The sequence below is a fragment of the Lupinus angustifolius genome, chromosome LG07 (assembly GCF_001865875.1).
Source record: "Lupinus angustifolius cultivar Tanjil chromosome LG07, LupAngTanjil_v1.0, whole genome shotgun sequence".
NCBI lineage: Eukaryota > Viridiplantae > Streptophyta > Magnoliopsida > Fabales > Fabaceae > Lupinus > Lupinus angustifolius.
The window spans coordinates 17,882,870-17,949,822 of NC_032015.1; the positions used below are offsets into that span (position 1 = coordinate 17,882,870).

At 31.0% G+C, this 66,953-nt stretch overlaps 4 protein-coding genes across 5 annotated transcripts; 2 read left to right on the forward strand and 2 right to left on the reverse strand.

Annotated features, from left to right (window-relative positions):
• Positions 883 to 1,671, reverse strand: LOC109353047 (transcription factor ILI7-like). The gene is made up of 2 exons (XM_019595233.1): positions 1,555 to 1,671; positions 883 to 1,170 (listed from the first exon to the last, which is right to left on the reverse strand). Exons 1-2 carry the CDS (start codon positions 1,669 to 1,671, stop codon positions 1,015 to 1,017), a joined length of 273 nt encoding a protein of 90 aa, XP_019450778.1. The 3' UTR covers positions 883 to 1,014.
• LOC109352567 (putative kinase-like protein TMKL1) lies at positions 24,240 to 27,353 on the reverse strand. Its single transcript, XM_019594658.1, has 2 exons — positions 25,814 to 27,353; positions 24,240 to 25,076 (listed from the first exon to the last, which is right to left on the reverse strand). The coding sequence occupies exons 1-2, from the start codon at positions 27,258 to 27,260 to the stop codon at positions 24,436 to 24,438; spliced, it is 2,088 nt and encodes a 695-aa protein (XP_019450203.1). The 5' UTR covers positions 27,261 to 27,353; the 3' UTR covers positions 24,240 to 24,435.
• On the forward strand, positions 29,508 to 49,149 carry LOC109352979 (probable inactive shikimate kinase like 2, chloroplastic). Its single transcript, XM_019595165.1, has 8 exons — positions 29,508 to 29,768; positions 30,310 to 30,500; positions 30,590 to 30,784; positions 31,097 to 31,158; positions 31,802 to 31,868; positions 31,960 to 32,117; positions 48,203 to 48,285; positions 48,931 to 49,149. Exons 1-8 carry the CDS (start codon positions 29,544 to 29,546, stop codon positions 49,147 to 49,149), a joined length of 1,200 nt encoding a protein of 399 aa, XP_019450710.1. The 5' UTR covers positions 29,508 to 29,543.
• On the forward strand, positions 59,619 to 64,159 carry LOC109352568 (LRR receptor-like serine/threonine-protein kinase RCH1). 2 transcript variants are annotated; one of them, XM_019594660.1, is made up of 3 exons: positions 59,619 to 62,634; positions 63,485 to 63,872; positions 63,918 to 64,159. In XM_019594660.1, exons 1-3 carry the CDS (start codon positions 59,670 to 59,672, stop codon positions 63,943 to 63,945), a joined length of 3,381 nt encoding a protein of 1,126 aa, XP_019450205.1. In that variant the 5' UTR covers positions 59,619 to 59,669; the 3' UTR covers positions 63,946 to 64,159. The 2 variants fall into 2 exon arrangements, with proteins under 2 accessions (XP_019450205.1, XP_019450204.1); XM_019594659.1 differs by having other exon boundaries at positions 63,485 to 64,159.

Here is a 66,953-nt window from a genome sequence, read left to right on the forward strand (position 1 = left end):
CAAAATAGGGGAGAAAAGTTTTTTGGTGAGACCTATACATATTTTTTCGTTACCTCCTATTTTGTAGAACCAAACATAGTCTTAATCTCTATCGATCGAAGAAAATTATTTATGTGTATATTCTGAAACCCTATATCAACATAAAAAACTATGTAGGTAAAATGGTTTAAAGATAATGAAGGAAAACATCTATAGGTATAGGTTTTGGGACATGCACATACGATTTTTGGTCCTTTACCACTAGTTTTCTATTTCACTAAAATGGAATTTCTTGTAGTAACCCCAAGACAATTTAATGACATACCATAAAATGTTAATCGTTGGATGAACTATATTGTTGATATAATCCAAGAAAGAAACGGTGATACCGCTAATTTTTTTGGTTTCCCATATATATTATCATACTAGAGGCAATCCTGTCCAAGTCGAGAACATCTACAAGGATGTGGGGCTAACTCTCCCAGTGGATATTTTTTCATCCACAAGACTCGAACCCAATACCCTATTTAAGAGGAATCAAACATGTACCACTTGAACTAACTCCGTTGGTAGATACCCCTAGTTTGTGAATAACCAACCGACATAGTATGAAAATTGGATAGGTCCTATCTCCTATCTATGGTTATTTGAGCCTCCTAAAACTAAATTAAGTTGTTTTAAAGAATCAAAATAATAAGTTATTAATGGAATTCTTTGTCCAATCTCTATATGACTAGGATTTCCAAAGTATTCCATTCCATGCATGAACCAAAACAAAAGCAATTTGGTCATCACATCAACTAATATTTCAACAAGATAATATATTATTACATTATTTTACATTATTATTACATTATTTTACATTATTATATGCTGGTTGGATAGAGTGTTGCACATTTTTGGCCTCTAAGTAAAGGAGAAAGATACACAAATTTTATTACTATATTATTTCACTCCAAATTTCTAAACTTATTATATAATTTGTGTGTCTATCCCTTTCCTTTACTCTCACTACACAAAAAAAGTACTAAGTTGTTATTGTTGCAGAAAGTCTTGTAAAACTCTTCTGTCTATATCACTAATATCCACAGAATCCATCAATTTGGTTAGCTTTTCACTGAGATCTTCCACCTCTTTCTGCAACTTCTTAATGTAACAGCATGTTTCACTCAAGATCTTAGACACTGTTTGCTGCACCAAAACACACAAACTTTAAATCACCTAAACTAAATTATTAGTTTGTATGTTTATAGCATAAAATGCTAGTACATTATACTATGAATCTAAAAAAGTGTCACCAAAAAATGTTACTTGTATACAGCCGCAACGCAACCGCAACAAAATAATTTACTCAGAAATGACTATAATCTGCATTGAAACGACTGCATGATCACAATTGCAATAATCGCAACCATGACCACAACCTCAACTGCAACTTAAAACATCGGGTGTATATATAACATGTTCATAAAAAAATTGGTAAAATAAACATTTTGGTTGAAAACAATGCAATTATGAAGACCATGCAAAATGATTATGTTCGAAATGTTGACACGTTGGACGTGGTCATCATACCCTTGAATTGTTTGTTTGGTTCAGTTGTGGCAGAAGTAGTTGTAACCTTGACACAAGATCATTAATCTCATTCTGATCTGTGAACTTTGAAGCTCTTGAGCTTCTGTGGCCAGACATGATGCTCTCTCTCTTCTCTGGCCAATGCTTGCAGTGCGTTGTGGGGAAATTATTTGCACAAAAGACGCTGCTTAAATAGAGAATGATCGTGAGAGGTGATGCATAGATATTACACTTTCTTTTTTTGTATAACCAAGGGCATCCCTTCAATTTATGGTTAACAAACTAATCCTTTCTGTGTACGTAACTGTCTCTCTCAACAAATATCACTTACAGAAATCAAATATTTGACTTAATAGGATATGAGATATCTAATGAAACATTACACAATTAAAACAAGGCACGGTGAGAGAGTGTGTCTTGAACCTGCTGATTATTGGAATAATACAACTTCAAAGTGTGGATAGTAATAGTGAAATTAGCTACTTTAAAAGGTTATGGGTTTGTAATGTTCCACCAAAGATGAAATGCTTAATGTGGGTGCCAACAAAATTGAATCTTGCTCGACACGAAGTCCTGGGTGCTCAAGCTTCAACAAGGTGTGTATTTTGTGATGTCATGGACTAATCCATAAACCATTTGTTCTTTACTTGTGATAACTCCTATGGTATTTGGCAAAAACTTGACTCATGGTTTGATCTTGCTTCTATTATCTCCAATGATGTTAAGAGTAATTTCTTTTCTCATATGAATATATGCTTTGGATAGAGAAAATGACCAAACAATAGTGAATGTCCTTATGGTTAGTTACTATTTAGTCTTTATGGTTGATGAAGAACAAAGTTATATATGAGAATTCTACCTTCAATCTAGATGAGGTAATGAATTTAATATCTCTTTACTCTTGGAACCTTCTCAATGTTCGCTTCCCTAGTTTTAGTTTCTTTTTTTGTGGAGTGAGTTTTACACCCTTCTAGTAGTCTTATTGAATATAACATTTAATTATCTATATAGATAGAAATATCACTTATTCTCCTAATCACTTTTATTTATTTTACTAAATTTCTTTACCGATAAAAAAATACAACTTCTGACAATTCATAATTTGAATTATTTGAATCAGGGCCCATTTATCACACATTTCGGCTGTATATTAACATGGCCCACAATTACTGTGTTTTTAGAGCCATTGCCTCACAAAATCTATAATATAATAACTATATGACTATGAGATTAACTTATTTCTTGATGCATGCATGCATCCTATAGGAGAGGACAGATTTAAAGGAGAAACGGTAGCTGAAAGAAAGACTTCTGTGAAAATATATGTATGTGGAGACAACTAATAAAATATTAGCAACATATTAAAAATTTAATTTCAATTAAAATTTAGTCATAAATAATAGTATTAAAATACATAAATATATTTGTCTTTAAATATAATATGACGTGTGTGTCTCTATGCAAGTTTTTCTACGGTAATAGATATGTAATTAATGGTGAAGCACTTCTTCAGTCTCTCCATTTTATATATATATATATATATATTTTTTGAATGACTTAAAATAGTTCTCATATAAAAAAGGAACAATAAATATGGACTATATAATGATGATTAATATTAAAAGGTAATTAATAATTATATGATCTTTAAAAATTATACATATTTATCTTTTAATATTGATCTTCAAATAATGTATAATGATGTGCACCTTTTAGAAATATTACCAAATTGGTGTATTTTTTATATAATCGACATCTTATATGCCGATTTTGTCTTTTTTGTTGTTTTATAGGATTTAACCAATTCAAATTTTATAGACGTCATTAAAGTTTTATAGGATTTAACCAATTCAAATTTTAAAAATGTAATATGTTGTTTTCTTAATAACTAGTGTTGGAACAAAACATTGATGTGTTGCTAGGGTTAGGGTTTGAAAATATTTTAATTATATAAAAAAACTCTCCCCAAAGTGCCGATTTAGGGGAGAGAATTAAAAAAAATATAAAATTCCCTCATTGTCGATTTAGGGGGAGATGATACAAAAATATTAAAAGAAAACTCCCTCCATTGACGATTTAGGGGGGAGAGAAAAAAAATTAAATAATGAAACTCCCTCATTGTTGACAATTTAGGGGGAGTAAAACAAAAAAAGATAGAATCGACATATAAGATACTGATTGTATAAAAATACATTAGTTTGATAATATTTCTAAAATGTACACCAAAACCATAAATTTTAGGTGCACCATCCAAATAAATTTGTCTTATTTTAATGGGCAAATGACACAAGTTAATGATTTTATGAGTAACTTTTTGGAAAACTACAAATATCACATCCAAGTTAATAAGTACAATCTTTTATTAAAAAAATAACTTTTTAAAGTATCTTTAACATATGTGTCTGTTTATATATTATTTGGATAAGTAGCATTTTTTGGTTGGGCCATCAAAATCTAATCACTGAATCTAGAGGCTAAGAATTTTGAGTACCGGAGATTATGATTGAGAAATGATTAAAGAATACAGTGCTCACGTTTGCAAAAAATTAACTAATATTAGAACAACAAAAAAAACGTATCATCTTTTGATTACAATACAACAAATTTTGGCCCCATTCAAATATTAAACTCACCAAGTAGCTATTTTAATTTTTATTATTGGTATGATTAAAAGAAAAACTAATAGAGCTATAAGCTGATACCTAGTGAGAACAAACAAGACAAAATTATTCCCTATTTAAAATAAATTCTAATACAATGATCACCTTGTGTTTTTGAGTGGTGATTCCTTTAACAGCCCTTTTGGAACACTTTGGTTTATATAGATTATAACCTATTAACTTAGTCAAAAAAGAATTGTAAAATTGTTTGGTCAATTAAAAGTAGAGATAATAGTTTCTTAAAGTTGCTTCAAATTGCTTTTTAAACACAATAAGCATAGGGAAGTACTAATCATTGCTTTCAAATTTATACTCTCTATAGTTAGATTCGAGCCTTCAGGTGATTCATCACCTACTAGGAGTATTTGGTGGAATCCTTCCTCATACAATTATTTACCACATGAAACAACCCAAATCCATTCATGTCTTGAAAATGTTACATTGCTCGTTTCATGTAAGAAATTATCTAAGCGACTTGTACCCCTTTGTAGCCTGACACATGTTTTTCGGGAGGAATTAGGAAGAGAAGTGACTTCGCAAAAGACCTTGTGAGGACTCCTGGGATCCATCAACAATGTGATAAGAATTCTTGGAAATTTATCGGTCAAGAAGACTTCATACAAGTAGAATCCTATCTTTATTAGACTCCACCCTTAGAATAACCCAAAACCTCGGGACACCAGTCTTCCATGTCTCGATACACAAAATATATGTCAATCAAATGCCCCATAACATAAATTGGATTATGACTCGAGTGTGTCAGAATGTAAGGTCTACAATACCTTGAAGGACTTGGAAACCAACAATTAGGTTTATCCATAAAGGCCAAAAATAACATGTGTGATTATTATAGCTAGATGATATTTTGATTTTCTATAATCTTAAAAGATAATGATATGAAATAGCATATCTCTTTACTTTGTGGATAAATGTATAAGTTAAATCCAGGGACGATAATGAATTAATGAGTATCAAACCCACAAGTAATATTTGTATTAGATTGAGTCTATGTTCGTGTTTTTAGAGTTGTGTGTAAATGAAATCAGAGATTTTAAAACTCACTACTAGATAAGTCTAGATAATAGAATACTTAGAGCTACAATTCCTTTCCAAATCTCTAAATATAATACCATAACTATAATATCATGCTAATTATAAATGTAATCACATGAAAGCTTAACATAATGTAGAAACGAGTAAATGTAATACTGGTACATAATAAACTCTTTAAATATGCTTCCTTTTCTCCATGTCTATTTCATGATGAGAGGCTAAAGCAAATTGATGTGACAAAGCATGCAGAACAAGATGAATGACTAAACTACAGACACAGACAATGCACTGTAGTTGTGTCAGGGTGCTTTGTGTGTGACGAAAATAGTGAAGACAAAACCAATTATTGGAGATTTGGCATCATTTACCAAACCTCTGATTTGGTTCCTAATTTTGCGGTAGCAACTATTATGGGAGACATGGTTTTGGAGCACCAACGTGGCACTTCAACATTCGACAAGTTGCAGGGGTATCTGTCATGCTAATTAGAAATTCCTCACTTCAGTTTTCATGTTTTTTGACCTTGTCACTTTGATCATACGAATATTGAAAAACTTAAAATCGTTCCCAGTTTTCATGTATTTTAGGTGTTATAAAACATATTAAAAATGACAAACTTAACTTATATTTAAAAAAATTAGGATTATTTTGGGTTTTTCAATTTTGAGAGACCAAATTGATAAGGTCAAAAAATGAGGGATTTAAATGAGTATTTATTCTTAAATTTATTTAAAAAACTATGGGGTAAAGAAAATAAATAACATAACATTTGGGATAAGAATTTATATAATATTAAGGTCGTATAAAATATAATCATATCAAAATAAATTCTCTTAAATGTATTAATAAGATAGGATAATTATGAAACTTTATATTTGATATCATATAACTAAAAAAATATTTGAGAGTATAATATAAAATATGTATACATAATTGGAAGCACTATGACCTACACAAGTGGGGTCGAGTTCCAAAAGTTCAACGGCATTAAATACTCCAATGTCATAAATTTATCAATCATGTGATAGTATCTCTCCTCAAATTTACATTAATAAGGGATACTTTTGTAATGTGTAAATACTAGATGAATGATATTATATAATGAGTAAATATTACATTAAACGTACTGATATTATATATTATATAAGTTTTATATATTATCATTGTATTATTCACTATTCATATTTAATTATAATTTATTTTTCAAAAAAAAATCTAAATAAATGATGGATGATATAATGACTATATACAAATCTTTATACATTTAGTACATAGATTTAATTAATGAGAATAGAGTATCTCATGGTATAAGGAGATAAGTTATCTTCTTCTGCCAGTGAAATCATGACATGTGTCATGTTTCAGCATTTTCTATAAAAATATTTTTAAAAATAAACAAAATAGCATACATGTCATATTTTTACTGGTTATGAGAGATAAATTATCTCTTGATATAAGGAGATACATTATTCTCTTAATCAATTATTTATCTATGTCCCAAAAATGTTAAGCAGTTACCAATATATTAATTACAAACCACCTTCATCATAAACTCAATCTGTTATGTAGAAAACATGTATATATTGTCTCTCCTCCACCCTTTTACACCAATTAATAAGATAACCTTTATACTTTTTTTTTTTATAAATTAGATAAGATGATCTTCTATTTTCTCTAAATCAGATAATTAAGATAGTATACTCATAAACCAATTTTTAGAGTCTATCTATAATATGAGTCATTTGCACAATAATTTGGTAACACAAGTTTTTTGTATTTGAAATATAATATGTCAAGGGCAAAACCATAGACATTTGTAAATGTCTATTTACACTTTTTCTATTGCCTAATCATAAATTTATAAAATAGAAAAGCTCAAGTATGACTAAACTAGTTGATGAAGATTATGGATATAGAATTTCAACATCCAATTATATTATCTTACCCATCAATTACTTATTTTTTTTATCGGCAATGGTTAGTATGTTAGTATTTTGTTGTGGGTGAGACTCCACCCTCAACCTCCTACACCCCTACCCCTACTACCATCAAACCACCCTTATAACTCCCATTTTTTGTTGATGGTGGGACTCAAACCCACAACCTCCTGTATTCCGCTTTTTATGACCGCCTTCTTTACCATCAGACCACCTTATAACTCGAACTCATCAATTACTTATTACATAATAATAATAATAGGCTTGAGTCCACACAACAGTGCCACTACAATCTATGCTAATAACCAATATTCAATGCATGTCGATGTCTTACTATTTTGGGACACACCAATTCAGTCTTCTTTACCTCATGCTATACTTGACGTCAACAACTCAACATGTGTAATTAATAGTAGGGGTATTTATGAAAGTTTAAATCGATTTTTAGATTAAAATATATTTGACATGAAGATATAAATATTATGTGGTTTGAATTGGTTTTGTTATTTACACTAAGACACGTGGTTCAGAAAAATTATATGCAATAATGATAAAGTTCAGTTCAATTTAAAAAAAAAATAATAAATCTAGTTCAAGTGCCAAGTTAACATAAAAATTCATAAGAAACTTGTACCTAAAATATCAAGTGTACATAAAAAACAATCAAATTTTATAAGATACACATCCAAACATTTAATTCAACATAAATAATATATATCAACAACAAAAATAAAAAAGAACAAAAAAAATAATAACATCACCAAAGTAACATAGGCAAAATAATTTTAACAATTAGAAAGTATGGAGAAACGTACATTCTGATATTCATTTCAAAGATAATTAGACCCAGTATGGAAATCCTCTTCATATTATGTATATATAATTATATATAATAAGTATTAGATTGGTCTATTGTTTACTAAAATTGGAACCAAATACTAAACTCATCAATTTTGTAAAAAAACAATTTAACAACATCCAAGGAAAATTGGTTATTGGGGTTTTAGTATTTTGAATCGATTTTCAATTTCCATATTTTAGAATATTTGGTTAGAAACAATTAATGCAGTTTTTATGTTCATGTATTAGTGTATATGTATCTAGTTGTTGTTTTTTTATCATAATGTATCTGCATGTTTCTAGTGGCCAATTTCAAGATAGAAACTTTGACCCCTCAAAGTCACTCAAATAAGTTTCTGTGTGCAGGGTTCACATGCAGCCACTGATGATTGAGCCGTGAATATAATGGAGTGTATGAGTTTGATACACAATCACTGCATTCTCTGTCATTTATATTTAATCATTATTGATTCGTAAAAAAATATAATGCAAATGAATGGTATATAATGTATTGGTTATGTATAAATTTTTACACTGATAATACATAGATACTATGCTCTTCGGGTGAAATAAAAAGGGTTTAGGCTTATAGGTTAAGGAGTCTTTCAATGAATTTGTTCATCTATTCTACATTTACTTAAAATTGTAGCAGAATTTCTCTAACTCGACATTCTAGGTCAAGTGATCAATGCATATTCTATGGTAAGAAATGTGTTATTTCTACAATTAATTTGAACAATTACATCATATATTTATACATTTTCACTCTTATTTATGTTTTTTTTATTTCAATGAAGCAAAAACTAACAAATCATACTCAATGTCCTCAAGTCAAACTTATAGAGAAATTACTCCTAACAATTAATTATTCTAAAGAATGTGATATACCCATGTTTTGGTTTATTTTTATTCCCACATTCACATTAATGGGAATTAGTATGTTCTATCATCTCTACTTATATATTATATATCCACTTTGTTTTTTTACACTAGTTCTATTTCTCGTTGTTTTTCTCACTACTTTTTTTCTCAATAAAGAAGTAATCAGGGTTGGTATAACAGGAAAAAATGTTATACAAAAAACATGATATTCTCTAACCCTAAAACAGTTTCTTTTGCGTATGTAATGCTTTTAATCTATATAAGTGATGGGATTTTCTTTTGATGCACATTTTCAAGGCTTAGTCAAAAGAAATTTTCCTGGTACAAAAAAAAGAAAGAAAATTTCCAAATTTATCATCATTCAATAATTATACTATCACCATTTTTCACCATCTATCAATACCTATGTTAACTAATTAATGAGGTTATTTTAGTCAAAATATAATAAAATAGAAATCAAATTAGTGACTTCTCAATTTATATGCTAATGTTTAAAAGTGTAATATCTATATATTGTTAATGTAAAAATTAATACAAATAAGTATATTCTTTATCATTTATTTATATTACTTTTTTAAAGAGTCAATCATAATTACATATGAATGATATATGATACAATAACAACATATAAAACGTATACATTATTAGTACATACATTTCTCCCTTCTAATACCTTAAAATACATGATATGGAACCAATGAAGTAAAATGATGGGAAAATGCATTATTACATTTCCGGAATGAAGTCCTTAATTTTGGGGCACACTTACATTCATGATTTTAAATTACAACATTAGCATTTGAACCATTCAAATTTAACAACTTATCTTAGAACAAAAAACATTATCTATATATCTCCCCTTTTAATCTTTTATCTCTATATCTGTGAAACTCGAGCCAAACTCAAATCAAAAGATGTTTTATATTAGATTTAATCAGTTTATATGGTTAAATCGTCTAGTCGGACCAGGTGATTTAATATATAATTAATAATTATCTATAAATATATAATTATATATAAACATAATTTTTTTATAATTAATAATCGTGTATAATTATATTGAAGTATATATTTCTATCTATTTTTGTATAGAGTAAAACAAAATTATTAGAGTAGTGTTCCACATCTTTAAAAAATTAATGATTCACCTGTTGGGTTATTATGGTTTAACTGAGTTTAACATGGTTAGACCGAAATTTCTATGGTTCAAAGCCATCCAACTACTTATTCAGTTAAGATTACAAACTAGAATTATTTTCTAATCCGATCTGCGATTGGACCAGTCGAACCATCCAATCCGTTATCCACAATATTGCTATATACCCATCTTCAAGTCAAGTAACAACTTATAGTTGTTGTAATTTAATTATCAAAATAACATTACTTATTAAACTATCATCTTCACAACCAATTTTTGTCATATATATATATATATAGAATTAAGTTTATATTTTTTGATAGGCTTAGAATATAGTTTAAAATACACTTATTATAAATATGACTGTTAATTATTAAAATATAAAAACTAAAAAATCTATACATTGCATGGACAAAAACTAGTATTTGTATAAACACATTCTACAAGCCTACCGCCCTTATTATTCTGAGTTAAATTATGTAGTATCGCATATCATGTTTGACTACCAACAAAGCGTTGCTCTAATGATATAAAGTTTTATTAGATCCTCAAAGTCGAGTGTTCGATTCTTGGAAACCACACTTGTTAAATCAGAAGTATCCAGCTTAGACTAGAGTGTTGATGATCAGCATCTAATAAGACTAGAGGCTCAATTGCAGCCGGATTATAACTTAGTTTTGAGGTAGGAGGAGATGTTATGGTTTCAAAAATCCAGAGAGCAATGAGTGAAATTTGGTGACAGAAACACTAAATATTTTCACACAGACCATTATGAGGAGGAAACACAATAAAATCCATGGTCTTTTCTTTGATAATGGTGTTTGGACTACTGACTCGAATGATCTCAAGGTAGAAGCTAATCAGTACTTCAAAGGGCTTTTTTGTGGATTGTGTCATGTTAATATTGAGAATTATATTGTCTCGACTCCTGTGATGCCGCCCCAAGGTGGTGTTGCTTTGACTGGGCCATTACTTTAGAGGAAGTCACCAAGCATGTTATGGCTATGAATTCGTTCAAATCGCCTAACACAAATGGATTTTAGCCTTATTTCTTTTAGAAATATTGGCATATTGTGGAGAAATATATTTGGAAGATGGTCTGAGATGCTTTTCAAAATGGTTTCTCTGACCCTAGGCTGTTGGAGACTCTTATGGTGCTTATCCCAAAAGTTAATCACCCTACATCTTGAAGGAACTGAGACATATTAGTTTGTGTAGTGTGGTTTATAAGGTGTTGACTAAGGTGTTGGTTAGTAGAATGAGACCCTTTCTTGATAGCTTAATTGGTCCACTTCAGAGTAGCTTTATTCCTGGGAGAACGATGCCTGATAACGTTATCTTTGCTTAGGAGGTTATGCACTACATCCACAAATCCAAACAGATGAAAGGTGTAATGGCGTTCAATGTTGATTTGGAGAAAGCCTTTGACATAGTTAACTGGGACTTCCTAGAACAGACTTTGATTGACTTTAGTTTTCCCTCTTCTATTGTGGGGCTTATCATGTGGTGCATGCGGTCTGGATCCATGTCTATTCTCTGGAACGGCTTGCGCTTGGACTCCTTTAGTCCTTCTAGAGGCCTCCGTCAAGGGGTTCACATGTCTCTTTATTTTTCGTCCTTTGCATGGAAAAGTTATCTTTGCTTAATTAACAAAAATTAGATTTGGGTATATGGCAACCTATTACACTCTCTAGAGGAGGTACTTCTATCTCACACTTACTTTTTGATGATGATGTTCTCCGTTTCTGCAAAGCAAATAACACTCAGGTCAAATTGCTTACCTCACCTCTTGAGGATTTCTGCAAAGCCTCTGGTATGAAAGTGAACCTTAATAAGTCTAAATTCACGTGCTCAAAACAAGTGTCTAACAAGAGGAGGCATAATTTCATAGCTCTTTCTAGGATTGTGTTGTCACTAATCTTGGTAAGTATTTGGGTATTCCTCTTATTCAAGGGAGGGTCCACAAATTTGTCTTTAATCCGTTGTTGGAAAAGATTCAGAGACACATGAGCACATGGAAGTCTAATCTCCTCAATAAAGCAAGTAGACTGTATCTTATTAAAGCTGTTATTACTTCCTTACCAATCTATACTATGCAGAGTATGTGGCCCCCTCAGATTATTTGCAATGAGATTGATAGGATGTCAAGTAACTTCTTATGGGGTGCTCACGCTAATAAACGAAGTCTTAACCTGGTTAGATGAGAGGTCCTGAGTAAGCATAAAAGAGATGGAGGCCTTGGGATTCAGGACTCTTGATCGACGAATATCTCCATTCTTGGAAAGTTGAGATGGGATATGATTAAAGGGAGTAATACATTTTGGTGCAAGATATTTCACGAAACGTATCTTGGAGACTGTGGTATGATGTATGCCCATATTAGGCCCTCTACTTTTCTTGTTTGGAAGAGTATTGTGAAAGCTATAATGGAACTAAGGGATGGTTTCAGTCTTCAGTTAGGAGATGGAAATTGTTCCTTCTAATATGATAATTGGTCTGGTTTGGATAAACTTTGTAACCTTTTAGATTATGTTAATATTTCTGACACCCAACTGCAAATTAAGGATTTATGGAAGGATAATACATGGGATTTTAGTTTCATATACATTTATGCTTCCTACTCATGTGATGGAAGCTATTCATGCTATTAAGTCATGTCTTCTCTTAAAAATATTGATTCTTGGATTTGGGAGGATAGTGCAACAGGATGCTTCACAACTAATTCAGGCAATTGGTGGTTTATGAGTAATGGGGAGGTTTTCCTTGCTCAGAGCTTTTGGAGGTGGTTATGTAGGCTGCATGTTCCAGAAAAGGTCATGTTTCTTTGTTGGCTCTCTGCTCATGATTCTTTACTGATAAACTCTCTCCGCTTCATGAGACATTTTTCTAACACACCAACCTGCTCTCGATGTAATAGTGTTTCTAAGGATCTCCTCCATGCTCTCAGGGACTGATGTAATTGTGCTCTTCTTTGGTGTCGTCTGGGCTTTAATAGTTAGGGTTTTTCGGCTACTTAGTCTTTTACTTCTTAGCTTGTGGATAATGTCAAAACCTGTCATGGTAACCTATTTTTGGTTGTCTTATGGTGGGCTTGGCGTTGACATAATAATTCCATATTTGGTAGCATTTCTTGGGACTTAGCTTATATTGCTATGAATATTCATCATGACTATAGAGATTGGTTTTCTACTGATTCTTTCTCAACTGAAGTGGCATTGGCCAGTATCCACTGGTGTTGTCCAAAGAATAGTTGGGTGAAACTTAATGTAGATGACAGTTGTATAATCCATGATCAAAATATTGGAGGAGGGGGAGTTATCCGTAATCATCACGAACAACGCCTTTCTGGTTTCTCTTCTAAGTCTGGATTTGGGTCTCTCATCTTGCCTGAACTGTTTTCCGTGGAGCATGGTATTTGTTTGACTTGGAATCAAGGGCATCATGCGATTATTTTAGAAAGTGATTGTTTTTAGGCAATTCACCTGATCATCGAGAAGACATAGAGTCGCTTATCTCATTTGGCAGATTGGTTGGCTAAAACTAGTTTGAATCTCCCTCTCTCTTCTTGGATTTGGGAGTCGCTGCCTGATGGAGCTCTCCACTTTCTTCAAATGGATCTCATTCCTATTCTTTAGTTTCTTTGTTTTCTAATGTACCAAAAAAAACATATCATGTCTGGCTCCTGATCTTCAGAAAATATCGCAATAAATGAGAATTTTATTTTAACATATTCTATATTATTTTAAAGTATAAAGAAAAATAATGCATTCCATAAAAAACATGAGAGTATCATTTTATTTTTTTATAGATTAAAGTTTAGGTGAGTTAGATTTCAAAAGTTAATAAGGTCAAAGTATGTTTTGAGGCTCTATAAACACTTACGGAAGAACTTAAACATTAACCACTAACAAATTCCTCACCCCGACAAGGGATTTGAACATATAACCTTGTGAGATATGAGTTTTAAACAAATTTTGTGATTAAAAAGTTTACTCATATACATAGTGCACTTCTTATTTATTATTTGTACCAAACATTGTCCCTTTCTTATTTGTTTAAAAAAAACTAATTGGAAAGTAAACTTAATAAAACCATGAAATACCCTAATAAAGTCATGAAAAAGTACTTAGTGCATACATCACTTTTTTTTATAAGCGAAATTGTATTAAAGAAGCATAAGGGGTGTTGATCCAATACAAGAGGAAAATCATAAATCACAACTTTTGATTGAAACCAAGACCAAGATCAGACTTGAATGAAATCCATTATGTGCATAAAACTCACAGGCTTATATGAGAATATAGTATCATTGCTCATAATCCAGATTGACCACACAACAAAAAACCACATCACCCTCCACTACTCAGACCCTTTAGCTCTATGACTAAGTGCATGATGCATGTCCAAAGACTCAACGATTGTTGTAGGTTTTGGCTCACCAATTTGAAGCACAAATAAACGTCTTTCAAACGGAATTTGCAAAGTCACAAGATAAAAAAAGATGGTCAATTGACTCATCATGGTTCTTGCAAAAAGCACACTTCAATTCCTCACTCCTAATTAGAATATCTTGCCTTTTGAAAAGCTCCACCTTTGCAGAAATTCTATGTCTAAGAAGTTTCTAGACAAAATAAAAAATATTTTAGGGAACACAATTAATTCAAGGGAGGGGATCCATTTACTCCAAGAGTAAGTTTAAAAGACTTACTCCACATCTTAGCCATCAATTCTATGAAGATCTAATAGTTTGAATAAATGGGTAGATATAAACTATTAGATATCTCTAAAATTGATGGCTAGGATGTGGAGTAAATTTTTTAAACATACTCTTGAAGTAAGTGGATCTCCTCTCTTAATCCAAAACTTAAGTAAAGTGTTGTAGACAGAATACTTAGATCAACTTGAATGAGATAAGCCAACTTCACCACACAATTCCCAAATGCATCAAGACCCCATCTCCACCACATTTCAACAATATTGTTCTCACATGATTCAAATCATACAAATTTCTAATCATACTCTCCTCTCTATCAAACAAGTGATGAACACTTACAATGGAGGATATTTCCCCCACCATCCCATAACAAATCCAAATTCAAAATCTAAAATTGAAATTCGAATAGGAATAAGTGAAAGATGTTAAGATTTCATCTCAAAATTAATCAACTGTAGAAGTAGCTCAACATATATTTAAGCATGTCTAGAAGAATGAAGCATATGATAGTGGTGGGACTTACTTCCAAACATACCCCTCCACAGAAATCTATCAGACCAAACAAAGAGATAAATTTTGACCCCATAACATAAGTGCATTTTTGGGCCCACGAAACCATAGGGAAGTTGGACTTTAACTTTTATATAATGTTAAGGTTGTATCTCAAAATTATCCAAACAATATTTAAACCATATATAAGAAAATGCAACAAAGAATTTGAAACTCACTTTCAAACAAAAGATAATGATGAGTAATTGAGTGTAAAATTAATACAACAACTTATACAATAAAAATTAAATTAGAGAATTAGCTATAGTAAATAGAGAAAAAAGGTGGTGCACTTATACTGTAGTGATTTTTTACATTGTTAACATATCTCTCATATATTAGGAATTGCCAATTCTTAAACATAAATAACATAGACGAATTTAACACGATGCATGAATTATAAACTCAATAAAATAATAGATATAAATATAAATTTCTATTCAAAATTCCTATAAACTTTTATGCTCTATTTGGTAGAATAGAAAGAGGAAAAAAATTTAAAAATAATGATTTATTTCTCTCATTTGGTTTAGAGGAGAAAAAATAGGAAACCATGTCCTATATCATGTCATGCACCAACGATAATGAAGCAAAACTTGAAAAATAATATGTTTAAATTTTTTAATTGATATAACATGTTTATTGATGTGAGATAAGATTTGTGACTTTGTTTGAGGTAACGAATATCTATTCAAGACACAAGCGATTTGAGAGATGTTTCTTTTCTCTTTTTTTATTTATTTAAAACAAAACAACACAAAAATCTAGTATATTTCTCATTTATTTCTCTCTTTTCTATCTCTTTCTCACCTATTTCAATCTTCTTATTATTTTCTATTGTATAACCAAATGGAACAATAAAGCTCTTATCTCTTCCTAATAAAAAAAGGCACCCTAATACAAACTCTATATATGTCTATGTCACTGGAAGTGTAGGTAATTAACACACGCTTTTAAATTGTAACCCTCCAAATGCTAAAGTCTATATCATTGTAGGACCAAATTTCTAACCCTAATAGGGTGTAGGCATGCAGTATATGTTAAGTACATATATTGTCTTGTTCTAGCTAATGACATATACCTTGCTAATTGTGGATCCATACTCTTTTATGTGACCACTTTCAATCAATTCGCAATGGTTGTTTCCTTATGCCCACTTGTCTTCAATGACTGAAATTTTGGAAACGAGATATTTTCTCTCCTTTGTAGTCTCTTTATCAGTTAACAGTTTAGAGATATCAACGAGATGTCGATTTAATGGTATAAGGTCTTGGAGATTCTAACAGTAAGAGATTTTAATATCAATTTAGATATTTGTACACCTAGTTTTTTATATCATATTCTAACATCAATCTCTTAGGTGTTTTTTATCTTCTTTTTTATAATGGAAGGTTATCTATTTTCTTTACATATATTTTCCTAAAATATATGCAAAAAGTTAGAATACAAGTTATAATTTCGTTATGAATCATTTACATTGGAACATGCAGGGATGAGAAATGAGATCCTATAGGAATAGTGATAAAAAGATAATGACATGAAATTTTGTCCTACAGTAATAGTATATACAAATGTCAACAAGAATAACAGTAGACACTAGTACAAGTGGACTACAACCACAAGCTGAGATTTCCTTTCTTTCTTGTCAATAAAAGGAACTAATTAATTTTTGTTTGCAATTTTTTTTTTTGAACAATTTTTACTAGACAATTACAGAACACTACATATTTTATTAGAATGCCGTGAGTATAAAATTATGGGAGCTAATGCATTATTGTGAAAATTGAGAATAATTAATATAGATTATGGATCTTATTTGAGCGGTAAAGATTAAAAAATACATGCATTATGACTATCATGTGACCAATAACTAATTTTTAATCCTAACCGTACATGATTGGTTGTAAGACTCATATTTATTGTTCTCACAATTTTTATATGAGAATTGTTCTCACTTGAGTCACTCAGTGTATATATATATATAGGAGCTACTCGAGTGAGAACAGTTTTCATATAAAAATTGTGAGAATAATAGATTTGTGTCTTACAAACAATCATAGATGATTAAGATTAAAAATTAGTTATTGATCACATGATAGTCATGTGCATATATCTTTTAAATCTTAATCATTCAATCAAGATCTAGTGGTTTATGCTAAATATTCTTATTTCTCACACTAACGTATTGTTTTCACGTGAGTAGTTCTATATATATATATATAAATAATGAAGTTAAGATTTATAATCATTCAACTATATATATACATAAGAAATAGTGGTTGGACAAAAAGTGGAGTTATTTTATTTTAAGACACACGTGGAATAAGAGATATACAATTACATCAATCTATAGCTCATAAATTATTGGGCTAGACTTGTTTCCAACATTAACCATAACATTGAACTTTTTAATATTGATATAGTTAGAGCATATTTGGTGGGAGATGCATTAGGGTTACACAGAAGTTTGTATAACAAATGCACTTAAAATTTATGGTTGGAGAGAGAAAAAGCTGATGAGGTGCATGCAAGGATCACTCGGTATGCAAGTAACTATTACATAGAAATCTTTATGAGCCCCATTAATTATGAGATGTTGCTTAAGTTATAATTTATGGGTTTAATATGTATATACGGATGGTATAAGTATTTTTTTATATTGTCAACACACCATTCATTATTTTTATGATAATTATCATTAGTTCTAATAAAAGTAATACAAATCAATGATGAATGATGTGCTGTCAGTGTTAATTTTTTTTACACAAACAATATATAGATATTAAACTTATAATTTTTTAAGAGTTTAGTATTAAAAACATTAAGATGTGAATTCATTATTCACGTATATTAATTTATTTAAAAGTTAAAAGATAATTGACTCATGATTAATAGATTATGAACAAATAATACAAAAATATAAAGAAAAAGATGTATACAATGTAAGAAAGTTTTATATTGTCACTATACCACTCATTATTTATTTTTATCATTGTTGACATTTAAAATTAAGTAATACAAATAAATGATAAATGATATGGTGATCGAGTATAAATTCATCTTATAACATAGCATATTGACATTAATTGGAAAAGGTTCACAAACTACACCAACATTAACAGAATATTGACATTAACAGAATTGAAACAAAAGTTAAGAAATTACAATGTCAAAATTCAACAGGTTCACAAACTATATCATAAAAAATAGCAACAAATCCTAGACAACAATCCTGAGCAGTGTATATATATATATAGGAGCTACTCGAGTGAGAACAGTTTTCATATAAAAATTGTGAGAATAATAGATTTGTGTCTTACAAACAATCATAGATGATTAAGATTAAAAATTAGTTATTGATCACATGATAGTCATGTGCATATATCTTTTAAATCTTAATCATTCAATCAAGATCTAGTGGTTTATGCTAAATATTCTTATTTCTCACACTAACGTATTGTTTTCACGTGAGTAGTTCTATATATATATATATAAATAATGAAGTTAAGATTTATAATCATTCAACTATATATATACATAAGAAATAGTGGTTGGACAAAAAGTGGAGTTATTTTATTTTAAGACACACGTGGAATAAGAGATATACAATTACATCAATCTATAGCTCATAAATTATTGGGCTAGACTTGTTTCCAACATTAACCATAACATTGAACTTTTTAATATTGATATAGTTAGAGCATATTTGGTGGGAGATGCATTAGGGTTACACAGAAGTTTGTATAACAAATGCACTTAAAATTTATGGTTGGAGAGAGAAAAAGCTGATGAGGTGCATGCAAGGATCACTCGGTATGCAAGTAACTATTACATAGAAATCTTTATGAGCCCCATTAATTATGAGATGTTGCTTAAGTTATAATTTATGGGTTTAATATGTATATACGGATGGTATAAGTATTTTTTTATATTGTCAACACACCATTCATTATTTTTATGATAATTATCATTAGTTCTAATAAAAGTAATACAAATCAATGATGAATGATGTGCTGTCAGTGTTAATTTTTTTTACACAAACAATATATAGATATTAAACTTATAATTTTTTAAGAGTTTAGTATTAAAAACATTAAGATGTGAATTCATTATTCACGTATATTAATTTATTTAAAAGTTAAAAGATAATTGACTCATGATTAATAGATTATGAACAAATAATACAAAAATATAAAGAAAAAGATGTATACAATGTAAGAAAGTTTTATATTGTCACTATACCACTCATTATTTATTTTTATCATTGTTGACATTTAAAATTAAGTAATACAAATAAATGATAAATGATATGGTGATCGAGTATAAATTCATCTTATAACATAGCATATTGACATTAATTGGAAAAGGTTCACAAACTACACCAACATTAACAGAATATTGACATTAACAGAATTGAAACAAAAGTTAAGAAATTACAATGTCAAAATTCAACAGGTTCACAAACTATATCATAAAAAATAGCAACAAATCCTAGACAACAATCCTGAGACTCCTGCTTGTCATCGTCAAGATCCCTGTAGTCTAATCGGTTAGATAATTTTCTAAGTTCAACTTGGGCTTATTGATTCTGAGCATCAAGGGAATTCATCCTTGTGGTGATGTAGCTTCGAAGCGAAACCAACTCACCTGTAATCATGTGATTGGTAGGCATGGCAAAAGATGAATATGACTCGAAAGGGAATATAGAGGGCTAAGGTGTAGGAGGGTCATTAGAAGGGTTTTCCATCATAGCAACCATTTGATCACTTTGACATTTGTATAGCTGATGAATAAGGTCTCGAAAGAATCCCATTTTGTGCATCACATTCACATCATCTTGTTATGTTTAGCATCTGGTTCAACCATGGACTCTCCAACAGGGGAAATACCAAAGTGCTTAAGTATATGAAAGTGATGATTATAGCATAAGGTAAGGGACTCTGAGTATCTCTAAAAGACCACATTTGACGCATTACCATCATAGCCCAGTTTATAGAAATATTATGCTTAATAGCATACATTAGTTGTAGTTCCATACCATTTATTTGTCAATGATTGGAAAATTTTGGAACCACAACATATCTTAGAATATAATGCAACAAACAATCCTCTAGATTGAGATTCCCAACATAGAAGATATCTCGACTCTTACATTTTCACCTAAAGCCCTTTGCTTACGTACTTCTATTTCCCTTCTAATAAATCTACTCATTGAAGTCCAAAACCAATTGAAGCACCTATGCATGATATATTAACGCACACCAAACTGAAAGTCCTAAAGTCTAAGATAATATCTTTGTTGTTTACTAAGGAAAACATTTTATTTTTCCTTAAGTTTTGTGCATCATTGCATGAATTATGTGTATAAAGCTTTACATTTGTGTTGCTTAAATTGATAACATCATCTTTACACTAAAAGTTCAAGTTCACATAGAGTAAGCATGACCTTATTATATCTGCTCAACCGGTTTGACTTGATCATGATTGCATATATGATTGGATTTCTCGAGTCTAGGGCTAAGTTTGAGTTCAAAAGTTAGATCCAATTAATATTTAGAATTGAGTAAGGGACAAATATGACCTAACCTGTTCATGATCACTCACCACTCATGTTTGTATATGCCTATTTTTGGCCCAAAGTAAATAATATATTTTGTCGCAACAACTTATCTATTAATACAATTTCATATTTTTAATCGTGTATTTCAATTGTTGGTGCTAGTTATTAGAATACTCTTGTACAAATAATTTATTATCGCAACATATATCATTTTACATGTCATTGATTTTCTAATATTTTCATCATATATATGTAATGTAAATGATTAAAAAAATATCTACATATATATTATTTCATATGTCAAATCACATATCCATAAATAAGTAATACTGAGAAGAGTTTTTTATCAAAAAGAGGAATGCATTAATCAGGTCTAGGTCGGCTTCACATTAAAAAATTATCTTGGTCGATATTTGAGATAGGTTTGTGTTTAAAAGCTAGTTTGGTCGATATATGAGGTCGGATTAACCTTCAGGTTGAGAGCTGAGCTTGAGTTACAACTCAATCCACAGTTATGACCGAGTAAGGAATAAGTCTTACCAAACCGAACATATTCACACCCTAGAGTAAGACATGATTCTCACAGCTCACTTGATACACATTGAATTATGTAGTGTAAATGCATGTCTTATACTAAGTTTATCTAAAATTCTCTTTAAAAACAGGCCAAGAGACTAGAGTTACAGAAATTCTGATATAATACAAAGAAGCAGAGAGACAGAGAAGGAAAGAACATAAATTTCACTAATGTTCTTCATTTTCATTTACTCCACTTAATCTGTATTATACAAAATCCTCTATCATTTCAAAATTCAAGTTCCAAAATAACAAATTAAGTAAGAATAGGAAGAATAACTATCCTCATTGTAAATTCACAGTGTAACTAGTATCTAGAACTAGTAAATACTATCAATCTTGCCCTGAGTAATGAAAAACATATCCCATACCATTCATTTAAATCAGAATTCAAAGTAATGAGCACAGAATTGATGGAAATTGCAAACTTAATTACAGCATCATCATCAGTTAAGGCCGACTCCGGCGTATACTCACCCCTGAAATTTTCTAAAATTTAATTACTAGCGGATTATGGAATCCTAAATTTTTCTTGTAATTGGCAGACCGGCTAATCCGAGAAATCTTGACCTCAATGTAACACTAGGTAATGATCGACGACGATCAATAACAGATTCTAGATGGCGAAAAAAGGCACCGGAAATCAGAGAAGACTTGTGATCATTAGTACATGAAGAAAGAACTACAACTTCAACTTTCTTTCTCCAATTACTCTCATCCTCAGTATCTGGTTTCAACTTATATAAAGAATCACCTAGCTCTATGTCAGCCTATAGATCAAGCCAGTCTAGCCGATCACAAAATGCGATTGACAGGAAATTTTCCGCAAGATATCATCGTCATCGTCGTCGAATGAGAGCAAAATACTGGAATGCACAACCAAAGACTTGATCCTTTTGTCAAAAGCTATCATCAAGTCAATGAGATGCAGCCATAATATTCTAGCAGATGATTAAGTATCTGTAACATCAAATCTATATCACATTTCTTAACAATTCTTTATAACTACAATAAATCTATATCACAACAATCACCAGAGCACAAATACTATGACAAAAAAACATCATCTTGCATTCTCCCACAATGTTCTTTGATTTTACATTTGAGTATATATCAAACTTGAGCACTGCCTCTGGAAGGCACACAAAGGAGATAGACACACAAAAAATGATTGAGATTCGACCAAGTTTTATGTTAGTTTTCGATTATCTAACACATCATTCAACTTTTAACTAGAGTTAGAACCGATTATGTATAGCATCAGACACACATAAACAAGAAATAAAGCATTTTCCAAGAACTGCAACAATCGCCTTTCGTAAAGAAACAAAAAGCACAATATTTTAGTAAAGACTAGTGTTACCAGGTGCCTTCAGGGGACTCTTTAATGAATCAAAAGATGAGAAAGTTTTATTGAAAACTACAACTTTTAAATTTGCGATATATTAAATACATCAAATTTCAAAATGAACATCTTATCCTTGGTTCCTTAACTAGTGTCTCAAACACTAGTTACCAATCCATCAACAACAATCAAATCTTATATTTCCACTAAGCGGGGAAAAGGACGACCATGCACGAGGCTATTATGCAACCTCTGGTCATTTAGTAGTAACCTTATCATTGCACCGAGTCACGTATTCTTCGGTAAAACATCATTTTCCGATTCTTCCCACAATGTCCTCCATTTGCACAATATTGTGGTTGTGGTTTGCCAATGCCACAATATTGCGGTTGCGGTGACTGTCACAACTGCATCACAATGCAATTGCGGTGTGACACCAAATCATAGTGATCCAACACAACGAGCCACAACGCAACCACATTGGGCCACGTCAGATGGCATCAATATTAAAAATATTTTCTACTCACAAAATAATTCATACCGCAACTGCCACAATTAGCAGCCCAACGGCCGCAATGATCACAATCACAATTATCGCAACTGCAATTTAAAACACTGTCAGAAGTTCCTCTCTGAAACCCTTCCCCCTTGCCAGTTGCCACCTTCATGCAATGGAACAACACAATTTCTAAAACTTCAAAAACAACACAAAACCCAAAAAAAACTTCAAAAAAATCATTGAATTCAAGCACAAATCTGGCACACCATTGCAGTTCAACTCATTCTAAATGAGAGAGAATTAGAACATTGATTTGGAAGATTTCAATCAAAAGTAATGGTTTAGGTCAAGTGAACTTGACTTATAAAGGGACTAACTTGTCCAACATTATGGATTTCAAATGTTGAGAATAAGATTAGAACGAGAATAATGTGTTAGATTACCGGACATATTAGACAATATAAGATTAAAAATGATGATATTTAGGACAAAGTTTGAGTATTCCTATTAGAGAAAGGTGGTAAAATCGCATTTAGGAGATTCAGGCATATATGGAAGAGATTGATCGAAGTCTTGTAACAAGAGTAGATCAAATAAAAGTTGGTCCAATCCCTAGGAGAAAAAAGACGACCAAGAAAAATCATTGACAAGATAATAAGAAGATAGTAAATATTATGTTTTGTCATTAAACATTATTTAAGATATTATGCCATTGTTCGATTACTTAGCCGAAAGTAGTTAGCGAGATTAAGATTTGATTGTTTTTAATATAATTTTAGAGGAAAGTTGTGCAAACATCAAACAAAGACTAAGATTGAATTGTCCTGAATTACATCTTCTAAGAGAATTAATAAATCACATTTAGACTTAAATTTTCCTTACCATTCAGAGTAAAGCATGTTGAACATTTTCTCAATTCCTAAATGCACAAATTTGCATAATCGTGTATGTGATTACATTTAATTTCAAAGATAATTGAGGTACCTAAATGCAAAAGCTATAAGAGAAAAAATTTAATAATACAACAAGCTTCTAGACAATCAGGCACTAACTCACATTCAAATGAGAAAAATGTTACACAACTGAAGAAAAATCATAGTCTCATAAAACCTTGTGAAAATTTAAATCTCAAAATGGTGTAATACTTCCACTTCTTGTTTCTGTAGGGCTATATAAAGCAGACCTGTTCCTTGGTCTATTCTCCTCCAACTGCCTAACAACTTCCTCCATGCTCGGTCTAACCGATGTCATTGGAGCACAGCACCCCATTGCCAGCTTCAGTGCCTGCACCAACCCGTCTTCCATCGGACTTCTTATCCCTTTCAAGAGTTCCACATCGAATACATCCATTGTCGTCTCCTCCAGAACCGCTAGTTTCACCATTGAAGGCAAGTCCACAAACTCGCCGCTCCTTCCGTTTTTACCTGGTTTCTTGCCAATCAAAATTTCTAATAATAGTATGCCGAATGCATAGACGTCAGTCCTGCTGTTACATTTCTTCATTTCTTTAAGCTCTGGAGCCTTGTAGCCGTCTGTCTTAGCGAGCGCCACCATTTCATCAGCTACGGAAGGAATCATCAGCTTATCAAGGCCGAAATCAGTGAGCCTGGCAACAAAGAAGTCGTCTACAAGCACATTCTTGGATCTTACGTTTGCGTGAGTGATCGGAAAATCTAGTCCTGTATGAAGATATGCTAGTCCTCTGGCTATACCCAATGCAATCTTGTGTCTCCTTGCCCAGTTCAGCACTGGTTTTCCTGCTTTAATTTCTGTTCAAGGTTAAAATTACAACATCATGATCAATGGAAAGCCGACTTGCCCAAATCACTAAATCGAAACAACAATTTATGTTCACTTGTGCAAAATTTCATTTCGGCGAAATTACATTGATCCCCTTGATGTTTGGTTTATTTACACCCAACATCCCTCTTGTTTCAGAAATTACACTAATCTCTCGAGATTTATGTTTTAAGGGAGGTTAGAATATAACAATATAAGCCTCAAGGGATCTATATACGACGTAAGCAAGTTTATCCCTGTATGTTCCCCTTCTTTACGATATATTAAGACATGATCATATGAAGAGGAGAAAAAAATTATATAGGAAGAGATTAATAGTTGTCAAAGTATCTGACAGATATTCTCCCGATAAAAATTATAACGTTTTTTGATAGATCCTGAGCACCTAATAAAAGTTAGTATAAAACTTTCATCAAAGGATAATTTCTTTTCTCCTTAAGCTAAAAATTCACCAGCACTTGATTCTAGTTTTTAGACACTTTTACGGGTTATAGGTGTTTTCACTTTGAAGGATTCTTAATCAAATTAGAGACCAACACAACTAAAAGAGTTTGACTATGAATTATGCTGATATTTTCAAATCGTTTAATAAACAGAAGTGAAGTTTCAGTGCAATATGAAATGCCATGTATCCAAGTATATGATTGAAATGTAAAAAAGAACCAATAAAAGGAAATGAATAGTGAGAGTTATGTGTTGAACAAACCATGTAAAAGATCATGAAGGGATCTAAGTGGAAGATAGTCATAGATAAGGAGCTTCTCCCCTCTCTTCCCTTGATAGAAAGCTCTCAAAGGAATCAAATTCTCGTGGCGAATTTTTCCCAACTGCTTTATAACCGGCAAACATGAATTCCTATCCTTGCAGCTATCTTCTCTCAATAACCTCAAAGCAATTGTGCTTCCATCAGCAAGCTTTGCCTTGTAAGCAGTTCCATAACACGTCTTCTCCATAACTTGCCCCGTCGCGTTCAGCACATCTTCTAATGTCAGATTCTCACCACCGGAGAAAATCATAAGCTTCCCCTCGCCAGCTCCACCAACAGCACTACCACTACCACTAACACCATTTTCTTCATCAATTTCTTCTTCTAAATCATCATCATCATTCAATTCATCTTCACTCTCACCACTACCCTTCCTTTTCTTGTTCTGCATATAACCAATCAGCAAAGAAGCCAAAACCACAGCACCAGTCATCAAACTTATAACAATACCAGCAACTGCACCAGAACTCATTGAAGAGTTATTACCACTACAACTTTTCAAAGGTGGTCCACACAAGCCAGGGTTATTCCCTTCAAAAGCATCAACACCAAACTTTGACTCTCCAAAAAAAGGCAAAACCCCAGTGAAGTTATTATGAGAAAGATTCAATTTTTCAAGCTTTAACTCACCTAAGCTTTGTGGAATTGTGCTCATAAACATATTATCACCTAAATCAAGCTGTTTCAAAGCACCAAACCCTGTAACAAAATCAGGAAAATTCCCAGAAAACTTGTTGCTACCCAAATCAAGAAACTGCAAATCCTTACAAGTAGAGTTAGGCAATGCTGGTTCAGAAACAGACCCAGTTAATGAATTACCATGAAGCTTAAGAGAAACAAGCCTATCACTTTCACACAAGTTCCAAATAGAAGGTGGCAAAACCCCAATAAACAAATTATAACTCAAATCAATATCAGAAAGAGAAGTACTATAACCAAGCTCAAGAGGGATTGTCCCTTTCAATGAGTTGATGTTAAGATACAAACTTTGAAGCATAGGGAACTCACCAATCTCTCTGGGGAGAGAACCAGAGAGATTTGCAGATGGTAGCTGAAGAGAGAGAAGGTGCAAAGAAGGGTCATTGTGTAGTGAAAGATTGGTCCATTGTGGTGAAGATAGGTCACTGCATGAGAGAATAGAGGCATTGGTGAAGACCCATTTGAGCCCTCTCCATTGACAAAGTGGTGTTGAAGTGTTCCATGAAGAGAGTACGAGGTTGTCTGTGTTGGATTGAAGTAAAGGTTTGATTTTTAGTAAGAGAAGTTGAACATCAGAGGAAGTGGTGGGTGAAGATAAAGAAGAGTCTTTGGCTTTGCAGAAGGAGAAGATGCAGAAGAGGAAGAAGGTGATGGAAATGGAAAGAGAGAAAGGGTTCAGAACCGCCATGAACTAGGGGAGAGAGAGAGAGAGAGAGAGTAGAGTAGGAGAGTGTGGAGTTCAAAGAAAGAGGAACTCTTTTTCTCTAAAAAGCTGACACAGTGTTGACTAATACTAGTGTTAAAGAGTGAGCTCTCATGGTATAAGGAATTCAATGGCCATGATTCAATTGAGATTTTCTTTTTTTGGTAGTATGATATTACTCATCACTAGTGGATAAGGAACTAATATGTTTTCGAGTGTTCTTTCTTACATGTATTGTTTATTGGAATCAAACATTAATTTTTTTGTCATTCTAGGAATCTGATAGACTTTATATTACTATACTAATGATTTGATGTAAGTCTATGCTATATTCTTTTGGTACATTAGAAAAGAAGGCAAACTATAACGACTAGCAACAATCTAAACCAAGATGAAGTTGACACTCAAGTGGAGTTGTGTTCCACACCATGAAACTCATAGACGAATATGAGCCAATCTTTGCTAGGGTATCAACCACTTTGTTCACTTCACGAGGCACATGCTTAATAGCAACAACCCAATCAAAGGACTTCTAGTGACGAATCTTCATAACCATATCCAAAATATCATGTAGACAAATTTGCGCACCCACAAGAATGATTTGAACCGCTCTAGACAATCAGTTTTAAGAATGATATTCCGGAAACCTTTGTCTCAAGCCAAAGAAAGACTTTGATCAATAGCCACAAGCTCAACTAACATCGGGGAGCCTCTTCCACAGTTTGTTGAAAACTCTGTCAACCACCTCTCATCATGATCACAAATCATACCACCTGCACCCATAATGTTACTACTAAGAATACAATTCTCATCCACATTAATCTTAACTTAGTCAATATCAAGACAAGCCCATTGAACCACAGGCATGTTGTCATCCACGATCCCATATTGCTGAATGTTATGTCCAATACTCTGCCAAACAAAGAAGTCACACTGAATGCATCGAGCAACAAAATTAACATCCCAATTGTTAAGGTTAGAGCACAATGCGGAAGCACATGATTGAATCAATTGAGAACAAAAGAGAAGCAAGTAAAGGATAAAGAAAATAACACACAAGATTTAACGTGGAAAAACCCCTCAGTGTGAGAGGAAAAAAAACCACGGGCGATCAAGAGCAAAATTCCACTATGTAAAAAAGAAGAGTACAAGAAATCCTCTTATAATGATGAGGACAAATGACAATATTTTTTCTCACAAATACTCTCTCAAATGGAACAAGAATTCTCACCAAGAATGCACTCACAATATATGTGTAAATGAAAGAGATGTTGTGTGTTGTGAAGATGATTTTGAAGCTCTCTATATGTGTCCTTTTATAGGCAAGCAAAGTCTTGGTATCTTGGATATGAAGCATTGGATGCTTGGAAACAAAGCCATAAAAGTGACACAAAATGTCTTTAGAGAGAGCCATAAAATAGTCATAAAATTCTTTTAAGGCATAGAAATGAGAGGCATCTAACAACAAATGAACAAAAGTAATACAAATAAATGATATATGAAGTACTAACTGTATATAAATATTACACTAGTACATAAATATTATACTCTTAATTCAAACCAAAACCACTACAGAAGTGTGTGATGACAACCATTCCCTTTAAAAGACACATATTATATACAATTGACCCATTACCTAGCTAGATGCATAGTTGGGAACACCTCAACTGAAATATTATTTTGGCTTACCTACCTTTTATTAGAAGAGACCAAACTCACTTCAGTGATCTATACCCTCAAAACATATTAGACTTTCTTGTTACAAAAAAAGTATAGGCAGTTCAAGAATCAACTACAATCTCATTGAGTTAGACTTTCTTGTTGAAAATGTATAATAAAATCAAATGATAATAACATTTGTATTCTTTAATTTATATTGAAATTATATTTTTACCCTTAACAATATATTGAAAAAATAGAACTGTCATCTCTAATAATTGAGAGGAGTCTGACTCAATTTCACCCATTTTAGAAGTAAGAAGGAAAATCAATTATAAACTTTGATTAAAGAATCACTAATTGTGGACCAAACATAAATCAAAAGAACTTTAGTCTGCATACAACTTTGGACTAGACAGACAAACCTTATAACCCAACAAGAATGGCCCATATATTCAACAAGCTAGACAGGCCTAAAAGAACTATGAACAAAATCATCAAACCCAATACTAAGATTAAATTTAGAGCCTTGTCCAGTTAAAAAAAAGAAAATGATAAATTTTGTGCATGCTAGAATATACTGTCTATCTATCCATTATCTGCATTGAAATGGCATCAACAACATCATGGGCAGGTCTATGGTTTCTCACCAGAAACACCACTGTTTCAACTACAACCTCAACCACAAGCCTGGAGTTTTCAGTTCTAAAACCAAATGTTGGACCTTTTCGATTATTCTCACCTTATTCTTTGTCTCATAATGGCTCAACATCACTCACTCAACGCTCCTGCAAGTGTTCCTATACTGCTCCTGTTTCCACTAGAACCTATGAGGTGATGCTTACCATCTTCTTTTTACCATTTTAATATGAATCAATAACTTATATTATAATATAATGTTCTCTTTGCTTCCTTAGGAATTAGATGAATGAAAGTTGTGGTAACAATTTTAATAGATTTTGAGGTATGCAATGCCAAATTGATTTTAATTATTTGCCAAGATTAGGGTATGAGTTGCTTTTGGTTAAACTTATGTCAGTTCAATAGATTTACCTCGTCAAACATCTGTCATATGCAAAATTTGCTGCTGCTAAATAGCAAGCAAAAACTAGCCAAATTTTTTATGAGGGTGTTTAATTGTGGTTACATTGCACTTGCCGCAATTCGGGGAAAATATGGTTGATCGGTTGCAATTGCGGTCGCGGAGACTCATGCAACAACAATATTGGGTGATTGGGTCCATTATGATTGTTGAATTAAAAACATGACAATTCCTGGTTGTGTAACATTATTCTCAGAATCATTGTCTTTTTTTGGTCCTCTTTTATTACTTGAGTTTGATTACATCTGATACTAGCTAGGTAACAAAATGCAGTTTTCTGATACATCTTCAGAAGTGGAGCTGAGGTTAAATTTAAAAGGACTGGATATCCAAAGTTCAAGAGATATATCTGTCGATACAAGCGATTCCTCTTTAGCTATCAGAGCATTGCGGCCAGGACTTCCTGTCACACTTATAGAAACCAATCATCTTTTTGACAGGATTAAACCCTCCGAGACGATATGGTTCATGCAATTGAAAGTACATCATTTTGTTCTTTAATCAGACTCTATTCAGCCTTTCCCTTCTGAGTTAAATTGTTTGTCTTGAACAGGTATATAGATGATGATGAACTGGTTGTGAACTTCAAGAAACACGACCCTGATTTGAAATGGCCTGATATAATGGAATCATGGGAATCACTTACAGCAGGATCTACACAACTTTTGAAGGGTGCATCAATCTACCTTGTTGGCAATTCAACAGAAATCAACTACAAAGTGGCTCAAGAGATAGCAACTGGTCTTGGGTACTATTAAGTCCAATTCTGATTCTTATTGAGTTATTGTCAATATCAATATACTTACTGTGCATTAACATATAAACCTTATTCCCAATTTGACATATATATCAGTTATCAGTTATGAGATTTTTCTCACAGGAGAGAGATCTTTTTTAAGTTACATACTTGGCTATAGCTATAATCAAATGGTAGTAATTTCTAACAGCTTTTATGAAGGCATAATTATATCAACAGATGCATTTCTATGATAGATGCATATGATTGATGTGCAACTTTCATCAATGGCTTATAAATTCTAGTGCTTGACATTCTTATCAGGTACACACCACTTAGTACAAAAGAGTTACTGGAAACATATTCCAACCAAACAGTGGATTCATCATGTAAGTGTCAATATGTCAATTGCTACACCTTGCTTCACATTGTCAAAGTTTTCTCTTTTTCCTCCTGTGCTTCAGGTTTCTGGCAAATATATAATACAAACATCAAGTTAGTATTTGCTTACACAGTGTAATATGTATCATCATCAACTTTAGCATCTTTAGTAATTAATGCTACTACCAGAACTCTAGGATCAATCTTGGGAGTGAGTATAATGTCTTACATGATAGTATTACATTGATGTTAAGTACTCCCTAATCTGTATGGCATGAAACTAAAGGAGTGTGCCGATTCTGCTTTTCAGCATATGAATATCCAGCATCTCATGAAAGCTACTGAGTTCTGATATTTCCACTGTGGTGCCTATGTTTATTACTTTTCTTATGAAGATCCCTTTCACAAAGGGTGAAAAGTGAAAACTGAGTCTACTTTCTATCTCATGTCTGTAAATAGTGTATATGTTTAAAGTTTCAGTTGTGATGAAACACATTTGTCGTATATATAAATTCATTATGTCCTTGCACTATGAGGATGTATCTTACTCAATAGGAGATGCTGCTTAAATAAGAATATACATCTAAGTACTTAAAGTGACTTAAATATCATATTTTGCAGTGCATTAACAAGTGTAATCAATTCCAGGGCTGCTTGCTGAAGGTTCTGATTCAGTAGCAGAAGCAGAAAGTGCTATTCTGGAAAGCATAAGTAGGTTAGTCAATGGCTTCGTTTAACTTTATGGATAAGTATGTAGTTGGGAACCAATACATTTATATGTGTTTGAATGGCCATCCGGTTTCCAGTCATGTGAGGGCAGCGGTTGCAACATTAGGAGGGCAACATGGTGCTTCTGGCAGAACTGATAAATGGCGGCATCTTTACGCAGGATTTACTGTCTGGTTGTCACAGACTGAAGCCACAGGTAGTTTTTCTGATCTATCTCATCCTCTTCCTCAAGCTCGTCCTCGTCCTCTTCTTCCTCCACATCCGCATCCTCATCCTCATCCTCCTCCTGATCCTCATCTTCATCCTATCCTCATCCTCTTCCTCATCCTCATCCTCATCCTCTTCCTCAACCTCATCCTCTTCCTCCTCCTTATCCTCATCCTCATCCTCTTCCTCTTCCTATCTTTATCCTCATTTACGTCCCCATCCTAGCCTCATCCTCATCCTCTTCCTATTGGCGTCCTCATCACTTCCTCATCCTCATCCTGATCCTGATCCTGATCCTGATACTCATGCTCATCCTATCCTCATCCTCATTCTCGTCCTCATCCTATCCACATCCTCATCCTCATCCTATCCTCATCCTCATCCTCATCCTATCCTCATATTCATGCTCGTCGTCATTCTATCCTCATCCTATCCTTCATCCTCATCCTCATCCTATCCTCATCCTCACGCTCGTGCTCATTCTCATCCCCATCCTCATCCTATCCTCATTCCCATCCTCATGTTCTTCCTCATCATCATCCTCATCCTATCCTCATGCTGATCCTCATCCTCATCCTCATCCTCATCCTCTTCCTCTTTCTATCCTAATCCTCATTCTCATCCTCATCCTCATCCTATCCTCATCCTCATGCTCGTCCTCATCTTATCCTCATCCTCATCCTCATCCTCATCCTCATCCTCATCCTCATCCTCATCCTCATCCTCATGCTCGTCTTATACTCATCCTCATCCTCATCCTCTTTATCATTCTCATCGTCATCCTCATGCTATCCTCATCCTCATCCACAACCTCATCCACATCCTCATCCTCATCCTCATCCTCATCATCTTCCTCATCCTCATCTTCATCCTCATCCTCATCCTCATCCTCATCCTCGAGTTCGTCCTCGTCCTCTTCCTTCTCCACATCCTCATCCTCATCCTCCTCCTTATCCTCATCTTCATCCTATCCAATTATTAGATAAAACTCATTACGCCACCTCCAAGCCCACCACACACCAGCTAAGAACAAAAGCCCAGAACGATCTTCATAATCGAACAAAGCCTTGAATTTGTTGGAAAAATATTGATTTCTAATCCTTATATAGTTTTTGTTGGTTTAATGTCATATTTGGTGGATGAAGTTTAACCAACATCAAGTTTAATCTCATATATACTATATAAAGTTTAACAATAATTGAGTTTAATCTCCTACATGAAGTTTACCAATCATATTTGCGACATGAAGTTTAACAATTATAAACTTTAATCTCATATTTGAGGCATGCAATTTAACACTCACAAAATTTATTCTTTTCTTAATATTTTTCCGATTAAAAATTTGTCTATACTGTGCATGGTCACCTTCAACTTGAGTGACTCATGGATTATTGCAACATCACTTGCAACAAATCATGAGCCATTAGTAACTATAGAACAATGTTATTTTAACTACCAATTTACAACAATTTCTAGTTATGATTTAGTTTTTAAATAATTTTTTTATATGTATAGAGATAAAAGATGAAAACTAATTAATACAAAAATAATTTAATTAATTATAAGAATGGTGGGATATACAAATAATACAGATTTTATTTTCTTAATCCCTATAATGGACAAGATTAATGATTTTTATACTATCATTTAAGCAAAATTATACTAAGTTCTCGTAATATTTGGCCGTCTTGCTACATTCATCAATTTTATTTCTATTCATTTTCTCTCTTACAAATTATATTGAAAAAAGTAATAATTAGATTCATTTATTTTCAAATTTATTTTATAAAGGATGCAATTGTGTTAATTTAGGTTTATCCTACTCCAAGGTGTATTTTATTTAATGTTTTATCAGTTTAGACCATTGATAATAATTTATGGTTAAAATCATTCTAGTCAATCAATAAATCAACATTAAAAAAATTAATATAAATTTGTGAATATTACACTCTAAAGTGCAAGTTGCATATTAGTAAAACTTTGTCCATTAATCTATTTATTAAGAATGCAATTTTATGCAGGATCTTCAGGTGGTTTTTTTATACAATATTCAGGTGGTTTAATAAGAGTGGACCACCCAATTATGTATTTGTTATAGAGAGGATAATGTTTGTTAATTGGATGGTAAATTTGAATCTTATTGGAGGTTTCAGTTTCCATATAGTTTTTAAACCATCATTTTACCTTATGGACATTTTAGGTACCAAAAAATATATAACTTCCGTGTTTACTAATCATAACTTAAATAGATATTTATTCAACTAATCATAAACAACAACACATAAAGTGATAAACTTTGTAGGACAATATATTTGCTCCCATTTTACCCAACTAGAATATCTACCATATTGATAACTATATATTATTTAGATTATTTGTCTCGATTTTGAATTTTTTTGAAAGTGAATAGATATAAAATCAAATAGTTTGAGTGTGTAATTCTCTCACAATAAGTATCACTCATATAGAATGAATCCTAAACATTTTAATAGATCTAGTAACACCTTATAGTAGTATACTATTCTTTTCAATGTTCAATGATTTTTCTCTTTTGCTTTTCGAAGTCCACGATCTTATAATATTTATTTAATTTGTCTCTGTAACCTTACCGTTATAAAATGGCCTACCAATTTAATATTAGAGTTTGCATTCTTTGAGGATATATGGTAATGTTTTCTATGTTGCACGCTAACTCTTTTTTGTCATTTCCAATTAAAGATTGAGATTGTGGAACACAATGACATTTAGTCCTTTGAGAATATGGGACAATATTTTTTCTCTAAAAAAGTGTCACACTATTTTATATTTGTGATAGGTCGAAAAATATTTAATTATTAAAATTTTAACTATAATTTATTTAACTAATATAACATATAAACTTATAAAGTTGTACATTTTTCAGAACAACAGATATGATCTCTATATATGTTTCTATCACTAAACAAGGGTCAATTATGATTTCTAATTAATGATGGACACTTTACTAATGCTTTGTTTCATTAAGAAAATAAAGTGAAAAGAAAGAAAGTGTGAGAAATATAATAAAGAGAAAGAAAGATGTGGGAAAGAAAGTGAATTTTTACATTGTTTAATGCAAGTGAAATGAAAAAGAAATAATTATTTTCTTCTCTATCTCTCTTGTTTGGTTGAATATAAAGTAAGAAGAGAGAAAAATGATATGATGGAAAAGACGAAAATGTCCTTAAAACAAAAAAAAAATAGAAAAGTAATAATAAAGGAGTTTTAAGGTTATTTTTGTCATTTCAAATTATTTAACTCTACACACTCTACTTTCTCTCCATGTTGGGTGAGAAAGAATTTTGTATGAGTCCCTCCCTCATATTTTTATTCTATCTATCATTTCTCCCTTCTCAATCAAATGAGAGAAAATTTTGCTTTCTCCGCCAATTCTCTCCTCTCAACTTCTTTCTTCTCTTTCTCTCTCCAACAAAATGAAGGCCTAAGTGACATAATGAGTTTGGTGTATATTTCTTGTATTCAAAAGGCAAATGTTGTGAAAATTAAAGAAAAAACAAAATATAATTTACACTTAATCCTTTTATTTATACTAAAATGATATTTTTATTTTTAAAATTAAAAAAGTAAAAGCAACATTTCTTTTTCCAATATGGGGATGCTACTTATTTGTATATATATTTGGGATTTAGATCATCAAAACCGTATATTTGAAGTTTATATGAAGATGAAGATTTATGTGCTGCTTGAGGCACAATGAAGGTAGGGCCCTTTGGTTGTGGGTCAGAAAATAAAATAAAAGAGGAGAGAAGGATAATGATAATGATAATGATAATGAAGATTGAATAGAAGAAAAAGTGAAGGTGGAATGATTGTAAAAATACGTTCAGAACAAAAAGATTCCATTGATCTATGACTATAAGAGAGGGTGGTGGTAAAAAGAAATTAACATAAGGTTGTACAATTTTTTAAAATAAAACAATTACATTATTTCAAGACTTTTTGTGGTTGATACTCTCATCATCTATTCTTTACTGTATCACATAAATATTTACATATTACCCAAAAAGAACATAATTTATTTCATAAAAGATTTATTTTCGTACGTAGTGGTCGTGAAATGATAGAATGTGATACCAAAAGGAAGTGCTTTGCAGGATAAAAAAGAAGAGGAAGTATCATCTTCATTAATCAAAAAATAAATACTGCAAAAAAACAAAAAATAATAATATGTTAAGACATATTTATCATTTTATATATAATAAAATTTATCATTAAAAATATAAGTAAAACTAAAATTATGTACTTGTCTCTCCATTAATGAACATCATACTTGTTTGAAAAAGAAGTGCTTTGGAGGGTGATGATCTCATACACTTGGGATTCATCAATTCATCTACTTGGGTTATAGGGATAGACTCTATAAAACATTAGCTTTTGTGCATATCATATTGCTTATAATCACCCTCTTTGTAGTAGATTTTTTAAAGTTTAACTTTACAAATTATATATTTTCACTAAAAAATGGATATATTCTTTAGGTAATGTTTGCTTGAAGCCATGCAAAATAATTACTAGAAATAAGAAGAAAAAGGGTAATGTAAATAAAGTTAGTATTAGTAGTTAGTGAACATTGGATTTGTATAGAATGAAATCTAGAAAAAGAAAACTTCGCCTATAACTCATATTATGTCTTTTCATAATATGGAATCTAGGTGATTTTGCATATATTAATATTATTGGTTTAATTAATTGTGACCCTGCATTATTTGATAAAAATTGAATGGTTCATTATACTTTAACGTTAATTAGAATGACTCCCATAATATAAAAATAAAATAAAAACTTAGAAATGACATCATGGAATAAAAGATCATGAATGATTCGGTGTGAATGATTTATCACATCCATTATTTTATAAAAGATCTTATTGATGTTTATTTATATTATTTTATAATAATTAAATTACACAACACTTTGTGATCATATCTTGCCATGCACGAGGATTACGTTGATTTCAAAAGTCCAATATCAAAGCACAGGACGGCAAGGACATAAAAAATAAGGGAATAATATTTTGAGGCATTGTTAGGGTTAAGCAAAGACTCCTCCCAATAATAATAATGTTATTTGAATAAATTTTATATTATAACAAGTATGATAATGTTAAGTTGAATGAGTATACACCCTAGATGACAAGATATGATTAGAAATTAATGTATTTGAGATAAATTGGAATGACTCATATTGTAGAAAAGACGATATAATTGAGTTATTTAAACAGCTCTAGTAGGAAGAGTAACCTAATGAAGATTATTCTAATTTTCAGAAGAAGAGATAGACTAAATAAAATCTTTAAGGAAAAGATTAGGAAAAATTTAGAAATTAATATTTTATCAATAAATATAATTTATGATAGATCGTCATATTAATCATATCAACTTAAAGCTTAATTGGTGTTGTATGCCTTTTGTTTCGTGGTTAGTTGATTAGTGAAAGAAAGATACATGTAAAGACAATAAACAAGTGATAAATTTTAAGTGAGGCGGCTAATAAAAAAATAGTGTTGATTTATGTCATTCATGCTACATGGTAAGAAAAATCATATCAGAAATGTGGAAAAGAAAAATAATCACAAAGTTATAAAATAATTTTCAAAATTTTTGACTCAATTAGAGTTATAAATATATTTTTTTATAAGTGTAATATCTATGCACTGTACGTATAAATATTTATATAAATTTAGTATATTATTTACTATTTATTTGTATTACTCTTTGAAGAATCAATAATAATTAAATATAAGTGGTGGATGATATAATAACAATATATAAAACTTAAATGAGTGTATACATTTTTTTCTCTCTTTTATATCTATGCCTTCTATATAATCACAAGAAAGAACACATAAAAGTTTACAAAAAAATGTATCCTCTAATTTTTGTGTTCCCGGTAAAGTTCAGTAGTTGCAATTGTTAATAAAAATTGGTGCAATACTCATTGAGAAATTTTGCAACTCATGATGCTCTTTCACTTTCCCATAATTCATCTTAACTACTTTATGGAAAGTCTTAGAAATTCTATGAGTAAAGGAACTTTTACCATCACCTTGGGACTTCTATTTGTCCTAAAGTGGAGGCAAGTGGACACAAACAAATTGAGTTGTTCATATTTCATGGAATAATAATAGTAGTGTCACTAACACTTATTCTAAGAGTGTAATATTTATACATTATTAGTGTAAAAATTAATACATAATTGATGTCATTTATTTATATTTTTTTTTGAAGAGTCAATGATTATTAAATATGAGTAGTAGATGATGTAACGTTAGTATATAAAACTCATACCACATATATTTTTTCTCTTTTATTTTAATTGATTATGACTAAAGTTGATTCCTAATGATTCACTATTCAATATCACGCTCGTCTAAGCCCAGAGTCACTACCATTATTAATTTTCAATTTTGCCTCTTCTTTGTTTTCAATTATTTGTTATTATATAGTCTTATATTATTGATACCTAGGTTTCATAATTTTGTATTCTAATTATATAATATGTTAAAATAGAGAGAAAATTACAAATTATTCTGAAAGTGGAATGAAATGTTCGAAGTTTAACTAAGCTGTAGTTCACTAATAGGGGATTAAAGTTTAAGTTCTTAGCTTATAAAAAAGTTTAAATTCTTAAGAAATTACTATTATAAAGACCTTTTTATGGTACAGTGTTTGAAGAGTTAAAAAATAATAAGGTGAAAACTCAAGTGTTAAAGAACAGTAAAGTCTTAAAGCATAAATGTTACTTGAATAAGTGTTAAAAAATAGAAAAAAAGAGATACGTCGTAATCAATATATGAATTTTATACACTGTTATTTACCATTCATTATTAACTCTTCAAAAAATAATCAAAATAAATAATGGACAATGTGATGACCATGTATAAATATTTATACTGATTATGCATAAATATTACACTCTAAAGAATAATTTATATTATAATAATTCTTAAGTGTTAGTCGAATGTGACTTTATTTTCTATTTACTTAGTCTTCCACTGCCTAGAGAATTCTGAACCCTGATGATAATGTTTCCATCTTTATAAGCATGTTAAAGAATAGTAAAGTTTTCATACTTGTCCAATTGATAGTGGGAATTAATAAAAATCTACACTTGAAGAAGTCAATAGACAACAACAATGTTGTTCAGCATGGTGGAAACATACTTTCTTTATGGTAACATGTGAACAAACATGTTCATTTTTTGTGATTCTTTTTGCTTTTCTATCTCTCCTTTGTTTTCTTATATTGTCTAGAGTTACACTCATATCAAATCTTTTGACATACTTGTATCTCAATATTGAGTCATCCTAATCTTTGAGTAATGGATTTCAAGTGTTAACATTTGGTCAAAGGTTGTTTGTATGTCAAATTTATTAAAAGGGATGATAAGGTTAGAAATCGATAAAAACTTTCAATCTCAATTTTTTTTTGGGAAAATTAGTTTTTAATATGATATTAAATTTTTAGACTCGACCCGAGTCAAATAGTAAAATGAAATGTGTTACCAACTTTGAGTATTCTTTATATGATATTTAATTATAATTATATTAGATGATATAATCCATAATTTGAAATAATAAATATTGGTATAGAATTCTATCATCTCATTGAGGAATAGAAGAGTATTTCAGTTTTGTAAAATAAAATTGAAAAAAAATGATAGATTAGATTTAATGGTTGGCATTTAAAGTTTGAAAAGACAACTCTTACTTAAAGGAACTACTAACTTTAAATAATTAGTGGAAACAAAAAGAATAATAATTAGGCTTCTTTGAGTAGGAAAAAATAAATGTCATGAATCCTGATAATTAAGAATAAATTATATTGCAAATGCGACTGCTCATGTTTTATTTATTTATAAATCATATAATAATTTTAGTATATTTGATAGTTTTACTCTAAATTTATTTCGTAAGCATGATAACAAAGATAAAATGGATAAAACTTAAGGACTCGTCGAAATCTACAATTTATAAATCGATATTTTGTTCAAATATTAAGTTTTACGTGGCTTTAAAAAAAATCAATTATTAGTTAAACTATGAGACATAAATTGTGAGAATTTGTAGTCACAATTTCCTCGATACCTATAAAAATCTTTATCTATAAAGATGTTTTTAATAATTTTGGGCCTATATTATTTTTCCTACAAAGGCCTCTAATATGGACCTTGTATCTAGCCCTAGTAATCCTTCAGAAAAGTTGTCATTGCTATGCATATATTAACATCGTAAATTAAATACCTTAACTAGTAATACCAAGATACATCATAATAGAACGAAAGTGCTAGGATTGGTTTTCAATGATTAACAAGTTTCATCCTAAAAAACTAGTGATTCAGGAAAATAGTTTAGGTTAGTGCTAATAAAAGTATTGATTTTAAGTTTATTGTGGAAAATAACTGCAAAGAATATAATTTGAAGATTATGTTGGTATAAAGTTTGGGTCAGTCACTAACTCAATATAGAGAATCCAAAAAATGAAATGGAGAGCCTTTCCATTAATGAATGATCTATTACTAGATGGGATGATGACATATGTATTTCAAAAAAATTAATGGTGTATATTTTAAATTTTTTTATTTAAATTATTAAACTTAATATGAACCTCACATTTGAACCGGGAAAATTTCGGTCCGACCGTGTTAAACCTAGTTCAACTACATTAACCCGGGAAGTAAACCAGACAGTTCAATTAAAAAATTTAAAGAACAGAACACCACTCAAATATTTTATTTTACTCTTCTCCAAAATAGATAAAAATATATTATTTCAATATAATTATACATAATTATTAATTATATAAAACTTTACATAATTATATATTTATTGATAGAAAATTATTAATTACGTATAAAATCACCTGTTCAGATCGAATAGTTTAACTATTTAAATCGGTTAAACTTAATATGAAACTTATTTTAATTTGACGTTCCACTCGGGTTTTACAACATTGTAAGTTGGCACTTCATTTATACCCACAATTTGGGAAAGGATAACATAAGCATTGACTAGCTCAATTTTAACATGACAATTAACTAAGACTACTATTTTAGTTTTTAATGTATGTCACCATAGGTTCTTCAATTTTGTCCAACAGCCATCAACTTCCTCAACATAACTTTAGGCTACCATCATAACAATAACATTTCAGAGAAACAATTAAAAAAACTACAAGGTGTGGATAATAACCCGTTAACTAAACATGAAATTGGCATCTAAGAGAAGCACTTAAGGAAAAAGAATACAAGAAAAAAAGTGAATCAAAATAAATAAAAAAGCACTAAGTTTCCAGATTAAAAAAAACTGGGGCTAATACCTTTAATGAAATTTGATTGTGTGCAAAAACTACAAAACTTGGACGAGGTTTTTGTGTTCGGACACATTGAATTGAGTGTTTGAGAGGAAAGTTTGGTTCTTTAACTTCAACAAGTAATTGGGTGAACGAAAGTGATGATGGGTAAGTGCCAAAGTTGAGTAGAGGGAAGGGTACAAAAGCTGTGAACAAAAACTGATGCGTACTTTTTCCTTTTTCTTTAATATATTAACTATGCAAAAAGTAAAAGGTTACCATTTCCAATCAAAGAGTTAAAAATGGTTTCAATTTTTTGGTTTCACTTAGGGTTGAATCATAACTTAGATTGGTTTAATTTGATAAGTATTTGTTCAGTTCAAAATTCTACTCAAGTTCGATATGAATTACTTTTTTAGTTCGAGTTTAATTCGGTTAAAGTTCACAAACTATTCGACCCAGCTCAAATTAGTTCATTTGGATAACTCAAATTATTAATTCAATTTTTTTAAAAATATTACACAAAGTTATATATATATATATATAACATTGTTTATATATATAATACCAATAAACTTAAAAATAATGTATAAGTCATGATATAACAACAATAAACCTAACAAATTTTGTTTATTATATTTATGTATATAAGGTTTGCTGACATGAAAACCTTATTTTTTTAGTTAGAAACATATTAATATTGTGTACCAAAAAATGATAGGACAAAAATATTTCTTTTAGTGTGGATAAATAGCAACACATGAAGACATTTTAATAACAAGCATCAATCTTGAAATTAAAAATAATGATTTATTTCTCATGTAACCCACCCAAACATAATCCATCTTTCTTCCCCTCATTCTCAAGAATAAATAACCAACCCAATATTTAGGCCAACAAAATTTTAAATAAACTAATAACCTCCCACTCAATAGACTAAAAAAAACGATTTTAAATAAGTCTATGTAATACCAACAATTAATATATTTTTTAATATCAAAACTTTATAATTTGAATCTTAATATAATTAAATAGGTCAAACATTAAAGTTAATAGATCTTTTAAATGACTTAAAGTCTGATATGTTAAGTTAAATAGTTTTTTTTTAAAAAGTCTTACCATAACTTTTTTTATGAAAAAGTATAGTCTAACATGTTATGTGTCAGATAATAGGCTACAATAGGTGGCCTAACATGTTTCCACTCTCCTCATTACTAGGACTGACAATGAATCGAATCAACTCAATATTCGTTCGAAACTCGACTCATTAGTTAGCTTGATAAACTTGATTCATAGTCCAAATGAGTTAAACTTGAGATAAAAATTAAGTTTGTTAAATAAAAAGTCAAACTTGAGTCACATACAGTTCGACTCCTCAGATCATAAGTTGGTTCGATTATGTATATGCATATAAATATGTATATATGTATGTATATATATGAACCAAATTTTTAATGAACCAAACCAATTTGAATGGATAAGTCGAATCGAATAGTTAATGAACTTTAGTCGAACCAAATTTGAGCATGAAACGTAATTTATTTTCAACTCTAGTCAAGCTTTGAATCGAACAAATCCTTATTGAATTGGGTTCTATGTCAATTCTATCATTTCATTCTAAGTAATATCCAAATACCAATATATTCCTTACATCAAAGGCATTTTTCTTGGTTCTAGACAAGGGTGTAGCTTGGCATGTAAATTAAGACAAAGTGAGTGACCGACACAGGCACTAGTGTTGTAGCCTTCGTATAAGGTATAGCAATCAAGTTACCATTGCCTATAATGATTAGATATGCTTCAAGAAAACAAATCAATTTGACTCATTTTGTGATTGTGTTCATAAAAAAAAAAAAATAGCCACCCAGCTCATTTATTCAATGCTTGCAAATCAAAAAAGGAAGTAGACAATCTGTTTAATAAGAGATAATAAATAAACATTAAAATATAAAATATATTATTGCCAATCAAAAGTAGACATCTCTGCTTTTCACAAGAAAAAAGTGAATAAATAAAACATTAAAATATAAAATATATTATACAAAATATAAGAGAGAAAAATGTATAGAATAATATTATGAGTTTTATACATTATTATTAGTTTACTATGTCATTTATTATTCAAGCTTAATCATCATTGACTCTTTAAAATAGTAATATAAATAAATAATGAATAATATACTGATTATATATAAATCTTTACACTAATAGTGTAGAGAAATCGGATTCAAAAAACATGATGAGATTTTCTGAAATGTATCTTTTAACAAGTAATAGATTACTTGGAAGGGATGTGGCACATGATTATAATCCAAATCTATCTTGAATATGTCACCAAGAAAAGGGAGTTTCCTTACAAATAACCATGGTTAATGATCAACTTGCTTGTTCCCAAGAAAGAAAAGCATGATTTTATCATGCTTGCATGTCTTTTGCTAAATTTCAGAGTTTTAAGTGAGGAATTGTAAGTGGTACTACTATATTATAATATAAATTCCAACAAGTTATTTATCTAATGGTGTAAGGTCTAACTGAATTTTTAATTAGCTTAAGAAATTGAAAGTTTGATTTCTTGGAATAATATTTATTGGAAGGACAATCACACATCCTAAAATAAATTAGTTTTTTACTCATAAGTGATAAGATACTATAGGTTATACAAAAAAATTATAATATAAATTAATTGCTTTTTGCATAGAGGAATAACCCTAAATCATTCTAAAAGAAAAACTTAAAGGTTCACTTTATACGAATGTTATAAAACTCGCCTCGAACAAAATGCGGTAATAACAAACCAAATCCTTGTTAATAAATTTATTTAGATTGATTATGTTTTTTTATCCTAAAATCAAATCTCAAGGTGATATGTAAACAAATTTCTTTAGATTGATTAGGTTGTTATTATCAATTATATATTTATTGATAGAAAATTATTAATTACGTATAAAATCACCTGTTCAGATCGAATAGTTTAACTATTTAAATCGGTTAAACTTAATATGAAACTTATTTTAATTTGACGTTCCACTCGGGTTTTACAACATTGTAAGTTGGCACTTCATTTATACCCACAATTTGGGAAAGGATAACATAAGCATTGACTAGCTCAATTTTAACATGACAATTAACTAAGACTACTATTTTAGTTTTTAATGTATGTCACCATAGGTTCTTCAATTTTGTCCAACAGCCATCAACTTCCTCAACATAACTTTAGGCTACCATCATAACAATAACATTTCAGAGAAACAATTAAAAAAACTACAAGGTGTGGATAATAACCCGTTAACTAAACATGAAATTGGCATCTAAGAGAAGCACTTAAGGAAAAAGAATACAAGAAAAAAAGTGAATCAAAATAAATAAAAAAGCACTAAGTTTCCAGATTAAAAAAAACTGGGGCTAATACCTTTAATGAAATTTGATTGTGTGCAAAAACTACAAAACTTGGACGAGGTTTTTGTGTTCGGACACATTGAATTGAGTGTTTGAGAGGAAAGTTTGGTTCTTTAACTTCAACAAGTAATTGGGTGAACGAAAGTGATGATGGGTAAGTGCCAAAGTTGAGTAGAGGGAAGGGTACAAAAGCTGTGAACAAAAACTGATGCGTACTTTTTCCTTTTTCTTTAATATATTAACTATGCAAAAAGTAAAAGGTTACCATTTCCAATCAAAGAGTTAAAAATGGTTTCAATTTTTTGGTTTCACTTAGGGTTGAATCATAACTTAGATTGGTTTAATTTGATAAGTATTTGTTCAGTTCAAAATTCTACTCAAGTTCGATATGAATTACTTTTTTAGTTCGAGTTTAATTCGGTTAAAGTTCACAAACTATTCGACCCAGCTCAAATTAGTTCATTTGGATAACTCAAATTATTAATTCAATTTTTTTAAAAATATTACACAAAGTTATATATATATATATATAACATTGTTTATATATATAATACCAATAAACTTAAAAATAATGTATAAGTCATGATATAACAACAATAAACCTAACAAATTTTGTTTATTATATTTATGTATATAAGGTTTGCTGACATGAAAACCTTATTTTTTTAGTTAGAAACATATTAATATTGTGTACCAAAAAATGATAGGACAAAAATATTTCTTTTAGTGTGGATAAATAGCAACACATGAAGACATTTTAATAACAAGCATCAATCTTGAAATTAAAAATAATGATTTATTTCTCATGTAACCCACCCAAACATAATCCATCTTTCTTCCCCTCATTCTCAAGAATAAATAACCAACCCAATATTTAGGCCAACAAAATTTTAAATAAACTAATAACCTCCCACTCAATAGACTAAAAAAAACGATTTTAAATAAGTCTATGTAATACCAACAATTAATATATTTTTTAATATCAAAACTTTATAATTTGAATCTTAATATAATTAAATAGGTCAAACATTAAAGTTAATAGATCTTTTAAATGACTTAAAGTCTGATATGTTAAGTTAAATAGTTTTTTTTTAAAAAGTCTTACCATAACTTTTTTTATGAAAAAGTATAGTCTAACATGTTATGTGTCAGATAATAGGCTACAATAGGTGGCCTAACATGTTTCCACTCTCCTCATTACTAGGACTGACAATGAATCGAATCAACTCAATATTCGTTCGAAACTCGACTCATTAGTTAGCTTGATAAACTTGATTCATAGTCCAAATGAGTTAAACTTGAGATAAAAATTAAGTTTGTTAAATAAAAAGTCAAACTTGAGTCACATACAGTTCGACTCCTCAGATCATAAGTTGGTTCGATTATGTATATGCATATAAATATGTATATATGTATGTATATATATGAACCAAATTTTTAATGAACCAAACCAATTTGAATGGATAAGTCGAATCGAATAGTTAATGAACTTTAGTCGAACCAAATTTGAGCATGAAACGTAATTTATTTTCAACTCTAGTCAAGCTTTGAATCGAACAAATCCTTATTGAATTGGGTTCTATGTCAATTCTATCATTTCATTCTAAGTAATATCCAAATACCAATATATTCCTTACATCAAAGGCATTTTTCTTGGTTCTAGACAAGGGTGTAGCTTGGCATGTAAATTAAGACAAAGTGAGTGACCGACACAGGCACTAGTGTTGTAGCCTTCGTATAAGGTATAGCAATCAAGTTACCATTGCCTATAATGATTAGATATGCTTCAAGAAAACAAATCAATTTGACTCATTTTGTGATTGTGTTCATAAAAAAAAAAAAATAGCCACCCAGCTCATTTATTCAATGCTTGCAAATCAAAAAAGGAAGTAGACAATCTGTTTAATAAGAGATAATAAATAAACATTAAAATATAAAATATATTATTGCCAATCAAAAGTAGACATCTCTGCTTTTCACAAGAAAAAAGTGAATAAATAAAACATTAAAATATAAAATATATTATACAAAATATAAGAGAGAAAAATGTATAGAATAATATTATGAGTTTTATACATTATTATTAGTTTACTATGTCATTTATTATTCAAGCTTAATCATCATTGACTCTTTAAAATAGTAATATAAATAAATAATGAATAATATACTGATTATATATAAATCTTTACACTAATAGTGTAGAGAAATCGGATTCAAAAAACATGATGAGATTTTCTGAAATGTATCTTTTAACAAGTAATAGATTACTTGGAAGGGATGTGGCACATGATTATAATCCAAATCTATCTTGAATATGTCACCAAGAAAAGGGAGTTTCCTTACAAATAACCATGGTTAATGATCAACTTGCTTGTTCCCAAGAAAGAAAAGCATGATTTTATCATGCTTGCATGTCTTTTGCTAAATTTCAGAGTTTTAAGTGAGGAATTGTAAGTGGTACTACTATATTATAATATAAATTCCAACAAGTTATTTATCTAATGGTGTAAGGTCTAACTGAATTTTTAATTAGCTTAAGAAATTGAAAGTTTGATTTCTTGGAATAATATTTATTGGAAGGACAATCACACATCCTAAAATAAATTAGTTTTTTACTCATAAGTGATAAGATACTATAGGTTATACAAAAAAATTATAATATAAATTAATTGCTTTTTGCATAGAGGAATAACCCTAAATCATTCTAAAAGAAAAACTTAAAGGTTCACTTTATACGAATGTTATAAAACTCGCCTCGAACAAAATGCGGTAATAACAAACCAAATCCTTGTTAATAAATTTATTTAGATTGATTATGTTTTTTTATCCTAAAATCAAATCTCAAGGTGATATGTAAACAAATTTCTTTAGATTGATTAGGTTGTTATTATCCTAAAATTAAATATGAAGGTGATATGTAAATAAATTTGTTTAGAATTTAGGAACAATTTTTGTGTACATAAACAATGCAATATTGAGGAACAAAACATCTGAATCCATTTCTTTACATGGAATCATAGCTAACCAACAAAAAACATTTGAGAAATGTATATGGCACACATGATGACTGAAGGTGAAGGTTATATGATAGACTCAAGAACCGAATATTCTTAGAAGAAAAAACCTTCACCTTGGATACTTGATAGTGGAGTATCGAATTACATGACATGAGATTTGAAATACATGTGCAACGTGAGAGACATGTCTGGATGTCCAAATAGATACACAATCATCTCTACCAAGGAAGGAATAGTAAAACTTTCTGATAATTTAAATCTTGAATATATACTTTATGCACTTTAGTTCAAATACAACTTGATTTCTATATCACAATTGTCAAATGACTGAAACTGTAATGTTTAATTTATTGGTAATCTGTGTGCTATAGAGGACCGAACCTCAAAAATGTTTATTGGTTCGAGTGAACGAATGAATGAACTCTATCTTTTTCGAGAAGCCCCAACGAAGAAGGTATGCAAAGTTGAATGAAGAATGAGCTAGAAGTATGGCATAACAGGTTAGGATATTTGTCTTGAAAAACTACTCAACTATTTTGTAATGATAGTAGAAGTGGAATTAGTAATTTCAAGAATAAAGTATGTAACATATGCCAAAGAGAAAAACAAACTAGTGAAACATTTACATTGAGTAATAATAAAGGTTTTCATATATTTGACTTGATACATTGTGATTTATGAGATCTATAAAGAGCTCGTTCATCTTGTGGGGCATCATATTTTCTTGTTATTGTTGATGATTGCTCACGTGCAGTGTGGGTCTATTTGCTAATTGATAAGAAGCAAGTCACCAAAGTATTGACAAATTTCTTTTCTATGGTAGAAAATCAATATAAAAAATGAGTTAAAACAGTGAGAAGTGATAATGCAACAAAATTCATTTGCATGAGAAATTATTTTCTAGATTATGGGATAGTGTTTTAAACTTCATGTGCAAGCACACCTCAACAAAATGGGAGGGTCGAACGCAAACATCGCCATATTCTTAATGTTGTACGAGCTTTATGGTTCCAAGGTAATTTGCCTATTGATTTTTGGGGAGTGTGTGTGTTGACAACATGCAATTTGATCAATCACACTTCAAGCACAATTTTAAAAGGTAAAACACCATATGAAGTGTTACTTGGACAAGAACTCTCCTACAATCACTTATGTGTGTTTGGTTCTCTATGCTTCGCTCGAAAACCATCACACCAATGACAACAAATTTGCAAGTGGAAGTCGTAGATGTGCTATTGTGGGATTCCCCTATGGGCAACGTGGTTGGAGAGTTTATGATATAGAGAGCCATGAATTCTTGGTTTCACGAGATATGTAGTTCTTTGAAAATTAATTTCCATATCAGTGTTTCAAAAATGAAAAAGAAATCTCTCATTCCTTGCATATTGATGATATGGTGGACACTGATCTTAATGACATGCAAACACCAACTGACCTTACTCTTAACAAAGGGGTGAACGTACTACGACATGTAAGAAATTCCTAATTTCCAATTAAGGTGTGCATCATATATTTAATACAATTATATCGGCTATTTATTTTGGGTTACAAAACAAGTGGTCTAATTACTAACAACCTATACGAATTTTGAAATTGATAATGAATATGGGCTTAATGAGTGGATATCCAAAATGTTGGCCTAAAGGGAATAATAGGAACCCTATATCCTAATGCATAAGAAACGGTTATAGTCCCCAAGACACCAAATCACAAATAGTTTTCACCTCTCCACATAGAGAGAAAACGAAGGTCCCAAAAGGAATTCAGGATTTGGTTGAGGAAGACCATCATACCAAAACTGTCTAAAAAAGTCTATCAAAGGAGTAGATTTGAGAACATGGATTCAGATATGACTTTGAACCTTTTTTTATATTATGTGTGAGAATCATGAGATTCAAGATCCTAGAATTGGTAGTTCACAATTCAAAAGAAAATTTCTAACACAACAATCACATGTGAAGCTTCCAAAAATCAAAACTTTGAACATTCACCTACGAACAATCCCATGGATGACATATCTGTTGTCAGTTTTGTGATTCCATACACCACAATACCCACTAATCTTCATGAAAATCCATTACTTGGACGTAGACAACGTGTAAAACAACCATCAACGAGACTTCAAGGGTATGTAACAAACATAATGCAAAATTTGAGGCATTTCCCTAGTTCATCATATCCATCATATCCTTTAGGTGCTCCCTATCCTATTGCTCACTATGTAAGCTACGACAAATTTTCTTTGCCACACAGACACTTACTTGTATCAATCACTGTAGAAAAAGATCTCCGATACGTTCATGAGGAAGTAAAGAATGCACAATGGAGACAAGTCATGCAAGCTGAAATCGATGCATTGGAACATAACAATACTTGGAGCATGCAACCATTGCCTCTAGGGAAGAAAGCTCATGGATTCAAGTGGGTGTATCGCATCAAGTACAATTATGATAGCACCATCGAGTGATTTAAAGCTCGTTTAGTCGTGTTCGAAAATCATCAGGAGAAAACATCAACTACACTGAAACGTTTGCTCCTATTGTGAAAAAGGTATCAATACGAATTGTTCTTGCATTGGCAACATCCAAATCATGGGAATTTCATCAAATGGACGTACACAATGCATTTCTACATGGAGATCTTCATGATGAAGTGTTTATTCGCCTAACTCCTGAATTTATGTTTCCAACAAAAACATGGTGTGTAAACTTCAAAAATTGTTGTACGGCTTAAAGCAAGCTTTGCGTTGCTAGTTCACTAAATTTTCTCATGCACATGTATCTTATGGATTTAAGCAATCATGTCTTGATTATTCTTTGTTCACCTTGCATCAAAAATGGATTCAACTTGTTGTTCTTGTTTATGTCGATGATCTAGGCATTGCCGATAATGACTCATCATCCATCAAATGGTTTAAAACCTACCTCAACAAATGCTTCCACATGAAAGATCTTGACACATTAAAGTATTTTATGGGTATTGAGGTTGCTCGCAATCCTACAGGTATTTTTCTCTGTCAGCATAAGTACACGCTCGATATTATTTCTTGCTACCGGAACTCCTCTTGCCAACCCTGAACGCTATCGTCGATTGGTTGAGCGATTAATTTATCTATGTTTTACACGCCCATAGATTTTATTCAGCGTTCACACGCTATCTTAGTTCATGCAGGAGCCACATATTGAGCACTAGGAAGCTTCCCACAGAGTGGTTCAGTTTCTCAAAGGTATTCCCGGCCAAGGCATATATTGCTTTCTCGCAACTGTGATGTCCAACTTCATGGATGGTGTGACTCTAATTGGGCTAGTTGTCCTCTTACACACTGCTCCATTACTGGTTGGTTGGTCTAATTTGGTCAATCCCCTATCTCTTGGAAAACAAAGAAACAACACATCGTTTCTCGATCGTCGGCTGAAGCTGAGTATAGATCCATGGCAACTACTACATGCGAACTCAAATGGTTAAAAAGGATTCTTTCCAACTTTGGCATCGCTCATACCAAACTTATGATTCTTCAATGTGATAGTCAAGCGGTCTTTCACATTGCTAAAAATACGGTGTTTCATGAACACACCAAACATATAGAAGTCGACTGTTATTTTGTTCGTAATGAAGTCTCCCGCCACAATATTCTTCCAACCTATGTCTTTACTAGTGCTCAACTCGCAGATATCTTCACCAAACCTTTGGTAAAGCCACAGTTTGAATCATTCTAGGCAAGTTGGACATTTTGAATCTCCATGCTCCCACTTGAGGGAGGAAATGCGGTAATAACAAATCAAATCCTTATTAACATATTTGTTTAGATTGATTAAGTTGTTATTATCCTAAAATCAAATTAGAAGGTAATATGTAAACATATTTGTTTAGATTTAAGGAACATTTTTTGTGTATATAAACAGTGCAGTATTAAGGAACAAAACATTTGAATCCACTTCTTTACAGTTATACAAAAAAAGTATTATAATACAAATTAATTGCTTTTTGCGTAGAGGAATAACCCTAAATCATTCTAAAAGAAAAACTTAAAGGTTCACTTTATATCATGTTATAAAACTCGACTCGAACCAGCCGGTTCAGCCATGGACTAAGCATTTAACCAGTTTGAGTCTCTCATCTAACTGTTTTGCATCAAAATCAGGTTGACTCAATTAGTTTAAGCCTAAAACTGGTGACTCGGATTGTCTGATCGAATGGACTGGCCAAGTCAATCAAAAAATATTCTTTTAAAAAACAACCAAATCAATGTTGTTTTTAAGTGAAAAATTAATTTCTTTTAACTTATTTGTAGTTATGTTTGTCATTTGTTATCTTACATTATAGCAAAATCTTCATTATTTAATTAAATTTTAAACTTATTGTACATTTTTGTTGCAGTTAAAGTATAACATATGTTGTTTGATGATGTTTTAAACTTATTTGTATCATTTTATTATAGTAAAATCTTTTTTCTTGGTTGTTAATTAAATATGTTAATATTTTTAAGTTTGGAGTATGAATTTATTAAATATTGTTATGTAGTATTATGATTTTTTTAAAAGTTTTAATATAAACCGAGTTAATCAGTGTAACTAATGACTCACTAGTTAGACCAGTGCCTAGACCCTTATATGATCATGTTTTAAGTGATATGAATTGAGATTAACAAACCCCCCACCCCTAACAAAATCCTCAAAAAGTAATTTCTTTATTTACTATTATTTCTTGATTTATATGAATTATTGGAGTTAGACTCGAAAGTGCTATGTAAAAGTAAAAAAAAACAATACACATTAATATTTATATCTTTTTTATTTAAAATGATATTAGACATTCACCCTTAACATATAAAGAAAAAATCATCCGTCTCTTAATTATTTAAGAGAAGTCTTACTCAAATTATTGTATCTATTTATCAATTTAAAATTTCAAGAAAGCATTACCAGCTAATTTTCATGTACGCCCTTGATATTAATAAATACGAGTGGAATGACATTAATGATGGTTAACTCAGAGATAAAAAGTAAATATAGACACACAAAAATCTAATGTAAATTAATATAATATTTATATATTGTTAGTGTGAAAATTATTTAATATTTATTTGTATTACTTTTATTTAAAAGTTATTAATGATTAAAAATAAATGATAAATAATACAATAATAATATAAAATACTATTACATACATTTTTTCTATATTATATTATTTAAGTACATTGATATAAGTGTGTATATGAAGGGAGGGAGTAAAACTACCGAACTTTTAGAAGTGAGAAACATGATGCTATCATTCAATGGTCGTTTAGATACTCGTTTGAGAAAGAAAAAAAAGTCAATATTTTTGGATTTTTCGTAAATGTCATCACTTGTGCCTCATGGATTCCATTTAATTTATTATCAAAGCGTTAATCTAGTGCTATAAGATTTTGCTAAATTATTAGAAAGATCAAAATATTAAATGTTTGATTTTTACGAGCAACATTTGTTACAACATACCCAAAAAAAAAATCTAAAAAAATGAAGTAATATTCTTGATGATACAAAAAAAAAAAAAAACTTCATTTAACTCTCCAACAGAAAAGAAAGAAAAACAATGAGTCCCAATTAAATACACATATCTGCAAATCACAAAGATAAAACTAGAGAGAAGAGATTTTTATTTAATGATTATTTTACCCTCAATTATTCATAACTTCACCTAGAAATCTGATACTAACTTCACAGATAATTTTGTCATTTAGAGATATTATTATCTTCAATAATTTTTATATCAAACCAAACCAAGAGTTAAAGATAGCAAAATGGGTCGCCCGACCCATTTAGCTCATACTCGTAAATGCCTGCAACAATTTAAGCGAACGTAGATATGTCTGTATTGGCTTAACGGACAAAATTTAATGTCCGTTTATGTCGATGATCTAGGCATTGCCGATAATGACTCATCATCCATCAAATGGTTTAAAACCTACCTCAACAAATGCTTCCACATGAAAGATCTTGACACATTAAAGTATTTTATGGGTATTGAGGTTGCTCGCAATCCTACAGGTATTTTTCTCTGTCAGCATAAGTACACGCTCGATATTATTTCTTGCTACCGGAACTCCTCTTGCCAACCCTGAACGCTATCGTCGATTGGTTGAGCGATTAATTTATCTATGTTTTACACGCCCATAGATTTTATTCAGCGTTCACACGCTATCTTAGTTCATGCAGGAGCCACATATTGAGCACTAGGAAGCTTCCCACAGAGTGGTTCAGTTTCTCAAAGGTATTCCCGGCCAAGGCATATATTGCTTTCTCGCAACTGTGATGTCCAACTTCATGGATGGTGTGACTCTAATTGGGCTAGTTGTCCTCTTACACACTGCTCCATTACTGGTTGGTTGGTCTAATTTGGTCAATCCCCTATCTCTTGGAAAACAAAGAAACAACACATCGTTTCTCGATCGTCGGCTGAAGCTGAGTATAGATCCATGGCAACTACTACATGCGAACTCAAATGGTTAAAAAGGATTCTTTCCAACTTTGGCATCGCTCATACCAAACTTATGATTCTTCAATGTGATAGTCAAGCGGTCTTTCACATTGCTAAAAATACGGTGTTTCATGAACACACCAAACATATAGAAGTCGACTGTTATTTTGTTCGTAATGAAGTCTCCCGCCACAATATTCTTCCAACCTATGTCTTTACTAGTGCTCAACTCGCAGATATCTTCACCAAACCTTTGGTAAAGCCACAGTTTGAATCATTCTAGGCAAGTTGGACATTTTGAATCTCCATGCTCCCACTTGAGGGAGGAAATGCGGTAATAACAAATCAAATCCTTATTAACATATTTGTTTAGATTGATTAAGTTGTTATTATCCTAAAATCAAATTAGAAGGTAATATGTAAACATATTTGTTTAGATTTAAGGAACATTTTTTGTGTATATAAACAGTGCAGTATTAAGGAACAAAACATTTGAATCCACTTCTTTACAGTTATACAAAAAAAGTATTATAATACAAATTAATTGCTTTTTGCGTAGAGGAATAACCCTAAATCATTCTAAAAGAAAAACTTAAAGGTTCACTTTATATCATGTTATAAAACTCGACTCGAACCAGCCGGTTCAGCCATGGACTAAGCATTTAACCAGTTTGAGTCTCTCATCTAACTGTTTTGCATCAAAATCAGGTTGACTCAATTAGTTTAAGCCTAAAACTGGTGACTCGGATTGTCTGATCGAATGGACTGGCCAAGTCAATCAAAAAATATTCTTTTAAAAAACAACCAAATCAATGTTGTTTTTAAGTGAAAAATTAATTTCTTTTAACTTATTTGTAGTTATGTTTGTCATTTGTTATCTTACATTATAGCAAAATCTTCATTATTTAATTAAATTTTAAACTTATTGTACATTTTTGTTGCAGTTAAAGTATAACATATGTTGTTTGATGATGTTTTAAACTTATTTGTATCATTTTATTATAGTAAAATCTTTTTTCTTGGTTGTTAATTAAATATGTTAATATTTTTAAGTTTGGAGTATGAATTTATTAAATATTGTTATGTAGTATTATGATTTTTTTAAAAGTTTTAATATAAACCGAGTTAATCAGTGTAACTAATGACTCACTAGTTAGACCAGTGCCTAGACCCTTATATGATCATGTTTTAAGTGATATGAATTGAGATTAACAAACCCCCCACCCCTAACAAAATCCTCAAAAAGTAATTTCTTTATTTACTATTATTTCTTGATTTATATGAATTATTGGAGTTAGACTCGAAAGTGCTATGTAAAAGTAAAAAAAAACAATACACATTAATATTTATATCTTTTTTATTTAAAATGATATTAGACATTCACCCTTAACATATAAAGAAAAAATCATCCGTCTCTTAATTATTTAAGAGAAGTCTTACTCAAATTATTGTATCTATTTATCAATTTAAAATTTCAAGAAAGCATTACCAGCTAATTTTCATGTACGCCCTTGATATTAATAAATACGAGTGGAATGACATTAATGATGGTTAACTCAGAGATAAAAAGTAAATATAGACACACAAAAATCTAATGTAAATTAATATAATATTTATATATTGTTAGTGTGAAAATTATTTAATATTTATTTGTATTACTTTTATTTAAAAGTTATTAATGATTAAAAATAAATGATAAATAATACAATAATAATATAAAATACTATTACATACATTTTTTCTATATTATATTATTTAAGTACATTGATATAAGTGTGTATATGAAGGGAGGGAGTAAAACTACCGAACTTTTAGAAGTGAGAAACATGATGCTATCATTCAATGGTCGTTTAGATACTCGTTTGAGAAAGAAAAAAAAGTCAATATTTTTGGATTTTTCGTAAATGTCATCACTTGTGCCTCATGGATTCCATTTAATTTATTATCAAAGCGTTAATCTAGTGCTATAAGATTTTGCTAAATTATTAGAAAGATCAAAATATTAAATGTTTGATTTTTACGAGCAACATTTGTTACAACATACCCAAAAAAAAAATCTAAAAAAATGAAGTAATATTCTTGATGATACAAAAAAAAAAAAAAACTTCATTTAACTCTCCAACAGAAAAGAAAGAAAAACAATGAGTCCCAATTAAATACACATATCTGCAAATCACAAAGATAAAACTAGAGAGAAGAGATTTTTATTTAATGATTATTTTACCCTCAATTATTCATAACTTCACCTAGAAATCTGATACTAACTTCACAGATAATTTTGTCATTTAGAGATATTATTATCTTCAATAATTTTTATATCAAACCAAACCAAGAGTTAAAGATAGCAAAATGGGTCGCCCGACCCATTTAGCTCATACTCGTAAATGCCTGCAACAATTTAAGCGAACGTAGATATGTCTGTATTGGCTTAACGGACAAAATTTAATGTCCTGCCTATTTTAAAGCAAGCTAATGAGCGGCCTGCGAATATTGTTGAATAATTAATTTTTTTAAATTCATATAATAAAGTAGTTGAAGATAAAAAATTAATAAAAACTTTGATATTTTATATGAAGTTTATTAAATCACGTTATATTACAATTTTAAGGGATTAAAAATGATGCATAACTTATTAGAGTTTTTCTTAATTTTTTAAGTATTTTGTGGGCGGCCTGCATTTCCCAATGGAAATACCAAACAAATGGATAACTAAAAATTGTCCAAAACGGCCAGGGTAAAATGAAAAAATGGACAAATTTTACTTGTACAAAAATGCAAGCTATGCAGGCGCCATGTGAAATGTCCATTTTGCCCACCAAGAGTGACCTTAAACTCTTTTCCATTTTTGTCTTATTTCTCTTGCATGCCAAACAATTAATAATTCTACTTCTTTTCTCATGTTTCTCTCTCGCTCTTGATTATTTCTTTATATCTTTCTTCTTTTCTCATCACCTTTTGTTTTTATCCACACGTCATATTGCTACTAATGCTTGCCGAAAAGGGTTGGTTTGTGGAAAAATGTAAGTGCTTAGTTTTATTCATTGAGACCCAACACAAACCTATGCTCGAGATCTCTTGTCCCCAGGAAAATATTACATTTATTTTCTTTTTTATCTATCACACTTTCTCTATTTATCCTTTTTCTTGAAATAATTAAATAAACATAACATTAGGGAGAGGAAGCTTTTCTTAATGTAATTAACAATAGAATTAATAGGACAAAGGAATCTTAGTCATTAGTCCACAAATTACATATATACTATAATGTTTATTTGATCATTTTTATTGATTTGATCATATTTTTACTATAATGTTTATTTTTAACTATCTAGAAAAACAATTTTTTTATATTTATTTGATTTCATAAAGAATCAGAGAAACATTAATGTCTGGTTTTACAATTATACAATGAAAATGACAACAATTATTATAAAGAAGGTAAAAATTAAAGTAGTAAAATATTATATAAATTTCATAAAAACACCCAATATTAATAAATTTTCTTAATTGGTGAGTTACAAACTTAAAAGATAGTTAAATAAGAGCCAAAGTAATTTAAATTATGTTTTCTTTGTTCCTTATCTTTTCATTAAGATGTTAAGGAAAGAAGAGTTTATAAAAGAAGAGTTAAAGGAAAGAAAGATTGAGCAAAAAAATTGAGAGGAGAAAATTAATAAAAAAATGGGTGATCTTTTTAGGTATTTTGTATGATCTTTTTAGGTATTTTGTATGATAGGAAATTACCGACATTTATATATGTAGTTAATACAAAATATGATTTTTAAAATGTATAGGAAGTTTGGGATGAAAAAATCTATTGTTAATCTTCTTCACTTAACTTTTCCTCTTAATATTAATATTAGACAGAAAACATAAAACATAAGTCTCACTATGATTTTCTTGGCTACCCTTTATTTAATACAACCAAGCTAGAGAAATAGTCATTTTCTTTTCCTTCCCCTTTATTTATTTAATTTTCATCCAACCAAATACAACCAAAAGTTACAAAATTTGTGTAGAAAATATTAAATAATGTATAAAAATGATATATTTTGACTAAAATAATAAAATTAGACTACATTAAAGAGAAATTGAGATATTAAAGATGAAAATGATAAAAGAAATATTCTTATTATTGAAAAATAAATTATAAATATAAAATATTTGAAAAAAAAAAAAATTGAAAGATATGTAAGAGAGAGGGAGTAGTAAATTGTCATAGATTTTTTATGGTGACCAAGATGCTTACAAAGCAATTATATTAATATTTTAAACAGAAGGGAATCTGCTTTGAATGAAACTTTGAAAGCAAGGAGCAAAATGCCATAAAGTAATGCAACTAATCCTTTAAATTAAAGAAATAGCTCGATTATCAACACAAATATAAGTGAATGGTACCACTCACATTGTGACTAATTTGAGGAAAACAATGCAATAACACATGGTGTGTGGATATATAATTAATAAACTAGTTTAGTGTGAAACAATGTTTCAAAGCTGCAGAAATATTTATTGGAAAAAGAACACAACCCCGAGGCAGTGGAGATGGTGCTTGTTCTCACTCCAAGTTCCAAAACCTTGTAACAATATGTTGTCTCCTTTCATTGCTTCACCATTAAGTAAATTTATCAAATCTGAGTTGGACATTAAATTATAAAGTAATGATATATGTTTGAACTAAGTTCTATTATACTATAAGAAAATGATACATGTCATATAATCTAATTATTAATAACTTATATTATTTTTCTTATAGCATATAAGGATATGTTATTTTCCTAAATTATATTTAAAGAAGTTTTTAGTTTAACTGAATAATGTAGTATAAAATTAATAATTATTTATAAATGTATAATGATATATTTTTTATCTTCACAGTGAAGCAATGAAAGGAGGCAAGATGTACACATAATTTAATAAAAATATAAAATGTAAAAGTTTGTTATAATTTGTCTATAATAAATGAGCACTGTAAATTAAATTAAGAAGAAATAGTTAAATAGAGTGTGGAAAAATGAATAAGTATAAACTTGTATTTTTAGTTTCTAAAACATTAAAATATTTAGACATGAAAAAGTTAGTATGTTCAAATCCTTATTAGATTATGAATGTAAACCAAAACTATTTGTAAGTTGGGTTAAGAAATAATCTATCTCAAATTATGTTATACCCTAATGGCAATAAATCAGAAATAGAAAAGGTAATAAATATATAATTCTTTTAATTCACATGACATGGTTTAACATATGATATGATTTGTAATATAATTGGTACATCCCTCAAGCTAAAGAAAGTAGTAAGTGAGAGAAATAGAAAATGAAAAAAGAAAAGCAAAAGTGAGAAATAATAAGCAATGCAAAACCAAGAGTTTGTATACCTATGGCTAAGTTTTTGAGGCAAATACCAATGTCAATGCCGAGGCAAACCTTGAGCCACAACCACCACCAAATGCCGAGGCAAGTTTTCATCACAAACCATCTTCTTCACTATCTTCTTCTCTTTTCACTTCTTCCTTTTCCTTCTTATGCTGCAAACAATGAAGTTACTACTTTGCTTTCATGGGTTCATACCTTTTCCAAAACCATTGTTCCTTCACCTTTTTCTAACTGGAACCCTTTTGATTCTACTCCATGCAACTGGTCTTACATAAAATGTTCATCACAAAACCATGTCATTGAGATAAATATTCAAGCTTTTGAGCTAGCCCTAACATTTCCTTCAAATATTTCATCACTTCCTTTCCTTCAAAAGCTTGTAATATCTGATGCTAATCTCACTGGAACTATCTCATTTGATATTGGTGATTGCATGGATCTTATAGTCATTGATCTTAGCTCAAATAGTCTTGTTGGTAACATTCCTTCAAGTATAGGCAAACTCAAAAAACTCCAATACTTGAGTTTGAACTCTAACCAGCTCAGTGGTGCAATCCCAATGGAGATTGGTTATTGTGTTAGTCTTATAAACCTTGACATATTTGATAACAATCTCAGTGGTGTTATTCCTTTTGAGCTTGGAAATCTTTCAAGTCTTGAGGTTCTAAGAGCTGGTGGGAATAAAGATATTGTTGGGAAGATTCCAGAAGAGCTTGGTGAGTGTAGAAATTTGACTATATTAGGTCTTGCTGATACTAAAATTACTGGTTCAATACCTGCTTCATTAGGTAAGTTAAGTAAACTTCAAACCATGTCTATTTATAGCACTTTACTCTCTGGTGAGATTCCACCTGAAATAGGAAACTGTTCAGAGCTTGTGAACTTGTTTTTGTATGGAAATGATTTATCTGGGTCATTGCCAAAAGAGCTAGGAAGGCTTCAGAAGCTGGAAAAATTGTTGCTTTGGCAGAATAGTATTGTTGGGAACATACCTGAAGAAATAGGAAACTGCAAAAGCTTGAAAGTTTTTGATGTTTCCTTAAATTCTTTGTCTGGTAGTATACCTCAAAGTTTGGGGAAACTCTCAAATCTTGAAGAGATTATGCTAAGTAACAATAACATCTCTAGTTCAATACCACCTTGTCTTTCAAATCTCACAAACCTTGTGCAGTTGCAGTTAGATTGTAATCAGATATCAGGTTCAATTCCACCTGAACTTGGAAAGTTAACAAAGTTAACAGTGTTTTTTGCTTGGCAGAATAAGCTTCAAGGTTCAATTCCATCAGCATTGGGTGATTGTTTAAGCCTTGAAGCTTTGGATTTGTCATACAATGCACTCACAGGTAGCTTACCCCCTGGCCTGTTTAAGCTTCAGAATTTAACAAAGCTTCTATTAATCTCCAACGACATTTCGGGCCCTATCCCTCCTGAGATTGGTAACTGCAGTTCTCTAATTCGACTTCGGCTTGTGAACAACAGGATCAGTGGACAGATACCAAGAGAAATTGGTTCTCTTATTAACCTCATTTTCCTTGATCTGTCCGAAAATCATCTTACTGGATCAGTACCACCTGAGATTGGAAATTGCAAAGAACTTCAAATGCTGAATCTAAGCAATAACTCCCTTTCTGGTACCTTTCCTAGTGGTTTATCTTCTGTCACAAGGCTTGAGGTCTTGGATGTTTCTATTAATCAGCTTTCGGGTGAGATTCCAACGAGTATCGGCGAACTCACTTCACTTCTTAGACTCATCCTAAGCAAAAATTCTTTCTCAGGATCCATTCCCTCATCACTTGGGCAATGTTCAAGTCTTCAATTGCTAGACCTTAGTAGTAACATGTTCTCAGGGAGCATCCCATCAGAACTGTTTGAAATTGAAGCACTTGACATTGCTCTAAACTTGAGTCACAATGCATTATCTGGATCAATCCCACCAGAGATTTCAGCTTTGAACAAGCTGTCAATTCTCGACCTTTCACACAACAAACTCGAAGGTGACTTGATGGCGTTTTCAGCCCTCGAAAATCTTGTTTCTCTTAATGTTTCCTACAACAATTTCAGTGGTTATCTACCAGACAACAACTTGTTCCACCAATTATCACAAACAGATTTGGAAAGCAATCAAGGTTTGTGTCCTAAGGGTCATGATTCCTGTTTCATTAGCGATGCTGCAAAAACAAAAAAGCGTAATAGTACTAGTTCTAAGAGGTCAGAGATGATCAACCTGGCCATTGGATTGCTCAGTGCCTTGACTGTTGCAATGGCAATATTCGGAGTTCTCGCAGTCATTCGAGCAAGGAAAATGGTTCGAGATGACAACGATTCTGAGATGGGAGAGGATTCAGCATGGCCATGGCAGTTCACTCCATTTCAAAAGGTAAATTTCTCAGTGGAACAAGTTTTGAAATGTTTGGTGGAATCCAATGTAATTGGAAAAGGGTGTTCGGGGATCGTATATCGCGCAGAAATGGAAAATGGGGATGTCATTGCTGTGAAAAAACTATGGCCAACAACATTGGCTGCTAGATATGATTGTCAAAATGACAAGCTAGCAGTTAATGAAGGAGTTCGTGATTCGTTTTCAGCCGAGGTAAAAACTCTCGGTTCGATTCGCCACAAGAACATTGTCAGGTTCTTAGGATGCTGTTGGAACAAAAATACAAGATTGCTTATGTATGACTACATGTCAAATGGGAGTCTAGGAGGTCTACTTCATGAAAGAACTGGAATCTGCTTGGAATGGGACATCCGATTTCGGATAATACTAGGAGCAGCTCAAGGATTGGCTTATTTACACCATGATTGTGCCCCTCCCATTGTTCACAGAGACATTAAGGCCAACAACATCCTTATTGGCCCTGAATTTGAACCATACATTGCTGATTTTGGTCTTGCCAAACTTGTTGATGATGGAGATTTTGCAAGATCTTCTAGTACACTAGCTGGTTCCTATGGTTACATAGCTCCTGGTTAGTACTACAACTCCAATACTTCAAATCTTCACATACTAGTTTATGAATTATGCTAAACAAGCACACACTTACACAAACCACTTAAATCTTGTATGCTTTTAATTGTGTAATTATGGTTTATTACTCTCACCTTATTTTTTGCACACCCACTTTCTGTTTCTGTTATTTTACACAAATGTGAAATGATGTCACTCTATGGAATGCACATAAAGAATTTTACTATAGGGTTGTTCCTCATATCATGAAAATCAGTTCTCAAAACTTATATATAAATCATATGGTTGTAAGTAAAACTTATTGACTTTACCTTCTTATAATACATCTGTGTGCACATGGAAGATAGATTTAGATCCTCTAAAGCTTGCATATTTATGTTTGTTGATTGTGAAATTCATGATTATAATTATAAAAACTCTTATGATTTTTTTATAAATGTTCAAATATATTACCACAATTACATCCATTGGTTTCTCAATAAATGGTCATAAATCATGTGCATTTTAACCTGAGGTGCATCCCACACTTTAGACTTTATAGTAGTCAGATCCATGTGTGTATTTTTTGGTACTACTAAGGATATTCTCTCACATTTTCGTAAAAAACTACTAAGGATAGTCACAATGAATGTCTCTCCCAATAATTGAACTCTTCATCTTTTGGTCGTTCTGGGGATCAAGCGGGGCCTTACACTATTAGACCAACGCCTTGTTGGTAATCATGTGTATTCGAATAACTGTTTCACATTTTATATAGCTTTTTTTCTGACTCAATGTTCACTTATCACTCACATTAACATACTAAAATTTATTCATTACAACCCATTTTTATGCACCTTGTATTTATGCAGAATATGGTTATATGATGAAGATAACAGAAAAAAGTGATGTATACAGCTATGGCATTGTTGTATTAGAAGTACTAACAGGAAAACAACCAATTGATCCAACAATACCAGATGGACTCCACATTGTTGATTGGGTAAGACATAAAAGAGGTGGAGTTGAAGTTCTTGATCAAAGCTTACTCACTAGGCCAGAATCTGAAGTTGAAGAAATGTTGCAAACCCTAGGTGTAGCTTTGTTGTGTGTGAACTCAAGAACAGATGATAGACCAACAATGAAAGATGTTGTAGCAATGATGCAAGAAATTAAGCAAGAAAGAGAGGAATATATGAAAGGTGGCAACAACATGCTTCTTAATGGTTCTTCTGCAAATAATCAACAGCAAAATAATCATTCCAATGAAGAAATAATAAGCAGTACCAATACAACTATATAATCTTCCAATGGTAATGTAACTTTGGATTAGTTATAAAAAATAGTAATGTGGCTAAGGTGACTAAGATTTCATTAGCAAGAATGGTTTCTATCTTAGTGTTGTTGTTAGTTCAGCTTCACAACTATGGTTTCTTTGTGTGTATAAGTATGAAGTCTAAATAATTGTTAGCATTGGAGTAAACTATGATAAATAGTCTATGGTTTTCTTTGATTATTTAATCTAAAAGAACATATGAAACATTATGATGTTAGGAAGTGAATCAGGTAAGAACACTTATTATTATCATAACAAATATTGTGGTTGTAAGGCACTTATTTGATCTTATTTTAACTGTCAAAGTCAAAAGAAGTAGTGATAGGATTAATAACTAACTTTTAATCATAACGATTTATATACTTGCAAGATAGATTTATTGTTCTGACAATATTTACATGAGAACTATTCTCACTTGAATCACTCCCTACAATCTTAATTTCATAAAATAAGATAAAATGTTAAGTAATCTGTTTAAATTTTCAAATGTATGCATCGATAGCATAGGAGTTTTATTTACTATCACTATATCATTCTCCATTCATGTTTTATCATCATTGACTCTTTAAAAAGTAATATAAATTAGTGGTGAATGATATAGTAACTATATAAATTTTTACACTAACAATGCATAAATATTACACTCAAAATTTAAATGACGTGTGGTTTACCCTCTTGTTAAGTGTCAAATTGATCATATAATATACATTCATTTCAATTTAACTACTCAATCAACTCAAATAGATGAAATTATACTCATACTTGATAAAAACTTGTTTAAATAACCAAATATTATATCTGAAGTGTTTGAAGGCTTAATTTGGAGAAATGATAAAAAAAACTAAGTTTCCAAAAAAAACTCGACCAGACTCAACACAAGGATCACGCTGAGCGGATGAGACAACATCTGAAATCCATGTTCAACACCAAAACCGCACTCAACAACGGAAAACCCACGCTCAGCGCAATCTCTATGCAGAGAGTATGCATCAAAGAATTATGAAGTTTAGTCTTTGTAACTTATACGGTATGCACACTTATCTACGCTTAGCACAAAAGGGAGGTGCTCCCAACGCAAACGTGGCCCCCATCGCAGGTTGTTCACTGAATGGTCGTGCTTAGCCGGCTAAAAGCTTTGCTCAGGCACAAGAGGTGCGTCGAACGCAAGAGCCAACATGCACACTCTATTTAAAGAGGTCTGTCCGAACCATTAGACATACACTTGATACTATCATATTTTAATACTTGTATTATGAGTTTTTAGAGAGCTTAGCTCACTTAGATCGTGAGAACTAAATGTAAGTACTATAGGAATTAATCTATGCTCATTTATGAGTGATTCTACCACCCCATGAGTTGTGTTTTATTCCTAATTTTCTTACATTGTGTGAACATGAGTAGCTAAGTACTCCCTTGTTAGGCACTATGACAGAGTTGAAGTTCAACAACGCTTATTTTAGATGTATAACAGCACTTTCATGCGCTTTCTGTTTGACCGCAGTAGTATATTGTCATCAATAACATCGTTTCTCAAACGTTGTTGTATTGAATATATACCACATTGACTCACACAAACGCGTTGTCATATAATGCACAAATACAACAACACATCGTTCATAAAGCGCTGTCATATATGTCTTACCTAAACAACGCATTTTATAGATATTATTAACAACGCTTATCGTTGCGCTGTTATAGTTTATATATATAATAGCGCATTAACAGAAAAGCGTTGTTTTATTATTCATAAATATTCTCAAACAACACCTTAATACAACAGTGCATCACACACATATCGCTGTTGTATTAAGAATGTACAACAACGCTATCTATAAAAAACGATGTTGTATTTGTCCTTTGCAACAGCGCATATCAGGGCTTCCCCTAGAATTCGTTGTTGATTTTTATAAATTAAAATCTTCATATACATTTATTAGCAGAATAGATGTTCTCAACAGCAAAGACATTTATACATTATGAACAACACAGACACATTAACACATGCCATAAGTTTGTTTTATTAACATCTATACAATACAAACTAAAACAATGAATATCATGCCAATTATGTTTTGATAGAGTGCATAATTACAAAGAAACAAAATTATACAAATTACAAACAATCAAAATTAAACCATAATTATGCAAAAACTACTTGCATCTACTTTTTCCTTTTCTTTGATTGTTTTTGGTTTGTAAGGTCGTCATTGCTTGGAGGAACATATTGATTTACCCAAAGCCCTTCATCGTGATCATCTCTTGTATATAAATCATCGTCCGTATTTGGTCCGCTCTCATGCGACTGGTATGTCCTAAAAAAGGATCATCTTCATCAATATCTTCATATTCTTGGTCATCAATATTATTGAGGATTATTTTGTTAGTTAAAAGAACAATGGACCATTTCATATCAGTTGGATCACTAACATAGCATACTTGTTGAGTTTGTGATGCTAGAATAAATGACTCATCTTTATATTATGGCCTATTGAGATCCACCTACATGAACCCTAACTCATCATCTCGAAAGCCAATGTTGTTATCAACACACATACAATAAGAAACCGGCATCCGAAACATTGTATAATCCAATTCCCATATTCGTTCGATCACTCTAAAGTATGATATGTTCGCATATATTGGGTTTCTATCTTTTGCACTTGACATATGTAAAATTCGAACAACAAGAGTCACACCACTATTTTGCATTTTACTTTGATCATCTTGTTTTTTCGTATAAAATGTGAACCCATTAAATAGGTAACCAATATAGGATAAGACATGAATACTTGGACCGTTGGCTAACCATTTCAATCTTTCGGAAACCGAATGTGCATTTATATTCAACTCCTCATCAATGTGATTTTTTAGTCACTTTATGAAACACCGATTATGCTCTTTGGAAATCCAATTTTCATTTTTACTTGGGTAAGACTTCCTTAACATCTCCTTGTGTATTTCAACATATGACTCAACCTCGTCAGCATTATGTAAAACATATAAGT

Coding starts and splice junctions, on each gene's coding strand:
- LOC109353047 (XM_019595233.1), bottom strand. CDS start 1,671: ATGTCTGGCCACAGAAGCTCAAGAGCTTCAAAGTTCACAGATCAGAAT. Junction 1,171..1,554: donor ACCAAACAAACAATTCAAGG/GTATGATGACCA, acceptor GTTTTGGTGCAG/CAAACAGTGTCTAAGATCTT.
- LOC109352567 (XM_019594658.1), bottom strand. CDS start 27,260: ATGGCGGTTCTGAACCCTTTCTCTCTTTCCATTTCCATCACCTTCTTC. Junction 25,077..25,813: donor CCTTCATGATCTTTTACATG/GTTTGTTCAACA, acceptor AACCTTGAACAG/AAATTAAAGCAGGAAAACCA.
- LOC109352979 (XM_019595165.1), top strand. CDS start 29,544: ATGGCATCAACAACATCATGGGCAGGTCTATGGTTTCTCACCAGAAAC. Junction 30,501..30,589: donor AAACCCTCCGAGACGATATG/GTTCATGCAATT, acceptor TGTCTTGAACAG/GTATATAGATGATGATGAAC. Junction 31,869..31,959: donor ATTCTGGAAAGCATAAGTAG/GTTAGTCAATGG, acceptor TCCGGTTTCCAG/TCATGTGAGGGCAGCGGTTG.
- LOC109352568 (XM_019594659.1), top strand. CDS start 59,670: ATGGCTAAGTTTTTGAGGCAAATACCAATGTCAATGCCGAGGCAAACC. Junction 62,635..63,484: donor CTATGGTTACATAGCTCCTG/GTTAGTACTACA, acceptor GTATTTATGCAG/AATATGGTTATATGATGAAG.